This window comes from Populus nigra, chromosome 3, assembly GCF_951802175.1.
Source record: "Populus nigra chromosome 3, ddPopNigr1.1, whole genome shotgun sequence".
In the NCBI taxonomy this organism is placed as follows: Eukaryota; Viridiplantae; Streptophyta; class Magnoliopsida; order Malpighiales; family Salicaceae; genus Populus; species Populus nigra.
The window spans coordinates 13,220,074-13,292,162 of NC_084854.1; the positions used below are offsets into that span (position 1 = coordinate 13,220,074).

Below are 72,089 nucleotides of genomic sequence, written 5' to 3' on the forward strand. Positions count from 1 at the left end.
CCGTAACTTTTTGGTTATTAACCTAAGACTAACTCCATAACAAAAAAAATCTAAATTAACCCAATTTAACTCGCAAATTCAGCGACCATTTGTATATAATCGGGATAATCCAATAGAAAGGAAAGAAAAAAAAAAGGTAGGAAAAATAATTTCAAATAAATTAAATGTTAAAGGATGAAATTGAAATAAATCAATTTAAAAAAGGAAAAAAAGAGTCAACCCACATTAACATTTGAAACCAATGACTCTGTAATGAATTAGAGACTAATCTCATAAAAAACAAACCTTAAAAAAGAAAAAATCTAAAAAAAAGTAAAAAAAAAGGCTTTAAAAAGGGAAAAAAACCATGTCAACTTGCGTAAAGCTTCTAAACCCGTTCTAATCTTTAAAACTCGCAACCCATGAAATCTTTGAACTGAGTTCAATTAAAAAGTTTAATTCTCAATAAATTTAATTTTGAATGATGAATTAGTGAAACAAATACCAATTTAGAGAACTTACCAAAAGAAAAAAAAAAGATATCAATAAAAAGAATATGGATCAAATTTGATAGAAAAAAACTCATTAAGGATGAAATTGTAAAAAATAAAACCTCAAAAATGACCCCAAACAAAATAAATAGCAATCAAAAGAATGAAGATCAAATTTGAAAGATAAAAAAAATAAAAGGGGGTGAAATTGGAAAAAAAATTGTAATTGTTTAGCTTATTAAAAAAGTATTAATCAAAAGAATAAGGTATCAAATATGAAAGATTAAAAAATAAAAGGGGATGTGATTGAAAAAATATTTTTAATTTCATGGCTTATTCAAAATAAATAAATAGTAAAATCAAATGCAAAGGAAAAAATATTGAAGGGGCTACTTTAAAATTTTAAAGGGGTCGCCGCTGAAATCAAGAAGAGAGAGAAAGGGAAAAAAAAAAGAAATGGTTGGCTACACTAAACTTGAGGTGTGTTCAGGGTACATGCTGACCCATCATGTTATGAAAACCAAGACCTTTTAAATACCGTATTGGAAGGTTGTGTTTGGTGGCCGAACAACCCAACAAGCGTCGCCACAACAGAGACCTTCAACCCGCTAGTTAGTGAAATGCATGTGCCAATGTGTTTTTTTAATAATATTTACAGTAAAACCAATGTAAAATAACAAAAAGCCCTTGTGAGAGAGTTATTTTGATTATTTTTTTCTTAAGGTATCAAAGTAATTACACTATTTTGAAAAAAGTTGAAACGAAAATGCTATTTAGTAATAGGCAAATTTTTTTTATTTTAGGTTTAAATTAATAATTTTATTATGAAATAAAAATTAAAATAACTAATTTAACGCTACATCATTTGTACAAAACAATTATGTCATTGTGAAAAATATATTTACTTTTAATATCTAGTTCAAATTAATTTTTTTTTGAGTCAAGTGCTTTTTTATCATTTCACTATTTCAATAAATAGTGAAATGTCTTTCTCCTTTTCTATTAGTGTTTTTTTTTTAATAGATTATATACTTGTACTATATATGTATTATGTTGCGAGGGAGATCCAAATTTTTTTAATGTAATTTTTTTAAAAAAATATACAAAAAATCTTTGGCATTGTTATTAAAGTTGAATTATAGTTGTTTTGATTTTTTATATATAATGATTGATTTTTCTATTATTATATCTTATTTATCTCAGTCACTAAGATATATTTTTTAATAGAAGCTATCCTTTGCACCATAGTTTTAAAACCATATAAAATGGCCAATTGCTTCTTCTTTCTCCCTGTAATTTATTTCACAGGATATGGGGAGAGGCTGTAAGTTGTAGCTGTCAGTAAGTGTAAAAAGAATTCCCCTTGAAACACACACACACACACACACACAGAGGGTATAGCTGGGAATTAATAATGCATTGCATACTGCTTCGCTAACGTTACACACTATAGCTGGGTCTTCAGGATTAGGGTTTGCTTGTTGGAGGGCAAAAAACAGACCAATAACAAGAGATAGATCATAAACACGTAGACGTGTGAAACAATTAATGAACCAATTTGTAGATTGTTTTGCAACAGAGGAGTCTGTTTGCAACAATGAATTAATAATGCATTGCATACTGCTTCGCTAACGCGGTCAGTTTTACTGCTTAGCCATGGATGAGAGGGGTGATAATGAACAGAGAGAGGCGCATTTTGGATGTTCTCTAATTCCAGGAAATTATTCATTTCTCATTGTATTTTCTACCCTCTTTCATGCAAATTGTTACACGTTATATATTGCCTGGTATTGGATTCTTCCTCTTATAACAGAATGAGAAAGCCTTAATGAAACGGTGAGTATTGAAATCATCTAAACGATGAGTTTTAAGGATGTAACAAAACGGTATGTTTAAAATAAATTGACATGGTAGTTTATTTTGAATTAAAACCCGCTATTATCGTCTTTTTCTTCTTCAGCTTTTAACACACAAAGACGCTTCTTCTTCAAAAAACAAGTTGAGTAATAATGATAGTTATTATTATTATTATTAAATATTTGAAAGTATGAAAAGATATGCAGATTGTAACATTATTTATACAGCTTCTTTTTAGTTTTGATGGTTGCAGCAAACTTAATTAGGGTTTTGTTGAACCTATCCATCCATAGATTTATACAGCTTCTTTTTAGTTTTTGTTTAACATTTTTTTGCTGCAATCCTTTGTTACATGGTTTTAAAATGATTAACTTGGAATTTAGTTGATATTTAGCTGGAATCTGATAGGGTTTTAAAAAAAAACAATAAAAAAATATAACAATCAATTGAAAACTTGACAAGACTTGATTGCAACTCGTTAGTGTTTTTTTAATAAAAACAAAGTTATTTAACTTTATAAAAATATAAAATTAAAATTAATCCGGAATAACCAGTAACCCAATGAAAACTCATGAACCGGGTTCCACTACGGCACCGGTTTTCAAAACTATTCTATGCACGTAGATATCCATAGGATTGGCTTTTCACGAAGCAACTCTCTCGTCAATTTTCAATCATATTTTGTGTATAATTTCCGGCGAAGAGAAGTGGTGGATTGAACAAGCGAAGATAGAGGAGAGGGGCAGCATCCATCTTTGGATCCACTGCACCCAAAATCTAGCACTGGATATGAAATTGCATGGGGATGCTAAAATATCGAAAAAGAAAAAAAATTTGGACAAGACATTTGGTTGCGCAAAAAATAAATAAATAAAAATTATGAGTCTTTGTTGTTAGTCTCTTGCATTCCATCAGTGGCAAATATAAGATGATCACCATCTCTAATCACCTCAATGTCATCAATTTCAGCTTTATCCTTAATCATTACTTTGGCGGGTGAGATGTCGAATTTTTTAGCACCAATCTCAAGCAATGCCTGAAAGCTATTTGGAAGTAGAACAAGCTTTCCTGCAACTTCTTCCTTTTCAGGGCAACTAATTGTTACTCTAGCAGGACTGGCTCCATGACTAGTATGGCTGGTTGGGAACAGCAGGTCTTTCTTCCCTCTGTGGGCAGCTGACATCATCCCGAAGATTGAGTTGTGAAAATTGTTAGTCCTGCGCCTCGGACGGGTTTGACTCCATGATGCATCTGTAGCTGGGAATGAACCTTCTTGAGACAGAGGCCGAATAGTTGGTTCACTTGTAAACCTCCCAAGAAATCGAATTCCATAATCCTGCTTCTCAGGAATAGCAACAAAGGATTGCGTTTTAGCTTCTTTACGAGTTTGGAAAATGAATCTTATTTCTTCATGTCCTTGTTGGTCAGCTAGACCCCTTGGAGTCCAACCATGGGCATCATCTGGTTTGTCAATATCAGCACCTTGATCCAAGAGGAATCTCACTATTTCAGCGTTGTCTTCACAAACTGCTACATGCAGAGCAGTGATTCCATTGTTCCTTGGACTTGTCACATCCCCTCCATATCGAACAATTTCATTGAGCAATTTCAAGTTGTTTTTCTCAGCAGCAGTGCATGCAAAATGGCCCACATCTCCATGATGTATGCTTGCACCATTTTGTATCAGTAGTTTGGCCACTGCTTCATGGCCTCCCAGCATTGCCTCCCATAGTGGTACATTTCCATCCGAGTCTGCATGCACCTCCAAATAATTAAATCACTCTTTAGAAATCCTTCGGACTGATTATGGTTTGATGAGGAAATCAGATTGTGTAATAATATATAGATCCCCCTAAAGTAAACTTCTTTATAGTTTAATGCTCTGATGCTTATCAGAAAGATTAGTACCTGTTCTCTACTCGTAAAAATGAAAACAATCAAGCACAAAGCATTTAGGCACCCAAGACAAATTTTAGGAGTCGTGTGATCAAAATATTAAACAAATTATGTGCCGCCAGATTCAAAATGCAAGCTTATGTAATGACAGTTGACTATTAGAGAGTTGCATGGTTGTTCCTTAATTATTCTGAACAATTATACAGACAAGCATGGGCCTCTATCTGAAGAAGAAGGAACCAGTCTGTATAAGGTGAATAAACATATTTGCTTTGACTCGTTAAGATTCAATATTTTTATCTACTACTAGCAAGCAGGCTGTCGAGTATCTTGCATTATCAATTTAAACTATAATAGAAGAACGAGACATCTGCATTATTGACCCTGCAAGATATTTAAGACAGACTACATCATGCGCAGAGCCAAATTTGGGATTTAGTCTGAAAATGATTAATATAATAATATCTAGAAACAGCCATGACAGGGGACTGGCAAGCATGCTTCCAATTGTAACGCGCACAGAGAGTGTATCGACTAAGCTGTTGTGGATAAGGGCATTGAAGGGTCGACTGCCATCTATTTCACTGATTTCAACTTCATGAGTAACTAGTTGTGCGTGTGCGTGCAGTTGCAAGCTAACAAAGCAACTATAAACAGGCATAGGCATGGCGTCTGCTGTTATGGATCGATAAAAACTAGTCAGAAAATATAATGGTATGGAAAACGATTCCATCTACATTCCCCCAAATCTTGTAAATGGCAAGTGAATAGAAGATACCTCGGCAGTTAGGATCAGCTCCATGATCAAGTAGAAGTAGGACACAGTTCTCACTTCCTTTGGAGGCTGCTATATGCTAATGAGCATAAATTAAAAGCAATAGCATATCATTATCCAGTATAATTTGTGTGTTTGGAAAGAAGCAAAGTTAACCTTTACATACCATTGCTGACCTCCCATTGTTGTCTGATTCATTTGGATCCAGGCCCCGTTTCAACAACTGATGCAACAAAAGGTCGTCTCCTCTTAGTGCTGCAAAGCATAGAGTGAGAGGTAGGTCCATTCTACCACGAGCTAGCATGTTCTCCGTCTCCAGCAATACTCCTTCCATAATTGGGTCTTTCAGTTCTTTCAAATACTGCCCCGCCATAAATAGAAAGCAAACTAATTATGCTTGATGTAAAATTAAGATTATTACAGCTTTTATATTCAACACCAAAGGTTTTGATCTTCTTGAAAGCCTGTACTGCAATTGTGATAAAATTTTATAGTTTATTTCCTATAGAAAGTTTCTGAAGCTCAATACAAATTATGGGTATGAAAAACTCCATGTGTAAGAAGATTCATGCTCTACATATGTATAAAACTGTCGCCACGTTATATTGAGTTCACAGACCTGAAGAAGATTGTTCACGATTATGGTCCCGTCTCCAACATTGGCCTGAACAATATTCAAGAACGCAGTACGGTTCAGTCGTAGTAGTTGGCTCAATCTCTTGGTTCGCACTGTGAAGAGCTGTGGCCTACAACAGAGTACTCCAATTTCACCGCAAAGATCACCAGTTTTAGCCTCGCCAACAACCTGCTTTCATCCATCATAATTTCAGCGACCGTTGAACAGTACAACAAGAAACTTCATTTTGTTTAAATTTATGTGTCATTCTATGTGTTGATAGAAATAAGACTTGCCTGTTCAACTCCATTTTTCATAACAAGTAGATCCTGCAACAAAATTAACCCAATTGTTGAAGGCCATGTATAGCATATTTGACTAAATGAAAAATCCTACACTTGTTAATAAAATCGACGGATTGAGGCTATCTTTAACTCCAAAATCACAATTATAAAGTATGAAACAATTAAATCCAACCACAAGAGTTGATTTTTACCACAGCACCAGTAACAAGTATATAAAAGTCTGTTGGTGCTTCATTCTGCAGGATCACGTCTTCGTTGGGAGGAAAATACTCGGCTTTCATCTCTGAGACCTTTGGAATTCAATGACAGAAACAAAAATCCTACATAAATATACAATAAAGAAGCAGAAAAAGAAACGATAAAAAATAAATGGTTACGGATGCTTTTAGTGACCTACCAACTGGAAAAGCAAGTCATTGGAAACCCCTCGAAACAAGTAGACCTTGTCCACAAGAGAGTAGAAAAGATAATGTGAAATGCTTGAACGGATGGCTTTTGGAAGGGAATCAAGAGTCTCTTGCTGCTGCAGCCCCTCTGAATCTGTCCTGAACTTCAAGCACAAATGTGCAAGCATCTGATCTTGTAGGCGAACAGGCAGCTGGTTCCTCTGAGCGAAACTTGAAGCAGCTTGAATTGTATCTCTCTGGGAGTTCGGATTTATCAGGAAGGTCGTGATTATAAATAATCAGAAGTTAGATTATTGATATGTGAATCCATTAGAATATTGAACTGATCAATGACTATGAATTACTCACAAATCTTCTAGTTCGACTAGTCCCGTGCACAACCAAGTTCGTCATGTTTCCTATTAAGTATGCCGTCAATCCAAGGTTGAAGAGCATGTAGAAGATGTCAAACATCATCTCCCTTGTGTTCACGGGATGCAGATCACCATATCCCACAGTTGTTAGAGTAGTAATAGACCAGTAAATGGAAGTCACGTATCTTGTCCATATACTCTGCTCTAGGAAATTGTCTCCTAGGGATGCTCCAATCCATGTCCTCTGCGGATCATGGTAGCGTGCAGCAATAAGATAATAGAAGCATCCGGCGGAGTGTACGGCAAAAAGAGTGACCTATAGGGACCATACAGATCATGATAAATCATAGCAGTTCTAGAAAGAATACATTTTCATTCCTGTCAATCCCATTCTTAACTTGAACACTTACACATATAAGTTTAGCACACCGGACCCAGAAATAGTTATAGGTCCTATCTTTCTCCAATCTGTTCACAGAAAATATTTAAGGGAGTCATAAAACAAACGATAGATATTAATTATGTTTGGAGTTAAAAAGCGAGGTAGCTAGCTGAGGAAAAACACCTAGAAAACAGGGCACTGACTCTTCGGAGACGCCAAAGGCGAAGCATGTTGAAGAAGCCATAGGACTGGAATGATTTAGGGGAGATCTTCCGAGCTAGTTCAGTTGGGATTGTGGATATGATATCCAAAGCCAACCAGGAAGTGGCATACTTCCATGCAATCTTCTTGCGATCATCAACAAGTAGGTAGGTGGTTTTATCAAGGTAAGCCAAAAAGAAGGTTAAAACAATATCCGTAGCAAAGAATCCATTGACAACATTATCGCAGATGGAGAGTGGTCTCTCTGGTTGTTTGAGAAATCCAAATTCGAAAGGTGATACCCAAGCCGTATAGATGACCAGAACAACGAGAAATGTCTCCCATATTCTGCAAGGTTAACCATTTTAAGGCTTAGGCTGATTGTTTAGCAAGCATACGAGTTATTTTTCTTCCTTTAGGAATGTTTACGAGTTCTCGACATATATACTGCTACACTATACAACAACAAGAACAACAACAACCAAGCCTCGCTCCCAAACTAGTTGGGGTCAGCTATATGGATCTTTTAGCGCCATTCTGCACCAAATCCACTTCAATGTTGAGAGATTCTAAACAAACTGAAAAGGCAAGTAACAAACTAAAACTTGGCAGCGAACTGTTGACTATTGTTCAAAAGTTTGAACACTTAAATTTGTTTCCAAACTCATTCTTCCATGAAAAGATAGAGTAGTTAAAAATGGGTAAAACAGCAAGGGGTTGTAAAAAACCTGAAGAGTGTTGTAGACTATACAAGTCAAAGCAGAAGATTCTCAGTTTTAGGAACACCTTTAATTTTGTTCTGGCTCAAAGACAAAAGCAAACTAACTAATGAAAAGAATTGAAGGTTAGATATTAACATCCCTTACTTTTAGAATACAATTCCATCACTCCAAACACAGATCACAAAAATAACAAGTGTCATGGAAAAGGCAAGAAATTAAAGATATTTAGTTGCCAGAATGATGGATCCAACAAACTGCCATCCCCGAACTGAAAATATTTACCAGATTGGACTTGGGATTCTAAGCAGAACAAAATTATATGTATATTCTCTTAGGTAGTGGTAAAACCAACAACATGGTACTTTTCCAGATACCAAAAGAAAACAAAGAAAGAGCTTTCAATGGAGATTCAAAACCACCCACACACACACAAAAAGAAGAAGCTCGTCAAAATCTTGAAACCAAGAAGAGAAAACAAGGGAATATGGCATCACCTGTAACGACGGTCATAAGGCGATATAATAAACCTATTGAGCTTAACTCTTCGGTTACTTCTTGCACCAAGTGAAGGCAAAATCCCTGTTGTGAGACTGTAATGGCTACCATCCCTTGACAGCCGCTCTAACTCCTCTTGCCCACATACTGAAACCCTGAAGACACCTCTGTTTCGCAGAGTGTCCATTCTCTGCACTCCTACCCGAGAGAGACAAGGAAAGAAAAAGAGAGAGATTTTGCGTTTCTTGGTTTATGATATTGTTATTATTTTGCCTTGTTTCCCGTTGCTCAATTTATAAAACTCCCTTCCCTCCCTTTGCCTCCTTTTTTTCAAGTTATTTCCTTTCTTGTCAAGAGTCTTCCTTCCTGAAGTTAACTCCTTTTTATAATTCTATTTATGAAAAAAAATAAAAACTTTTTTGCACATAAAAGAATGTGCATTCATAGATAAATTGAACATGAATATGGTAAGGAATATTGTGATCTACACACTCTACTAGGAGGAATCACTCTACTAGGGTGATTAGCAGTAAAGAATATGATTATGGCAAGTCAACATTGCTTATATGGAAATGTCTTTGCTATTTATATTGCATTAATTATAATTAAAATCAATCATTAATTATCATGTTTATTCAAACCAAGCATTTAAAAACATGTTTTATAATCATATATCGTTTTTAATGATATTACATTGAAAAGCTAATCCAATGTGATCTTAGAAGAAAGAAATTAAAAATACCTTTCAACAAAGATGGTTCGACCTTCTAGCGATATTTTTTTATAATATATTTATTGTTAATTATTTAAAGTAAATAAAAAAAATCTTATAATAATTAGATTAAGATATACCAATAAAGTGTTAGTCTAGTAAGTTACTATTATATCTCTATAAAGGTGAGAATACAAGTTCGATTTCCAGAAAACAAACTTATTAAAAAGGGCAGCGACAAACCCCAAACGAAACTAATAACACCCTTTAAAAAGGTGTAAAGATACCCGAATAAAAATAAAAAAAAACAATCACTATATATATAGCATATTTTTTAAATATAGAGTTTGCAATAATTAATTGGTAAAAAGAGGGTGATGTTTACATAGCAAGAGGTGATCGTGGCAATAATTAATTGTAAGACAATGATAGTTTATGAATATTGAAGAATAAGAACAGAAAGAAAACTTGCAATATTAATTAGTTCTAAAAAGTTTATTCTAAATATTTATTAAAATGCGAATATATTTTCCTACATAGTTAAAGAATGATCTCGATCCACGAATTCAAAATGATTTACACATTCTAATCAAAATCATAATTAAGGAATTAAATATTCTATGATAGCATGCTAAGATTTCGATATCATAAAATTGCAACTACCCATTTTAGATATCATAAAATTACATAGATCACTTGATAATTTAAAATTTTGATAGAAAATCCTTCAGATTTTAAAAAATTAAAAGAAGAAATCCTCTTTTGTACGTATTCAAAATTCCCTTATTTACTATTTGAAAAGAGATAATTAAATTAAGAAAATTAAGAAAGTAATTAATATAAAAATGGACATGATTATTTTTTAATATATGAAAAGGATTAATTTCACTATTTAATCTTGATGATTTGTTTTTTAAGAGTTTAATACTTCTCTAATTTTTAAGGGTTTCAATTTAACTATTTTCTTCTAAATAGTAATCAATGGTACATGAGGTAAAAAAAAAGAATTTTTTTGTGGGGCCTTGAGATTTCTTAATAATCTCAAAATTAAGAATTATAATAATTTACAAGATCTTAATATATACTCTTGTGATAATAAAGAGGGGACATTAAGACAAATGAAAGTAGAGAGGAGAAACTAATGCAAAACCAAGAGTAGATAACACTATAACAGACAGCTAAAAGCTTTTAACTTGTATTTAATATCACACGACAATAACAAACTAGTCTTATATATGATACTCTTAATTAATAACCATTATCTTATTACTTGATGAGAATGCAAAATATTTATATTTTTCTTCCATAATGTTTAGTATTTTATACTTAATGTCTAAATATATATACTCATTACTTTTATATTTCGATTTAGAAAGCAAATAAAAACGTTAATTATAAAACAAAGTTAATTAAATAATTCTAGACAATTTCAACATAGTTTTGTAATCTAAACATAACTCTTTCATCTAAATTCTGATTGTGATGGTTTAGAATTCTTTGGAACCCTAAAAAATAACTCTACAACTTCCATGTTTTGAGTTTTAAGAAATGCTAAGTGTATCAAGGTTGAAATTACATATAAAACCGTTGCACTTGTTTGTTAATATGCTGGAACATTTTTTGGCACACAAATCAAATATGATGTGATTTATCTTTGAAAATTTTAGATTTTGTGCATGAATTTTAGCTGAATACATCATTTTCCTTCTTTTATTAGGATTTTATTTTATTATTTCATTAAATATTTAGATTTGATGGTTATTATTGGAGATAATGTTAGAAAATAGCTTTTGTTATTTATAAAGTAAAATTAAGTCACAAAGTCTTTTGAATAATTAGGTTTGTTATAATAATAATAATAATAATTTGTGTTTCGAGTGTTAGAGGTTACAACTCTCCTTACCTTTGAGTTTATATATATATATATATATATATATATATATATATATATATATATATATATATATATATATATGGGATAAAGACTAATTGAATTAAAAGTAAAGAAAAACATCTTTAGTCTAAATAAGATTTGATTTTAATAGTACATCGTAGGTGATAACTCTGACATAATGGTATGGAAAATGGTAAAGATGATTATTTCTATTTTGGAACATTTTACACTACTATGAAAAAAACAATGGCATAATAGAGATATACGAAGGTGAATGATGAATTTATATTTTTGCTTCAACTTTAAAGGTGGGTGTGTGTGTGTGTGTAACCATGCTATATTAGGGGTTAAATTATTATTTTTTATGTAAAAAATATTTAGGTATTATTAAAATATTTTTTAGTAGAAAAAAATTTAAATCATATGAGGGTTGATTTAATCATCTTGATGAGTTAAAAAATAAAATGATTATTTTAAATAATATTTTGAGTTTATCACTTTATAAAATGATAATTTTTTTTTTGTGATATTAAGCTTTAGAATAGTCCTGCAAATTCTTCTTCAAAAGGAATCGCTCTTGTGAGCTTTAATCCCAATTAACTCTTTCAAAATTTCAACCTCTCGATTTAATTAAATTTAGAATTTTATAAAATTGATGAACTCTAATTGGATCAAATTTTAATTTTAAGATGATGTTGGTCACTTATGACTGGACTTGATTTAAATTTTACGATTAATTATATTTAATTTTTGTAAACATCATATTTTCTTTTCCAAGTTTATTACACATAGCTCAAAAAAAAGTGTTTTTTATAAACTTTGCACCGTAATAATTATAAAAAGAGGGTAAGTGTCATAAATGTTTTTTCACCTCTCCTTTTTCAATGTGTTTTTAAGGGATGCAATTGTTTTTTTTAAAAAAAATCCATTTTCAATGTAATTTAGCAAAATTTTTTTGGTTTCATTTTTAGCTATTTTTTTTGTTGTACTTGTGTTAACGATATTTTAAAAGTTTAAAAATTTAAAAGACTAAAAAACAAGAAAAAAATCAAAGATAAAGAAGAAAAAAAGTTTAGTGAGCGTAATGATAATAAAGTACAAACTGAAGGATAAAAAAAATATAATAATAATAATATTTTTAGATGGGGTAGAATATTTGTTTTATTTCTTTAATAATTTAGTATCCGAATTTTCGGGTGAGTGCCATGTCACTATGGACTGAATCTTTCTATAAACGGACGCCTCCTGTCTTTGTTCAGCGTGCCACTGCTCCAACGCCGATCCGTCTTCCTCCTGTTAGGCGCGGTCTGGGAACGCGGCTGCAGCTGCGTTCCAAAAAAATTTAAATGTTTTTTGTTAAAATTTAATATAGTTTATATGTTTTGAATCGTTTTGATGTGCTGATGTCAAAAATAATTTTTAAAAAATAAAAACATATCATTGGCATGCATTTTGGCACGAAAAGTTATTTGAAAAACACCCACAACCACACTGCCAAACACGCTATTAGTAACCCAACCGTCATAATTATACATTATATTATTATACAATACTCTAAACTGGGTAAAAAATTCATTGTTCCCCCACACATAAAATACTGTGGATTACAACAGTAATTTACAATGATTCTTCTTCCTTTTTTTTTTTGCTAACTTTTCTCTTTTTTCTTTTTTTATCTTTTTTTTCAAAATTTTTTTTCAACTTTCTTATTTTTTCATTTCTTTTTTCATTTATTTTTTTTCAAAATTATTTTTGTTGATTTTACCTTTTAAATATTGACCTGGTTAAAATTTTTGCTTTGTAATTTTTTTTTTAAAAAAAATACTATGGATTGCTGCGATGTTTTTCCACTTAGTTTTTCTATTTTATTTCTTTATTTTTCAAAATTATATTTGTCGATTTTTTTTAATATTGAGCTGATTGAGAATTTGGTTTTGTAATTTTTTTTCTTTAAAACATTGTTGATTGCTACAGTGTTTCTCCGCATGGTTTTTTTTCCTCCAAAATTATCTTTATTTTATTTTATTTTTTAATATTGAGCTGGTTAAAAATTACAGTTACAATATGTGAGGAAAGCATTATAAATTTTTTTGAAAATTATTGTCCATTGCTACAGTGTTTTTTCCTATATAGTTTTTTTTTTAATTTTTTTTAAATTATCCTTTTTAATTTTATTTTTTTAATATTGAGTTGTTTGTGAATTACAATTATAAGTCATTACAAATAAGGCTAAATCATGTGGGGAAGCACTGTAGCTTTCATCACAAAACACTATGAATTGTTACAGTATTTCCAACATGAATTTTTTTTTATTTGGTTTTTGTTTTGTTATTTTTTTTATAAAATTTTCTTTATCGATTTGTTTTTTAATATTGAGCCGATTAAAAATTTAACTTTGTAATTTTTCTTCTTTAAAACACTGTGAATTGTTGCAATGTTTTCCCATGTGATTTTTTTATGATTTTTTCCAAAATTATCTTTGTCGATTTTTGTTTTAATATTGAGTTGGTTAAGAATTATAATTATAATAAAACTAAATCATATGAGGAAAGTGTTGTAGTTTTTCTCACAAAACACTGTGGATTGTTGCAATACTTCTCTAAATGGTTTTTTATTTTATTTTATTGGGAAAAGTATTGTAGTTTTCCTCACAAAACATTGTCAATTGCTACAACATTTTTTCTCATGGGTTTTTTTCCTTCCAAAGTTATCTTTGTTGGTTTTTTTTTTTTAATATTAAGTTGGTAGAGAATTTAGCTTTGTAATTTTTTTTTCTTTTTATTAACTGAAAAGCTAAATCATGTGGCGAAAGCACTGTATCTTTCCTCACAAAACACTGTAAATTATTATAAATCATTTTGTTCAGTTTCTAAGTTTTGGATCGTCAACACAACTTTTTTTTTCATCATGAAATATTTGCTCCATCATAGCTTTAATTTTTATTACTTATCTAGCGCTGGTTCATAATTATAATATTATCAAGTGCATTTGTTTTATATGCCTGCAGCAACACGCGGGCATATCATCTCGACATTAATTAAATGAGATCAATCTCACCCAATCATAAAATCAAGAAACAAAAAATAGAAATCAGCCAACAACCCATAGTTGACTTTCGGTGCATTTACTTGATCTGTACACTTACTTGGGTTTCCAAATCTAATTTCTTAGGGAATTGATGGCTCGTCTGCCCATAACACTACTAATGTTAGCAATCTGTTTTCTGTTTCTCTGTGGTATGACAACATTCTGTATTCATTGCATGGTCAAAAGCAATTCCCAATGAAATAAATAAAAATTTGAAAAATAAAAATTTAAATTTCATAAAATCTTAATTTATAGGTAATTTTGTATTTAAAAATTAAAGGAATTGAAAAAAAAACTTGGATCCAAAAATAATTTTGTATCTAAGAACTCTAAGTATATGAATGATACTACGAAACCAGTTAATCTTTAATAAGTCATTGATGATTTTTGTTCATGTAAAGAAATATTGTTTTGCCACAAACAAACAAAAGAAAAAGATTTTTGTTCATTCCAAGAAATGTTTTGCCACAAAAAAAAAATTACATTTATTCTCCAACTTGATGCTGAAATTTACAGCTAAAAAACATGATATAATCTCTTCTCTAACTAACCCTAATGAAATATTTTTGGGTTGCAAGCTAATGGATCCACACTAGTAATGAATTAATATAAATTCAATAATAAAATAAACCACTAAACAATGTCTAACGGACCAAAACAAACCCAAATTAAAAAATAATTATTCAACATTAAATAATTCAATAAATAAATAAAACATTTATGACATCTTACTTTTCCACATGAAAAGGGAATGAAAGAAAAGAAATAATAGTTAAAGCAAGACAAGTCAATCAGCCTTGTTTTCTAGTTTTTTAAAATATTAATTAAATAATGCTAAATTCTACTTTAGCAAGTGTTGCTTTGATATATAGGATTACACCATCATATTATACATGATATGAAATATAAGAATACTACTTTAACATAGAGGATTCGGGAATGAGATTAATTGAAGATGCATTTAATTCATTGATGGAAAATTGAGCAGATTCATCTCCTTAATTTCTCAAAGGATTTAGGCCTAAAAACAATAGAATTTAGGGTGTATTTTTTTTATGGAAATTATAGCCGAAGGAGTTATCTTATGTAGGGTGCATAAAAGATGGTATATCTTTTCTTTGTACAGCTAGTTCTTTACCTAAATTATCATATATTCTAGATTTTCTAGTAATTATAATATTATGTGATGACTTTTAAAGTTATAATCATAATTTTATGATTGCCCCAAACTCTTTTTGCATACATTTGCATCCATAGATTACCCTTATATACTTACAAGTTCACCTGTAGATCCACATGACACTAGATTCATTAATCCATTGGTTACATGTTAATGTTAGGCTTCGCTCTGTCCCGAAATATTGTGGATTTTGTATGTACTTTATGCCAATGATTGTTCTTTATATATAAAGTAATGTTCCATATGTTATTGACCTATTCAATCTTAGGATTAAATTTTTTTTTTTAAAAAAAGAGAGAGCATGCAGGGCTTAAACGCACTCGCCCTAGAATCCAAGAGAGTTTATTTTTTAAAAAATGATTTTTTTTTTCCATTTGGAGAATTAAAAAAATGCCTTTTCAATTCTCCAACTTATAACTAATTTTGATATCCATCTTTCTTTTTCTTTTTCTATGTGTTTCAGGTTTGCATTAACTTCCTTTCATGTTTTCTATAGGCAACACAAGTTTCCACCTTTTTTCTTTTTAATTTAGATAGAATGTTCTTTATTATTTTTATACATTTTTAAAAAGTATATGTAGTTTCTATTAATACAATACATTAGCTTCTCTCTCTCTCTCTCTCTCTCTCTCTCTCAAGATTTTTTTTTTTTTTAAAAAAAACATAATTCATACTAATCTTTTTTTATTATATGTTTCTTTCTGATTTTTCTTACACTGCTGATCATGAATAATGACAATATTCTATCACTCACTCATTTGTATATTAATTTACTTGAAAAAAATATTAAAATTAATTAGTGTAATATTATTATAAATATCACTAAAAGTTAATAAATAACCATAAATAAGTAAAAACTTATAAAACTATTAAGATTTTTTTAACATGTTATTCAATTTTCATAGTGGAAAACAATTTTCCAAATTTACAATGGTGAACACATTTTATACAGTCTCTACATAAAATGAAAATTAGAAATGGAAAAGAAAACTAGAAATAGAAAATGAATAAATAGACCCCTAATTTTCTAGATTTTGAAATTTGCACTAATTTTGAAAAATATAGTTTTGAGGTGGTCCACAATTTTCTTTTAAAAGTTTTGCAACGTACGTATTCTAAATTAAAAGAAAAAAACTAAAATGATGAATAATACAATATTTTCTTCAAAGGTAAAACATTAAAAACTTCTTACAATTTCATATTTTGCTAGTGTCATACATTTATTTTTATTACCAATATAATATAAATGATTTTTTAGTTTATAAGTATAACTTTCTCATGATAAATCCTAATTTGAATGAAATAAAATAAATATTTTATAATTATTTTATTGCGAATACAAAATATTAAGATAATTTAAATTATGGTTTCTATTTTTTTATATATAGAAATAGCTATAGCTTTGATGTATTTATTATTTTTTTGGTGAAAATCTCGTTCTCCGTTTTCCACGAGGGAATACATGTTTTTAATTTCTTATTAGAGAAGAAAAATAAAAAATGAAAAAAGATGGAGAAGATTTTATGGTATTTTCTTTAATTTAATGATTGGCGAGGGCGGAAGAGTAAAGCCCATGCATGGTCTAATAAATATATACAGTCTGAGGTCGTTTTAGCTGGGCTTGAGTATGATAATTCTCATTGGGCCTGCGGCTTTAAGTATGATTTATTTGGGCTTGAGTAGGATAATTCACATTGGGCTTGAGGCTTTAAGTATGATTTAGAGCATATAATTCACATTGGGCCTGAGGCCTTAAGTATGATATTAATAGAATTGATCCACTGTTGGGACAAGGATCCATCATCATGTATTGTATGTGCATTAATTTCTAACGTAAAACAAAATGTGTATACATTGTAAATGCATCTTTTTTGTTTCATAAAAAGATTTAATTCAAAATTGGAAATTTGTTGCATGTTTTATAAATTACATGAGCATATAAATTATATAAAAGAATTGTTCACACTAACTAAAAATTAAGACAAGAAGCCGAAATATTAAAGCAAGTAAAAATATTTAATCTCCTGTCTTTGAAGGCTCTATAATTTTTTCATTTAATTATAGATCAATAAATATGGGTTTTTTAAAATTAATAATTTAAATCCAATATAAAAAATTATAATTTTTAATATATTTTTTCACAAAAAATATATCCTTTTTAGCTATGTTGTTTATAGCATAAAAATTAAAAGTAATTAAAATAAATATCAAGAAATATTTGAAATAAGAAAGGTATCTCTTTAATCAAAATTTATTTATCTTATTAATGTATTCTCTCTTTTTAATATTTATTTTTTATCAGAACTATATATTTTTTTAAATAACAACTTATCATAATTTTAAAAACAAGTTTTAATGGAAAACGTAATGAATTGATAATATTGACGTGAATATATTAAAAAATATAAGAATAATGAACTTCATAAAAATCAAAATATATATTTCTAGCTATGTTTTTTATTGCATAAAAATTCAAGGAAACAAAATAAATATCTAAAAAAATCTTAATGATTTGAAATAAGGATAGAAATGGTATCCCTTTAATCAAAACCCCTTAACAATGCGTCCCTTTTTTAATATATATATATATATATATATATATTTTTATATGAATACTTTGAAGGGTAACCAAACTTCTAGAATTTAATTCTTGAATTGGATTAAATACATAATGTACTATATTAATTACTTTAGTAATATTATTGGTGTTTTTCTTATGATTAACTGAATTAAAAAGAATTAAGTTCATCCTGCAAACCCAAGGAAGGGTTTTTTAACCAAAAATAAAATCAATGCAAATTTCTTTTGTCATATTTGTTGTTAAAACCAATTAAAAACTCATGTTAGAAATTTTAGTTTAAGCTATTATTTAAAACATATTGAAATTAATGGTCATTTGAGTTGTTTAAATGATTATTAAATATAATGTAAGACGTGTATAATTCATACCCTTATTATTATTATTATTATTATTATTATTATTATTATTATTATCTTTCAATTGTGTTTTTTCTAGTTAAAACTTGATATTTTTATATTGATTAATACTTCATTTATTCACTAATATTTAATTTTATTTTTCTCATGCCATCCTTGATCTTTTCATGTTTTATTTTTCAATTTTAATTAAGAAATAATTTTATAAACAATTAATGGGATTTGATAAGTTTTAATTCGGTAAGTGGGATACAAAATGGTTTTGAGGTAATAAGAAAGTAATTGAGATTCCGAATGCATTTTCAAATAAGTTTTTGGTTTGGTTCTTAACATATATTCAAATTTGATATAACACTTTTAGAATATTAATCCTAACATCATTTATATTTTGTTGTACAAGAAATCATAAAAATTAAAATAATTATATTAACTTGCATGTAGTGGTGATATTATGGATACAAAATAGTGATATGTTCTGACTTTGAAAATAATGACAAATGTTTGAATACAATTTTTTTATGTGTTCTATATGGAACACAAAGTTTTAATAAAATTACGTTCAAAAATTAGTTATAGAAAAACATATTTTTTTAGTATGGAACCTTATCAAGAAATATATCCTTAATTTGATATTCAATTCCTCTAATAGGTGGTAACTCATTAGGAATCTCATCAAACAAAAATACCAAGAATACAAGGATCAAGTTCATTAACGTTAAAACATGTCTCCTTATATATAAGTAAAACCATAGACATGTTAGAATAATAAGTAGTCTTAATCTCATTTTCTTTTACATAAAAGCTAACATATTGTTTTTTTCGCACTCTTCTTTTCTCACATTTTTTTCTTTTTTCTCCTATTTTCTTCTCTCTTCTCTTGACTGGATTTCTATTTCTTTCTATCTTGGCCAAAACCATTCTCTTAAGGCTCCCATAAGTTTCTCTCTTCCTCACATCCTTACGTGGTTAATTTGAATTTTTGGCTTCACCTTTCTTCTTCAGTCTCAATTGATCTTCATAAACCTATTTAGGCTACAATGGTATAACTATGAAAGTTTTCCCATCATTTTCAAGAGAATATCTATTCTTAAACTCATCATGTTTGACCTTCCTATCAAATTTCCAAGGATACCCTAATAGTAAACGAGTAACATACATAGAAATCACATCACACAATACCTTATCCTTATACTTTCCAATTGAAAATAAATCAAAACTTGTGTAGTAACTATCCTTATACTTTCCAATTGAAAATAAATCAAAACTTGTGTAGTAACTCTGACTTCTTTACATTCATGTAACCATTAAAGTGTATAAGGTCTTTCATGCTTAATAGTATTCAAATTTAATTTTTTAACAAGTGTAACATTAGCAATATCAGCACAACAACCACTAGTAATCATCATACTACATACATTGTTACTTATATGACATGTAGTATGAAAGATGTTCTATCTTTATTGTTTCACATCATGATTCTTAATCTAAATTTTAAGTGATTTTTTAATCATCAAAGTCTCTTCATCGGCTGGATACTCAACATCACTACAATCTTCAAGTGGTGACATCTCATCCTCCTCAGATTTTTCACTTTTAAATTTAGTCTTCCCATAATCATAACCCTTTTGTTTAGATATTGTAAAGTTATATATCCATTTCTCGGACATCTAAAACATTTAATATTACAGTTATGATTAGTTGGAATTTTGGATTTACCTTGGACAACAGTGGCCAAATCTTTCTTCATGGTCTTAGGTGGTTTGGTTTTGTTTCCCATGATATTTAGCTTTGTTGGGGCAGCTCCCTCTCTCTTATAATTTGGTCTCCAAGTGGAAAAGGAACCAAATTAGCTCTTTGATGTATACAACCCTTTCTTTTCAACTGCCTCTCTACCTTGATAGCCATGTGAACCATATCTTTTATCTCAATATAATATGGCAACTTAACCATATTAGTTATCTCTCTATTAAAATCATTCAAAAACTTTATCATTATAGCTTCTATATCCTCCACAACATATTAGCATTAATAATGAGAATTTTCATATGCTTGTGGTAATCATCAACATTTTTAAACCTTAACAAACTCTACAATCTTTGAAATAGTTCTCTATAATAATGTCTAGAAACAAACCTATTTTTTATGACCGATTCCACCTCATCCCAAATCCTTGTAGGTCTCTCTCAAATTCTTTTTCTACTTAAAGCAATTGGATCCCACCAAATAATAACATAGTGAGTAAACTCAATAGTAACAAGTTTTACTTTCTTTCTTTTAGAGTATCGATGATAATAAGAAATTAACTTTACTTTCTTCTTACACTCTAAATATGCTTCAAGATCATTTTTGTTATGAAAAGCCAGGATCTTCATCTTAATACTCTCTAAATTTTTATCCAAATCATCAAGAAAACTATCCTCTTGGTATGCTTTTTTATGGTTAAAATGTCATTGTGGCTAAACTCCCTTATGTATATGGTTTCTATGTTGCTGAAACCTAGCATTATAATCATGAACAAAATCCTTGACCTCCTTATCTATACTTTGGTTGTAGACTCCTCTAATGGTGAAACAACTCATCTCACCACATGTTTTCTATCCACGGGACCTCTACGACCTGACCCATCTGAAAAGTTAGCTACTTTGGTTTTTAATCCAGCCATCTCATTCATCACCTCTCTAAACCTCATGTTCATCAATTCTAATTGTTGTTTCATACCTAAATAACCTCATTCTAGATTATTTCTATCCTTTGACGGTGGTGATCCACTTTTGATTGGTATCGTCAAGATCTAAAAATCATGTTAGTAGCAAGAGAAATATATCATCACACACTCCCTTATACGTTTACACTTAATAAATGTTACTCCCCTCGTGTTTCATATAAATTTTTACTTTTTACTACAATAAGTTCACCTTTCACCTTTTACTACTATATCTTAAAAACTCGGTTCCTTAAGGAATTGATTCACAACAAATCAAAAAAATTAACCAGATAATAGCACAATCCAAAATAATATAAAAGACACAAGAAGTAATAAAAACTAAAAACTATCAATATGAAACGACAAATACTAAATCGTTAATAGTCAAACGAATTTATCTGAAATATGAATGATATAAAGACATGAAAAAACAATTATGAAAATACAAGAACAAATGAAATAAGACTCAAATAACCTAACTAAGTAGATACACTATTTTTTCTACTTGAACAAAACTATGAAGAAAAAGAATATTAACGCACAACTATCCCTTATGATGTTCTTTATAATTTTCAGAAATAACCCTGCAATATATAACTAAATAACCTAAAAATCCAAGAGATGACTATAATATTCCCCAAAATAAAAATTTTTAGATTTGAGTTGCCAAACCCATGTTTGGTGAAAAAAAACCTAATTTTAGAGCCTTTTACTTTTTATCTTTGTGTGATTTCTTTGATGTTTCTACGTTTTTTAAAGCTTGTTGCAACTAGGTTCTAGATGATGACAACAATAAAATAACTTGGAAACTAAAAGATAAAGGATAAACTAAAAGATAAATGAATATAACATGATTTTAGATCCTTGCTTTGATACCAATTAATGCAAACCTTGTGGATATAAAGATTCAAAAACTCACAATCAAATTAATCTTTCCTAAAACAACTAAATTCAAGTTTTGAGACTGACACAACGATAATCTGCACCGAGGTACCAAGACTAAAAGTAACTGAAAACCCCTCACCTAATGCCTATAAAGAGACATAAAAGAGAAGGATGGAGGACACCATGAAGCTTGGTCAATTATTTGGTAAGTCAGAGTAGTTTAATGAAGAATCAAATTAAGATAATTTCCTCTCACACACATTATCACACGTGTACAACGTCGCGATAATTATCCTAATGGACCAGGATCTTTGTGGTGATGGGTAGAAAGAATAAAAAATTCTTGTTTCTTATAAAAAAATGGATTGTAGTCACCACCTAGTATTTTGGTCACTAGAAACTTTAATTGATCTCATATTCTGGATAAGAGGACTAGTTGTGTATAGGGAGGACGTATCACCCCTAATACATCTTACTTAAGGTAAGTAAGATGCATTGTTTGTTTATCTAATTTAAATTAAGGTATTGTTGTATTTTCTAACCATTGGTATGTCTAAGGTTTAAGAAAAGTCCTTCTTGATAAGGAGGTCCTTGCATTATTAGATTAAAACCTAATCATTCTAATGTCAAAATATTTTTTTTTACATTTTTCTTTTAATAACAAGAATACATCTTACATATAAGCTTGTAATCCTTGATATTCAAACAAAAAAATAATATTTTTTGGTATTTTAAAAAAGTAGGCCAAGTTTTCATAGATTTTATAAATTGGATATTAAATCCTAAATGCATATAAAGATATCAACAAAACTATTTTTCTTGAATTTTTATATTTAAGGATGCTAAATAACATCTTATATTTTTTATTTTTATTATTTATGAAAATATGATTTTTATTTTTATTTTTAAGAGACTTGGTCATATACACATGGATAAAAACTTATTTTTTCTGTAATTTTTCAAAATAGGGATTTTTTATTTGTTTTTGTATTTTTAATGAAATTTGAAGAAAAATAAGTATCTTACAGTATAAGTCTATAACCTAAATATTAAATAAATTGGTTGGAAAACATGCAAGGGTCCATAAATAAATTTAAAATGGTCCCTAAATCTTTCTAGATTTTTTTTTAAAATTATTTAAGGCTTGTTTGATAAAATCACAAAAAATTCAGCAAAGAAAACTGTTAAAAATTGATTAGGATGTGTTTTCCAAACACTTCATTAAGATAAAAAGAATATATTTTTTTTTGTAAAATTTTAGTTTAAACAAACACAACCCTCAGCATTTGAAAGGCTCAACCCAATGACATGAAATGGGCTTCATAACCTAAGCTCTAGAACCATTGTTGGCCTCTTGTCGTCTCTTATAAAATAAACAAAAACCTTATCACTGAAAAAGAAAAATAACCCAAAATTTTAAAGTAAAGCCTGACCCCTGACAAAAATAAATGTTCTCGTTTTGCTCTTAAAATATCAAAACAACTGAATTAATGAATCCATACATAGCTCATACCATAAACTATAAACATGTTGCAAACAAATCACAACAGATTTAGAGTTTTTAAATAGCATAAGAGTTATACCTATATTATAAGGGGTAGTTTGATGTGTCCTGCCTTGATCAAACACTGGCCTAATCTCCTTTTCCTTTTCTTCTCCTTATGTTTCTCCTGCATTTTTTTAATTTCTATTGTTGTGATTAAGAAGAAAATCCCCTGCTATTTTTTGTTGTTGAATCTTATGTTGTTGTTATTCAGAATACTGCTGTTGCAAATCTAAGGAAAGAGTTATGGCTGATGAAAAAGATTTCCATTGCTGCTCTCGGTATGGAGGAGATGAAAAGTTGAAGGTTGATGAGGCAAACCTCCTGCTGCTGCTTGCTCACGATACAAAAAAGATGACACTACTGGAGGGATGAGTTGTTAGTTTAATATGCATTGTAGTCAATCGGTTAGTTACACGAGAAATTATTATATTCATGTAAATACATATTTTTATTATTAATAAAGGCTTAATTTATCTTTAATATTTATATGATATTAGATTAATGAATCTAGAGTACAGATAAAGTCCATGGAAAAAAAATGCTTTGTAAAAAAATTATAAAGTAGTTATAATTATGAGATTTCTATTGTATTAAAGCATTGTTTCTATTATGTTCTTGGTTGATGCTCTCTTAAATATTGGGCATTTATTAGAGCCATAGAGACTAATACATATTATGTTCTTTTCTTTATGAAATGAAACAACTATTCTCATAAGCTAAGGTATAAGGGATACATAAAACAAATATATAGGTATTTGTTATAAAATATGTACATTGAACTGACCTGCATGAGAATTCTATATGGATACATCACCTATGTCTATAGAAAGGCTCACGTGATAGTTTTACAAGTGATTCTTAGACTTGAAATCATTAAGTCATCTTATATATATAAAAAATTATGCTTTGATTCTGTTATATTATTTTAATCAAGGTAACGAAAGGGCAAATATTGGGTATAATATGAACTATGTAAAGGTACATGAGTGATCAAGAAAGGATTCATCACCCTAGGTGAATTAGAAAAAATGTTTTATATGTTTTCAAATTAATGGTATTGACTGAGAAATCCTTAATCAAGATGGAATGAGATTTGAAAAGGGTTTCAAATCTTATCCAAACAGTCAATGCCTATTATATAGAGAATAAACATGATTTAATATGGTAGACATATTTCATACTTTAATATTAAATCAGAACATTATTGATGAAAGGGTGTTAATTGCATTGAGAAATTGGTCACTGAAAGTTTAAGTCAAATCACTAATGATTTTTTTAATATTTGGAGGGTCATGAAACGTTGTTAGATGATGCACCTGATTTTCAAATATAAATTAATCAATTATTGAATTAATAATAAATTAAATTGTTTAATTTATTTAATTCTATTTAATTATAATTATAATTTATATTTGGACCAACGCATTAGAAACCTAATATGTCACACACATTAATAACCATTAGTCATAAATTAAACTAGAGTGATTTAATTAAGTATGACTTGATTAAAATATATTTTAGAAATTAAGAACTATAATATAATTAATACAAGGATTATATTTCTAGACTTAGAAAAATCAAGTAAGGACAACTTGTTTGAGTTAATTTCTAAAATTATCTTGAATTAATACATGGATACTATTTAGAGAGTAAATTGATATTTTATCAATTTATAGGATTTTTCAGATTTTTCTATAAATAGCAAGCTATGCCTTTTATTTTTTTAAGAGTAGAGGTTGTTTGTTAGATAGAAAAACTATATAAATACAATATTAGAGCTAACACTCTAGGCATAACAATCCCTCTATTCTAAATATAGATTTAGAAGATTTCTCATGGGTAATTCATATGGATTACCATGGAGCCCGAAAAATTAGACAACTTGTGGTTTGCAACAACCAACCTTTAAGAAATTATTCAAAGCCGAAGAAAATCAGATCTTTAGGTAATATATTCTTAAACAACTCTAGATCTATATATCGAGATCCTAGAAATTCTGAATAATTTTGTTTTATAATTTTCAAATTAAGAGCTTGATTTAAGAGTTGGAAATTCTGAATAATTTTGTTTTATAATTTTCAAATTAAGAGCTTGATTTAATATCAAAATCAAGATATTATAGACGCCTTGGTCCATGATTAAAACCATATAAGGCCAAAATGGTAAAATAAATAGGTAAATAAATTTTGTTTTTTTTTTTATATATATATATATATATAATTTGAAGGGGTTGGCATGGCGGTAAAGGAGGTTTGATTCCTTTCTTATGTTCAAATCTTAAAGAGAAGAATTTATTAAATTTTTGTAAATGTATTAAATCAAATAAAAGGTGCATTTTTAAAATGGTTCTAGAAGGAATTTATTCTTTGTAGATGCACAAGCTAACTCGAAAATACAATAAATATAAAAAAATAAAGAGTATAAATGTTGATCTTGGGGAGACATCATGCCTCCATAGATGTTGACGCGGAGGCATGTGAAGACAAACCAAAATGAAAAGGAAAAGTAAAGAGTCTCCATTCCATACTAATAAATAAATAATAAGAGATTAAGATATGGATTTCTGTTACTATTAATCAGGAAAAGTGTACTTTAGATCATTAATTACAGTATTAGTTAATTAATTAATTAATTAATTATGATGGGTTAATTATTCTGGCTCTTCCCAAGCAAGCACAAGCACAAGAACAAGAGCACCGGGTGGCAGGTAACTAGAGCTGCTTACGAGTTATAGATAATACCAAAGCTCTCACACACTATATATAAAACGTAAAAATGATAAAAAGGTGGCCCAAGTAACACGGTATTCTAGGCTTACATCGTGACAAGGAAGAATAAACAGTCTGTAATACTATATATCCGCCATTGATGTGTGCTCAAGAATTGAATATTAGGTCTCGTAAGGTAATTAAGGATGTGATCACATGGCTGATCAGGGCATGCTTCGATTACCTTTTATTTTGTTTTTTTTTTAGCAGAAGAATCACACACCAAAATAGAAGAAGAGACGACTGGGGAGATCGATCCCCCCAGCCACATGCTGCTTCCTGGGGACCATGAGCCCCCTTGATTAGAGCTACCCTCAACAGAGAGCATGAGAAGATCCCAAAAAGCAATACAAAAAGGGAGGCTGCTGCTCTCAAAATCTCACCTGTCACTAAAAAAACCCCACAGCCCCATAAAGGGAGGAGATAAAAGTTCATTTGCATGCCGGATCACAGTCACTTTAGCTTTAAAACAACATTTCATGCCTTGAGTGCTGCAACTGTCCTTCCTCCTGCTTTAGATCTTGTAGTAAGAATATATTTTGTCTATTCTCTAGGAAAACTCATCAGCTCTCCCTGTTTGATGTAGAATGTCTCTGAAAAATGATTTTATATATTTGCTATGGGGATCGAGGACAAATTAAAACTAGTTCAATGTGCGAGCACTGTCCGCAAATGAAATCGAAAACCACCACATAAATACAATAAAATTATCTCTATCAGCAATATCGCCTTCTCGGCCCGCAGGAAAGCCATGGATCGGTAGTAGAACTGAGCGCACATCAATGCCGTAGAAACTATAAACTTGAACATGAAGTAACCTAAAAGACCAGCAGCTTCTACGGGGTTTCGCAAATCTTAACTGGTGACCCTTTAAGTAATCATTTCACATAAAATTAAGAGCTAGCTAGCTAGCTACTACTCATGAAATAAACTTATATTAAAAAAAAGGCTTAATTAATCATTTAACTATGTCCACAATGCATGCATTAATTGGTAAGTGGATTGTTATGATAATTTCCAATAACATGGTCGCGTGCCCGAAATTTCATACCTAATTCCAATGCAAGCAATTAAAGGTCATTTTGAGTCCCTCGAGCAACAAAATGCTAATGTAAAATTTAAAGTGGAGGATTTTTTATATATATATAGTTAAACTGGACATTAGTTTTATATTTTCTAGTTACAAATTCATTTTGATTTTTTAATTGTCTCACAAGTAACTTTAGATTTTAAAATATCATTTAAAAATCCTTTCTCGTTTATATTTCATGTAAACAACAAGTTTTACTCATAAATTATTCAATTTAAACATTGTACGTTTACGTACTTCTTGGCTTGAAATTAATTATTTAAAACTAATTTAAACTTTATTTTTCACACTTTACGACTTATATCTTAATTTAGCCTTTATGATTAAATATAACAATAATGTTTTACGCTTTGATTAGACAATCATTCTTTATCTAGAATTAATTTGTTAATCATTATTTATTTAAGCATCAATTTAGAATGTGTTTGGACCATATTTTTTTTAAAATATTATTATGATATATTTTCAAATAAAAAATATTTTAAAAATATATAATCTTAGACTACTGGTTAATTTTAAATTCTTAGAGAAATTTAAAATCCTACTTAATTGCAAAATTATTGTCACCACCTCACGGACTACCTTCCAGTAGGTATGGAATCTTCATCTCATTAAATAAAAGAAGAAATTTATATTAGTAGCTAAAGAAAGAAATCAGTCCTTTTTTATATGTCAACATCCTAATTACTAATTCCAGCTTTCAAGAGGACGCACTTCATATTCTTGATTAATTGTTTTGTGTTTAATTGGGACGAATTTAATTACTAGCACTGATCAATTTTTTGAAATTATAATGTTTATGGCATATAAATAGACTTTAATTTCTTATGACACACCAAGATTAGAGAGAGAGAACCAATTATAAGAAACGTCAGAGGAAGCTTAACCATAATATTACAAAACTGTCTAGAGATCTTGAACAATATACATTACATACATATGAGAGAAGCCTAATTGTTAAACATTTACTTTCCTAGCTAGCTAGGCTGATTGAAACTCAAATTCGACGGTGAACACCTGCGTGAAAACCTTGGATTAGGGTAAACTGCATGTATTTTGTTGAAATCCCATGGCCATGGTGGGTTAGTGCACTAACTTGGAGAGAAGGAGCTTGGTGGGTACGTACGCAGGTACATATATAGGCAATGACATTTCTTGCTTAATCCATTGTACACTACTAGCTAGCTACTACTGCCACTCCTCCTCACAGGCCCTATGGATATTTTAATGGCAACAATATTATATATTTTGCTGGGAAACTTGCTGAAGTTCTTAATTGCATACTGTCACGAAAGGATAGGGAGGGGTTTATTATTATGAGCCTTGATTTCATTGGAGTATTTGATGATTGATCATCATGGATTGGGCAGGCGTTGAAAGATGATGGGCGCACCATGTTGGGGGTAAAGTAGCATCAGGACCGTTGGTGCATGTTGATAGCTAGTGGCCAATCTGAAAGAGAATCGTTGCAGCATTATGGCGAGTGTTAATTTGGCTTGCAAGATGGCTAGATTTTGGCCAATGCAGGTTCGGACTCCTAGCCCGAATGGAATGAACGCCACATGGTGCTTTGCTGCTCGGGCCACGCCATTCGAGAAGCGACGAGGGTTGAATTCATTTGCATCGTGGCCCCATATGGATTGATCATGATGAAGGGCCAATATCGGTATCAGGAGCTCGGTCCCACGGGGGATTTTGTAGCCCCCCAGCTCTACATCAGCTTTCGACCGTCTGATTGTTGCGATCGTCGGTGGGTACAACCGTAAGGATTCATTTAGAATCATGGTCAGCTGCACACCACAACAAGATTCACTATTTAATTTGGAATTACGGAATTGCCACCACTACCTTTTTTTTTTTTTTTCATAAGTCCAGAAATCTGATCAGTACTGTATCCGTCTATCTAATATAGGATAGAGGGAAAAAAAAAACCTAAAAAAAGCAGTAAAGCAAAAGTTTTTTTTTTTGGTCTGTAGAAACAAGCAAGCAATGTGAAACAGACAAAACATGAATTTTGTAAGTCTTTGAAGGGGGCTTTACCGTCTTAAGCTTGACAACATCATCTTTGGTGGGTATGTCACGTGATCCACATACCCTCAAGACCTCCTCACGTGCTTGAACCTGCCACTGTGGGTGCATTGCGAGTAGGACTGTTGTCCACGTCAGCAAGTTGGATGTGGTCTGTTTGCCCGCAAAGAAAAAGCTCTTGCACTCTTCAACAATGTCATGTACGGTTACATCTTTTGATGAATTTGAGGCTTGAATCATTAGTCCTAACAAATCCTTAGGACCCTGACGATGTGTTTCGTTGATAATGCTCGAGCCCTCTCTTCTCCTTTCTACAAGCTTCGTCAACGATCTCCTGATTTCTTTGTCCAGTTTCCACGAATTCACGTTTCTTTTTGATGGAAAGAACCTGAAAAACAAGAAATTATAATTCATCTCTTGTAAATTTAATAAGAAAAGAAATTAAAGATGTTCACAGTACGTTAATTAATTGCCACCTGTAGCCAGGGATCAGAACTCTTTGGAATGCCACGGCAGCAAGGACCATTTGCTGTGCTTGTAATCGAAAAATGGCCTTCCCATCTTCGTAGCTACTACCGAATGCTGTTCTCGTAATGACTTCTTCTGTTAGGGTTTGGAACCATTCAGAAACTTCAATTTCTACCTCGTCGGAATTTGACACAGTCGACCATTGCTCCAGCATATCCGTTACGCTCTTTGCCACCACCGGAACTAGCAACTGTGTATATTGAAAAATAAATAAATGTATGAGATTACCTCCTTCTTCTTCTCCCCCCCCCCCCCCCTGAGCCAATTAATACAAAAGCTACTTTTAATCTTAGATTAACTTCGAACTTACTTTGAGATTCTCCATGTGGAATGTGGGTGCTATAATTTTCCTATGGTGAGCCCATTTTTCTCCTTTGAGGCTAAGCAGTCCATCACCTTCGAGCTGTTTAACAAGAGGGTGAGCCTCAATCTTCTCATAAAATTCAGACTTGGAAGTAAAGATTTCTCGAATGAGGTCTGGGTCGGACACGGTGAGTCGAACCGTCGGTCCGAACCACACTAGAAACGTTGCACCTGCCAACAACACAAGAATATGCAATTCAAACTGCGTTGCCATGTAAGTACGTTGCAAGGGTGTCAAGCCAGAGAGGTTAATATTTGGACCTAAAATAAACCAGTCAAGTGGTAAAATAGAAGAGGAGTAATTAAGGGAAGAGAGATGGCGCTTGCACCAATCAAGTAAGTAGTAAGTAGCAAGTATCAAAGATGTTAAAAGAGGAATGGGAAGGAAACTTGAAAATCATTAGTTCAGAGAGCAAATACAAAAGAAATGAAGCAAGAAGAAGACAACAGAAACTAATCTGCTTGCTAGCACCTGCAGCTTCATTACAATGAACAGGAAACAAGCTCCCAACAAAACAAAAGAAGTGGACACTGAGTCGCAAATGATGGTTCCAGAACAAAGAATTAATCCTTTGGAGAAGAATACATACGCACAAGAAAAGAAAAGTCATAAAAAAATAATTTTAATAAAAAAATGATAATCTGGCTTAGAGCTCTAGAAAGAGAGAAAGATAAAAAGAAAACGAGAAGTGCAACAGTCCAAAACTCGGAACTTCAACATCAAGCATCCAAGCACAGAAAAAGGCTGAAAAGTAGTTAAAAGAAGTACCTGAACTCAGAAAACAAGAAAGAAGAAAGAATTTTTTTTTTTTTTTTGTAAAAAAGTCCCAAATTCTGGAGGATGGATCACAAGCCAAGCTGAAAAAACACATCATAACAGAAGCACCCACCACCCACAGCTTTAGTGATATTTTCAAGACAAACTCTTATGAACATGTGCTTTGACAGAGATGTTTCAAAAACCACATTTGTTACATAAGTCATTGGTTCCAAAACAACTGTGCCTTATTGATCACCAAGCACAATCACAACAAGTGGTAAAAACTGCACAAAAACTCCTGGTTCATGATCAAGTACACGAAAGAGACAAATTATGTAGTCATCTTAAGGTGTTGAAGTACCGTAGATTTTCTTCCAGTGATGGTAAAAAGAGAGAACTCTAGGAAGTATGTTGTGAGAGAAAGGCATGGGTTGAGAAGAGGCCTTTAACATCATTTCCACAAGCTCCTTCACATTACCAATGAAGAAACGATAAGGGGGTCCTCTGATTCCTTGCTTGGCAAAATGGTGTTCAATTCTTCGAGGTCTCCACCAAAGTAACACTGCAATCTTTAACAACAAAACTAATGCCAAGAAAGAGATGGCAAGCAGCTTAATAAGCCAGTGGTAAGACAACAACAGCTCCACCATGTTAAAACAGAGAGAGAGAGAGAGAGAGAGAGAGAGAGAGAGAGAGAGAGAGAGAGAGAGACAGGGTGGGTGGGGGAGGGGAGCGCTTTCTTTCTTCTCCAATTCGTAAGAGTGGAGCAGCCTTTTCTGTTTTTGCTTCTTATCTTCTCCTCTCTCTCTCTCTCTCTCTCACCGTGTCTGTGTGGTGTTTTTTTTTTTTTTTCTTCTTCGCTTATGTAGGCTGGTTTTTTTTACTTGCTAGCTAGTGTGTGCTGGCATTTCAGTACTATTTCTTTTTTTCTTTTTTTTTTTCACGAGAGAGAAAGACAGGCTAACAAGCAAGGCCAACGGCGTAGGGGCCGCCATTGGAATTCTAAGGGTCAACGAGCACTAAGGGTTTTTTTTTTTTTTTGTTTTTTTTTTAAGAAACAATAATTTATTAACATTAATAGTATAATGTTGTGTGGCAAAATCTTCTAATTATCAATTTTATACTACATATAATCAACATTACACAATCGTACTCTTTTATTCATTCAATTTTAAAAGAGGTCATACGTTAGTATTAAATTGTGAATTATTTATCCCTATTTGTATGTATTTGTTTTTAAGCTCTCTTTTTTAGGGTTTTTGTTTAATGGTATAAAATGCAATATCTTTTTTATTATTATTATTATTAATGTGGGTATCCAGGTTAACTTGTGTGTACATCAACTAATCCTACATGCCCTGAAGTTAACGACCATATAAATCTCCAGTAACCCTTAGATTTATGGGACTCGAACTAGTAATTTCTAAAAAATAAACTCATATAAAATACAAAACTTATTTTCTCTTGTCATTGATAAAAGATGTCTTCAATTAGTAAAACAGAAGTCTTGATACGAGAATCGTAATTTGTTAAAGATTTACACATGTAAAATGGACATTTTGTTCACGAGTATTCTTGGACTAATTTTTATGCATTGAGACTAAATTCACTTCTCTAGTTTGACAATGCTCATAAAATTTATAAGAATTATATTTTTGTGTAAGATTTAAATTCTTATGGTGAATGTGAAAGCATATCTTTTTTACCCATCAAGTTAATCCCCTCATGTAGAGAAAAAAAGGACAATCTTAATACCAAATATTCTCACCGATTTAACAAGATCTCCATGTGCTAGCATTAACCTTTGTTTCTTATGCCCGCCATCTTAACTCCAATCCATTAATATTTTGTGTTAATATTAAAATGCATCAACATTCTCCTCCTTATTTTCGTATTAAAATTAGTTAAGAGAGTTTAGTGTTTAAACAAAAATTATACATAAAAAAGATATGCTTTTCGTTAAACCTTAATTAGGGAGACAACAACCTTTAAAGTAGTGGTTTCTAAATGGTCTAGAAGGAGCTAAAGTGTATAGACCTTGACGAAAACTTACGAAAAAAAAGATAATAAATATCAATAACTTGCAAATATACATTATCAACATAATAAAGTAGAGTGTGGGGATGAAGAACTCAAATAACATAATTTCTTCAAGTTCAAAGCTCCATTTGAAATCATAAATTCATTAATAATGTTTTTGCGAGAATAGTTAAATTATTTCATAGTCACTTCTTTTTGGGTTCATTAGCAAAATATTATAGGGCTGAGCTCACTTTTAACTAAGGTGTATTCCCATGCCTTGTTTTTATCTTCCACAATAGTAAAAACACTAACACAATCTCGAAGAATAAATAATACATGAGTAATAGTTAAAGGTTTAACTCACTAAAATCTTATGAGTGTATGAGACTTTTATTTATTGTTCGCCCCCCTCCCCCCTCTCTTTTTAATTCTACACTTCTTCATCTTTCTATCACACTCCCTTTGCATACCTTTAAAGGATGGCTCATCAAGTATATCTATATGTGAAGTAAAAAACTACCCATTAGAGAGGATCCATGTAAATAAAAAATTGTTAATTGGAGAGAATGCTCTTAGTAAGGAATTAACTATTCTAGATAATCTTCCTAAATAAAGAAGTAGTTACCATAGATAGTTCATTTAAACGAGGAATTATTTATTGTAGATAATCTTTATTGCATACAAAATCATTTCTTAGAAAGAATCTTCATTAAATAAGGATTGAATGAGAAAATTAGGATTTTTGACATAAAATCATCTACTAATCAATTTTATGCTATCACGTATAATTTTCAATCCGATCATTGGATCGAGCTAGAATTTCATGAGGAGTCTCATGGCATATTATTCTATCTAGGATTAAATTTTCAATTCAATTGGATTTCTAAAAAGGCATTATGATAGTACAAACTATTAAGAAAAGAAATTATGATTAGTGAAAGAATCATGAATAAATGGAAAATGATAGTCCTTTTAAAAGGAAACAACTAGCCATAGGTGGAAGAAACGCTTCCAAACTTCTTCCTTTCTTGCATTTTCCTTTACAAAAGCACATAAAGTTGAGTTTTAAACTGGTTAAATTGGTTAGTAAACTCCATCAAAGTGAGTTTAATAAGAGATTAGGAATGAGAAAATAAGGATTTAAAGAGAGAAAGTAATCAAATTGAAGGTTAAAGAATGAGGGTTGGTAAAAACTCAACTGTGTAGCTTTCGGGATCCATAATTTCACTTGGTAAGGTGTTCTAAACTTGTTTAAACAAGTTAGGATAGGAATTAATTAATTTCCAATCAAAAACAGAAAATTTTAAGTTATAGTTCTTGGTTCATATTTGAGGGAAATGATGAGTGGATTGAAATTGAGTTATTTGATATATAATAGGCTGTTCTAAAGGTGAAATTATAAAACATTGAAGAAAAAATTCATGGCCTTTTGATAGTGTGTGGTAGGCCAACTGAGGAAGCAATGAGGGAATTGTGTAAATTATATAACTTTGCATGAATTGTGTATGATTATGATGTATTATTACGGTGGTATTGATTTGGAATGAATTGATTTGCTTTTTCATATTTTTTGTGATTTTGAAGTTGTGTTGAACTATAGTTTAAACTTGAAACTTTTCCTTGATTTGGTGTGGGTAAGTGACAATAAACATTCTTTTCAAGTTCTATTAATTTTTTACTTAATTTTCATGAATAAGTTGATTATAGTTTTGTGTTAGACCTAAGGTTTAGAAAATAATTGATATTAATGATGAGTTTAATGTGCGTAAAGTAGTTGTTTTGTGGTGAAAACATGCTAAAGTAGGTTGGATAATGTTGAAGTTAGAAAAGCATCCCTTGGTTTGTCAAGAGGGAGGTTCAGTCAAGCTAGCAATTTAGGATGGAAATTGGTTTGTATATATATTGCTTACTTGAAAATGATTATTTATCATATAATTAAACATGTTAAATGAGTTTTGAACAAGGAATTGAAAAATAAAAACCCAAGGTTCTTTGGGTGAAGGTTTCGGTCATAATACATAGAAAAAGGTTTAGGATGTTATTAATTGAATTTATAAATTTAAAGTGTGTTTTAGATGAGAAAGAAAAATGAAAGAGAAAACGCAAAAGCAAATGGCTTGAAGGTTTCAGTCATTTTAAAAAAATGGTAGGAAAAGACTGTTTGAGTGGATCGTTGCCTTAAATTATATGGAAACAAATACCTTGAAAATTTAAATGTTAATCTTTGTTTAAAAATACATGATAAAAATAAAAGGAAGGATAAAGTCATCATATTAAGTGAAACCATAGTTTTGAAACCAGGCTTGGCCCGGCGGGTCGACCCGGGACTCGGTCGACCTGGGGCTGGAACTGGGTATGGTTGAAGAAAAAAAGGGAAGAAAAAACTCGATGTGACCCGAATGACCCGAAGGGGTGACCCGACAAGACTCGATAAAACCCAATTTCAACCCGTTGACTTTTTTATTTTACTAAAACGACGTCGTTTTGATTTTTAAAAAAATTGACCTGGATGACCCAGTCAAAACCGAGAACTTGGGCCTTGGATCGGGCTGGCCACCGTGCCAGGTCTAAAAACTATAAGTGAAATACTTGATGGTCACTGTTATATAGTGATCTAACATACATAAAAAGGGTTGGGTCAAATGGGTTAAAATGTTATATAAAAAAGACATATATATTAAGGTGGGCGGGTGTGTGGCTAAAATTGGGTATATGGATGTTAAGTGGTATGTTTAAAAACATAGTGGTGCATTGTTGTGTGAATAAATGAATATACTTTGAGTAAATGATACATTTAGATTTTGATAGATGATGAGAACATTGGAAAGTGCAGGTGTGTGTTGAGTCTTGTGAATTTATCTTATTGTTAATTCATAAACATAAGTTAAATAAGGGCCACAATAAAGTTCTTAGGTTGATTTGATATGTTTATAATGGTTTGAAAAACTTATTGGTATAGGGGAGACTATTGGAGCTGGGTAGCGAGTTAGAGTAGCAGGACATTCTCAAGTTACAGGCACTTGGCTCTTAGAATCTTTAAATACTGCTTTACATAGTTGTTATTTTTTATAGTATTGTCTTTGCATGATAAATTAATCATGTCGTGAAAATCAAAATAATTCATAGTGTAATATGCAATGGTTGTATTGGATGTGATGTAAAATATTAAAATACAATGCTCGTATAATGTTTATTATGAGAAGTAAAAAAAAAATAGAGTTAGAATTGTAATCCCCAATGGGGATGATAAAGTAAGTAAGTAAGTTAAAGTGGAGAAGTGTGTCGATTTATAGAAATGAAATCTATGTATACATAATGAAATGAGATTATGAATCCGTAAAATAGATATAGGACTTTGAAAATGTTCTATTTGGTAGTCAAAATAAGTAATTTAGAAAGGAGATGTTATGTTGGTAATTGAGGTAGGTATTCAAAATTGAATGATTATGGCTGGTATTCGAAAAAAATATTGGTTATGCAACGCTGTAATTTACGATTTAGATTCGAGATAGAGAAAGTTGTGCAAGTATAAATGTATAGGGGTAATAGGTAAAGAATGGTGTGATTATGATGGGTTTTAAATTAAGGTAACTAAGCAAAAGGCATAAGGCATAAGGTGTTGTAGTGGGTAGGAATTCAGTTGAACAGGATTTAGTTTTAGGTATGTTGCCAAGAACGTGTGACGAACTTGGTATGAGAGGTTAAGGAAGAAGATCTAAGTAGCTGTCATAAGTGGAGCTAGTGGCAACAAGATGACTGATTGTTAGAATATGTGATTGACTATCTTTTTTGAGTGGAGTTAGTGGAATTAGTGAAACTAATGGCTAAGATGTTTAAATTAACTAGCTATATTGAGTGTAGTTAGTGACATCCAAGTAACTAAATATTGGGATACAAGAATGATTAGTTGTCCTGGGTGGGGCTAGTGATATTAATATGATTGACTACCAGGATACTTAAATTGACTAGTTATCCTAAATAGAGCTAGTAAAATATGAGTGATTGAATGTTGGGATATGTGATTAACTAGTTGTCCTAAGTGAGGTTAATGGCATTAATGTAATTGTTTATTTAGATACTTAATTTGACTAACTATCTAGAGTGGAACTAAAGGTGTCAGTGTTATTGACTTATTGATGTTATTTGACTAGTTTGCCATAAGGTAAGGGCTAAAGGCATTAGTGTTTATTGATGTTTGAAATTGTAAGGTTAGCCATATATAAAGATAATGGATTAAGGAGTGCTTATCAAGGAAATACTCAGGGTCAGGATTTTAGTATACTAAGAAAATGATGTGATATATTCTTAGGAAGGGTAGAAGAGGGAGGTCAAATTATTATTAGAAAGAAAGCCATCTTGGTAACATGATAAAGAGATTGTTATTAAAGGCTTTTTGACAACGTAAAATGTCGAGATTGAAGGTTGTTTTGGCAGCATATTGAAATCCATTTAAGAGTTGTTTTGAACAAAAACTTGGTGTGTTTAGGAGGTTTTCCTGCAGTGTATTGAAGTATGTTTGAGGGCTATACTGGCAGCGAGTTTGGTGGTGATTGGTGATTTTTTTTACAGCATGTGTAAATGCATTTCAAAGTTGTTTTGACAACATGTATAGGGTTTACTTCAAAGTTGTTTTAATAACATGTTGGTGACATGTTTTAGAAATGTTAAACATTATGTATGTAGAGCGTTATAATCTTTGTTTTTGATAATATCTATATAATGTAATTGGGGAATGTTTGACAACAAGTGTTTATATATGATTGGTGGCTGTTTTGATAGCACACTAGTGCATGATTGGTGGCGGTTATGATAGCGTGTTGGCATACAATAAAAAATCATTTTATAGACATGAATGTGCAAGAAGAGTGGTTGTTAAGATGGTATGAAGTTACACAAAATTGTATATACACTCTAGAAGGATTCATGACAAATGTTCCAAGCAGGGACTCAACTTTGCCTCCATATATCTATAATGGATAGTGTTATGAAACTAAGTAAAAAAAAAAAGATAAGTTGGTGAGGTGTGGTTTAGAGAGATGAACCTTCGAGATGGCTTCTCGTATATGACAAAACCTCCGAAACAAGTTATGTGTCTACCTCATGATATAGGGTGATGAATATACAGTATATAAGACCCTGAGTGAGGGTTATAAAGAATTAATTAAGCGTTGGAAATGAAAAATAAAATGTTGGTAGGTGTATGGGTTACCCTATGTGATATATGATTTATGATATTGGTAATTAACTCATTTTACTTTGAGGTTTATGACATGAATTTTTTTTGATTCATAATATGGAAGAATTAATATAAATATTATGTTTTGCAAGGGTCTATATGCACTCCCACAGGTTGATAGACTAGCTAACCATATGGCCAATGCTCAAATGAGATATTATACTAAAATGATTGTAATAAATATATTTTATGATTGTATTGTATTATAATAAAAGGACTCAAAAGCATTAGTTGAATATGAACTTGTAAATTATTCATTTATAAAATTGATCTTTAATGTAAATCATGTTCTATGATTTGACAGATTTTATTAATATTATTATGTATATGATGCCAAAGTGATTGGTTGTTTGAAATGCTAAAGCCTAATATTAAGAATGAGATTGATGCATTGTTGGATTCATATATCCATTGGTTGGTAAATAAGTGTTCTATATAAAAAGAAGAATTGTTTTAAGGACTCAGACAGAGGAGACTTTGTCGATATCCTATTAGAAATTAAGAGACATGAATTATAATTATATGATTGTGATAATGACTAGAAATGAGTTTATTAATGTGGTAAGATTATAACTAGATGGATAAAACATCAATAAGATTTATTGATGCCAAGTGTTTAAAACAAATGGCCATGTGTTTCTTTGATATTCAAAGCTCAAAGTATCCTTCAATATTATGGAAATTCAGTATATTATATTAAAGCTCTAACTATTTTAATAGATGTAAAAAAGAAAGTTATCAAGCTTAACAAAATCTAGGGGAAAATGAAACTCATCGACCTCTTCATTCAGTATATATATGATGTTTTAACTTATATTTTTTTTTCCAATTGAAAGCTTAACCCTTCATACTTTATGTTTAACGATTCCTTATGATTGGTTGGAATTACCTGAAAATGTGAACTTTTATTTTCTTTTAGTTTTTTTTAGGTTTGTTATTTTATTTTTTTATGTCTATTTTCTCATTTTTAATTTTTACTGCATTGTGTCTATGGTATATGTATACTGTTCTCTTATGATTTTTTCTCTACTCTTGGATATGGGAAATAGGTTGACTCCAATAATCATCTTTTACTTTTTTCAATGAGTAAATTCCCATCCCAGTTATGACTTTTACAAGAGTCTTCAGGAGGATGTACTAGAACCTAAATCAATAAAAAATGTTGCCAAGTTTAAATTTAGAAAGTTTAGTAAGTCTTCTATGCTTGATCTAAAAGCTAAAAAAGAAGGATTATGGCCTTCTAAAATGTCTAATCCTTAACAATAAAGAATGATGAGAGTGATAAAAAAAAGTTGCATGCCAATTTCTTTATCATTTATTCTTTTAGGTTGGTAAAAGATGTAAATGATACAATTAATGATATGTTAGTAGAGATCAGAAGACTCTCTATCTACATACTTTGTGTTGCTAGTTACAACTTCATTATAAGATGTTTCATTTAAACTATTCTTAATATTCATAATTTGATTTCTCTTTCCTATCCTTTATTATTCCTAAGATGTTTTAGTAGATTTCTTAAATATTCATAAATGTTTTTGCAAAGTATGATTGATCATCAAAACTTAAAAACATAGAGGTTCAAAAAATATAAGAGTATTGAAGGGGTTCCTAATGGACACGGTGAATATTTTTTTTACTATGATTATTGGAAGGTTTAAAAAATCAAAACTAGAAAAAGTGAACACATAAAATTAATTTTACATATTTTAATATTATCCATAATATTTTAAATGATTAAGGTTATTTTTATTGAATAAGCCTTAAATTTAATTGATGGACCTTTATGAGAGAAGACTTAATTTATTTGTACTTGAAAAAATAAATAAAAACCTTTATAAAGGATAAAGTCGATTAGGTATTTGTCATGGTAATATACAAACAAGAAATAATTTATATTAAGTGGTTATCTCATCTCTTTATACTTTTAATACCAAATTTTTCTCATTCAAGATGTCATTCATGATTAATCTATTTTCCTTCCTTTCATTTTAACTTTTTTCAATGACTTATTTATGTTTTTACTTGTTAGTTAACTTTTATAATTAACCATTGGTCTGATAAAAACATTGAGGGATTATTGTAAGAAAGAAAGAGTAAGCAAGAGTTAGTTAAAATATTGATGGTAAGTTCAATTGATACTCATATAAGCTATGAACATATGATATTTTGGGATAGGTTCAACAATAACATCAATTCTTTAATTATAAAATCAATATTTTTCTTCTTTTTTTCTCTTAGAGAATTAGAAATGATGAATCATATTGACATTTATTCATTTATGAACATAGTAGAAATTTTATTTTGGAGAACTATAAAAATATAAATTGGATAAAATTCTAACGTGAGAAAATATAGATACTAAAATTGATGAAATTAGTTCTAAAGTTATGACTCTAACAACATAAAATGATTTAATCCCAATATTAAACAATTACAATATCTTAAACAAGTCAATTTATCCACCTATTTTTCTTTGTGAAATCGAGATGATCCTATGAGTTAAATCAATATTTTATTAACCATTTTTATAGAAAAAATTTTAGTTGAACTTATTAGAGTGATCAAAAGTCTAGTGATATTGTTTACCTTACACCGACCAACATTGTAAAAGACTAAAAAGTGGTGATTATTGAAAATTCCTTAGGTGTTAGGATTGTTATGCTGCAGAGTTTTCTTCTGATCAAAAGAAAAACCTCATTAGAGACCTTTATGAGTTAAAGGAAGAGAAAGAGAAAAGAGATGATGATTTTATATATATATATATATATATATATATATATATATCTTTTTTTCATTTTTCATTTTTCATTTTTTTCCTTTTTTTCAAAATTTTTAATTGTTTATTGATTCATGATAATCTCTATGAATTTAAAATATGTTATTTTTGTTATATATTATCCTTGGTTTTTTTTATGTTGACCTTATGGCTTTGTATGGTCAACAATGTTGAAGCCAGAGAATTTCTAGTGCTAGGGAGGACTAAGGCTTGGTATGATCAACTTAGTTGAAGCTAAGGATATTTTTTCATCCGTGCCATAATTTAGCATGGTTGAATTGGTAGAAGTTATGAACTTTTGTGCTTAGGAAAAATTGGAGCTTAATATGTCTTCTTAGTCAAATGTTTGGGCTTTTATACCTAGTTAAGACTTGAGTTTAGCATAGGCTTTTATGTCTATTTGAAGTTTTTTTAAGTTGTGCTTGCAAGAAAATTAAAATTGAAATTCTAAAAAAAATATGTATTTTTTTTCTAGACTATTGATAAAACTTTTTAAAATTTTTAAAGTTTTATAAAAGATAAAATATCTTAGTATTTATAACTTGTAATCATAATATTTCTAGGTTTACTTTCCCTATTACTCTACGAAGGCTTTTTATATTTGGTATAAGCTTACTTATATGTCCCACTGCTCTAAAACTTCGAGGCATTAAGTTGTTTTTTTACATAGCAAAAATTAACTAATCAATTTTTAAAATTAGTGATATTTTAGCAAATAACTTCTAATTGTATTTTGTTTTGGCATTTGCTTTTTTTTCTTCTTCTTCTTCTTATTTAGATCAAACTTATAGCTTGTTATTTGGTTCGAACACTTGTAATCTTTTTCTTGAGTTACCTATTTCTTTCAATATCAAAGCTTTCATCTTAAAGCTTAATGTGTTTTATTTTTCTCTAGTCCAATTCTTTAAGGTCAAATTGTATGCCTATAAGACTTCTAGCTACTCATCAATTCAAGACTATATTGTTTTAATTTTAATCTTTAAGACATATTAGATTACCATATTGGCTGTCTTTATCTACCTAATGAATTTTAGGTGGGAAGCCAATGTTATGTTATGTTTATCTTTAGTCATTCTTAGTATTTTTTTATAACTTTTTATTGTTAAATTGGCTCCTATTATCTTTTATGAACACCATCAAAGAACTAAACCTATTGATGATACTTTTTCATATAAGGTGTTGAGTTTTCTATTCAATAATGTTGGCCTCTATCTTTGTTTTAATACATTTCTCAAAATAAACAACGCTAACTATAAAGAAATTCCTTTATCTTAGGTGACAAGAAAGGCCTTAACACATTAGGTTCATGATATAAAATGGATACGGCTTGGAAACGTTTTAGAGAGTAATGGTAGATTGGTGGTGTAAATACCTAAATTCCTAAGACTTTTCATATCTCCCATGCCATTTCAACACAATCTCTATTTATAGTAACATTAAAGTAACATTGTTTTAGGTAGTTTATTCACAAGCATTTTTCTTGTTAGATGATTGTCACAGAACCCCTTATGACCTTCTTTCTTGACATAATATGCCTACTCTTTAGATAAGCAATAAACTTATGCTCATACAACCATCAACTTTATAATTTGTTGTCTTAAAGATCAATTTCCTTTCTTAAGACCTATTAGCAAGTTGTTCCTTGTAATTAGTTGTCTTTAATTTGATTCATTTAGGTCCTTGTTCTATAGTATAAATCCAAGCTTTTTGTATGATGCTTAATATGACTAGTTTATTATGATCCAAATTGTCTTTGTAACGGTAGAAGTTGCTAATTTTGCAAGAAATCCCCTTACTATTCTTTCTTTAGGGAATTTTTTTATTATTAGTTAAAGAAACTCATCAAGGTGTCATATCAAACCTCTTACTTTACTTAAGTATTTGATCCACTCTTTTCTGATCGCATACTCTTTTGTCAAATGTTATATTTTCAATTAAAATCATCATAAACTTGTACAGTCTTTAGTTCACCTCTCTAGTTAACTAGAGTTTAAGCATTAACATCATATAGGCTACCTCAATAGAGCATAATATATTATTGTCTTTTTTTCATTCTATTTAGGATTAAATATATCCAATTAGATTTGTATTTGATGATCAATTTATGTATAACTTCTATAAGTCTTTTAAAGAATCTTTTTGATCTTGGGTGGAATATATTTAATGGTAAGATCTATTGATCCCTAAGCTTTGATGGTTTGAAAAGATTTATATTAAATATCTAGTACTCTGAACATGATGAACTACTAAATGAGTTTTTTAGAGGTGTTACATTTACCATACCTATTTAGTAAGATGGTTGGTGAGCAGAATGATAATATAAGCTTAAAAATAAGGTTTTATTTTCTAAATTATAGTAACCAAGATCAAGTCTAATTGTTTGGTAAATTAACACCTTTCATTATCTTATTTATATAATAACCAACCTTGATACCCATTTTTCTTTTCTTTTTTTTTAACAATATTACATTAATGATCTTTCAAACACTACAAGATACAAACACGATAATTTTTTTTTGATTTTTTTTCTATTAATACAATATCAATCAACTACGAACTGACAATCAAATAATTTTATCCCTTTAAGTTTTCTTGTCATCTATATTTCATTCAAGTTCCAAATTATCTCTGTTTTCTTGTCATCTATATTTCATTCAAGTTCCAAATTATCTCTAAGTATCATAATGAACGTTAGGCACTTTCCAATAGAAAACATCCTAAATCCATTCAAAGCAACCACTTTCTTAAATCTCAAATTTTTTTTATTTGAGGAGTTTGTCTATCCATGATGGCCTATGTTTCCTATATTTTCTTCTTAATTCACCTCTTTGTCACTATAAATTCAATAAAATTTTATCAAAGATATTAAATCCACATTTATTAGGATTTACATTTCTTTATTATTACAAAGACCTCTTATAGATTGATAAGATAAGAAGCTCTTGTCATGATTTTTATTTATATATCATTAATATATATTTATATTGATATTCTAATTTTTTTCTCAAAGACGTTAGTGACCAACATTTATACTTTTAAAATGGACATAGTATAAATATAATACTAGGTCCTTCGGTTTGTCATAAAATATATATTTTTTTATTTGACTCAACAATAAAAATTTACTAGTATCTTATCCTACACATTCATCAACATGTCAATCCTCAATAAAAGTAAACTATTTTTAGGGAAAAATTCATTCAAATTTATAAAGTCTACAAGCATTCATGATCTTCTAGTTTTCTTTTTAACCAATACCATATTTTTCAACCACTCCAAGTAATCTACTTTGATAAACTCAATTGTCAGGAAGGTATCAACCTTTGTCTTTTTTACTTTCATCATTCTACAAACCAAAATTTCTTTTTTTTTGTCAATTTATTTATTAATAATTAACTTACTAATGATTACCTTAGGGAGAACTTTATTTATGTCCTTTTTTTTCTAAGTGAAAACTTTAACATTATTTTTAAAGTACTTCCTTATTTCCTTTTTTATTCATCCATCCAAACAACCTTTTACCATAATACACTTACTTGAGTTCTTTCAAATCAAGGCTAATTTATATACTTCATTAATTGGGGTAGACTTTCTGTACTCTTTCTTCTTCTTTTATATCTAGAATTCTTACCATAATGATAATATTTTCTTTTAGATTTTTTTATTAGCTTTTCTTTGTAACCATATGATCACTGCTTAACTTTCACATTCCTTAAAGAGTTGGAAAATTAACTACCTAGTGGTAAGGAAAGATTAACACTTAAAAAAGGTTGAGTAAAGGCAATTCATGAATAATTTATCTACCTTCATATTTACATAATTCTATTAGCAATAAAACATGTAATAACCATCTATCAATTAATTCCTATATATTATTTGTGCCCACCTCAAATCATCTCTCTTTTGTGATTAAAAGAATATTAGTTCTTTTCTGTGTCTTTTTTTTCTATAACCACCTTTCTCATATGAACATTGAGAGTTTTTTTTTCTCTGACCTATCCTTTTAGGCTGATAGGTTTTCCTCTTATATCTTTTGTTTTATTGTCTTTATAAGTTCCTAGAGATTTATATAACTTTATTTCTTGTATGGTATCAATTAGTTTCATTGTAAAGGCTTTCTAAATTCATCATTAATTATAATCTCTATTAGTGATGATATAATGGTAGAGGTTGTCAGGTTTATTATCTTTAATATTTTCTCATTGAACATCATTATGAACTATTTGAATAACTTTACTTTATTTTTTTAAACCTAATCCATATTATTAAAGTTTTTTTTATCCTTTTAGACTTAGAAATGTGAATGAGGAATAAGTTTGTCTACTAATTAAAATCTCAAATAGATCAAGGGGTTGGCATTAAATAGCAAGTTTAGGCTCTACCTTTGAATGTCAATGAAAATGCACTTTAATGTTTTGGGTAATGTATTTTATATAAAAGTTCTTTTAGATCTTAAGCAATTTAGATAGCCATAAGCAATTTAGATAGCCATTAGGGTTGAAATCATATAATTTTAGTTTTGGTTAGCTTATATAATTTTAGTTTTGAGTTAATCTTATATGAACTATTTTTAATAATATCTTGAATTTTCTTATCAATAAGTTTTACCATCTTCCCTTATAGTTTATCATTTAATGTTTTGGGTAATGTATTTTATATAAAAGTTCTTTTAGATCTTAAGCAATTTAGATAGCCATAAGCAATTTAGATAGCCATTAGGGTTGAAATCATATAATTTTAGTTTTGGTTAGCTTATATAATTTTAGTTTTGAGTTAATCTTATATGAACTATTTTTAATAATATCTTGAATTTTCTTATCAATAAGTTTTACCATCTTCCCTTATAGTTTATCATCTTTATTTTCCCTTTTAGTCTCCTTTCATTTTTCTTTTCTTCATTCATTTTTTATACAAACCTTTATGGATGTTTCTATGATTTTATTGCTATTTAATTACTTTATTATCCAGAACATGGTTGACTGTGACATCATAATGACTTGAATGTTAAACTCTAGAACTTGTCCAATAATGGACCAACTTGAGTTCATCTAAGGTGCTTTTATTTTATGCTTGACTTGTAGTTTTTCATCCCTTTGATCTAATGGAATCATGGATGGAAAAATATCGTCGAAAAACATATCATTGGTGATTTATATTTGTCAATCAATTCATCGATAATACATCCTACTTGGAAGGGACACCTTCTCTTTGAGTCGCCCTCGCACAACTGAGCTTGCGTTGAGAGAGGGTGCTTGTGCCTGAGGTGTCTGGTCACGGTTAGCACCTAGTGGCTCATAGTCATCAAAAGTGCTGTAGAAGAACTAGTAGTGCTCTTGTTTGTGTTACTCTCTAATGATCTTCTCTTTGTCTTCTAAACAAATTAAGTATAAAAAAGTTAATAATAATATCATTATATCATATTTTTAAAAAAGAAAAATCGACAACACCTTCCTTATATAAGAGACTACCCAAAATTTATTACCTATAAATACACATCAATAAATAAAGCCACAAATCAGTTGATTTTATTTATAACTACTTTAATTTAAAATCATTTTAAAAATTCAATTAACATCTTAACATGCTAATATATTTTACAATTATTGCACATTATAGCTACTCAAATTCAATGCATTCCATCACCATGTCAATCCATTTAAAACATAATAACATCATCTCAATTACCAAATTTACATAATTATATTATTTTACATATTACCACACATAACCATAACATGTAATTTCTTTTAGAAATCCATATTTACTCATTTTTAACAAACCTAAACATGCCCAACATCATTAAAATACCAAAAATAAATACATGTACCCAATCTCCTAACTTTTTCCAAATTTCCCAACATGGCCGGCCATAAAACAATTCAACTTCGGTTTTTTATTTCCCTAATTTAACCCTATAACAAGTCATATACATCCCACACAATAAACAAGATGCATACTTTAATATTCCCTCTGAATTTTCTCATAACCCCCTAAAATCACTAAGCATGGCCGACCCTAAAATTCAAAATTTTATTTTCAATTTCTTTAATTCAAGCCTTAACCATGTTATCTAACCTAAAACTAACCAATATTCACTCATTTTCATTTTTCCAAACACATCAATACATAAACCCTAAATTCCTAAATTTAGGAATTTTTCATTCTCATAACAAAATAAGCAAAATAATGGATATAAATGCAAAATTCATCACAATTAACCCAAACCATAACACAATAATTTTATTTTTTTGAAAAATGATTTCACTAAAAAACAAAACCCTAGAAAATTCACATTCAACATAAATATTAGCAATAAAGAAAAAGAAAGAGCAAGAGGATGGAAGAGGAAAGATTTACCTAGCGTGGAGGATGAAGGCTTCTCACTTGTCACTGGCGTTGAGGATGGAGGGAGAGGGGAAGAGAGGGACAAAGGATGGGAAAAAAATGAGGGAAAGATAAAGAGATGAACGATGAAGAGAAGAAATAGACAATAGATAGAAGAAAAGAAGAAATCTTGTTTTTCTAAAATTAGGGATTTTGGACATTTATTAATAGGGTTTTTTTTACTAATAAAACTACCAATGAACAATTAAATATTTATTAATTTTAATGTTTGTTAGTAATATCATTGGTAATTAACTCTAAATCTTTTTTAGAACAACTGAAATTTCCCAAACCCCCCCCCCAAAAATTCTCCGATGAAATTTTGTTCCGTTTGTGATCTATAATTTTCAGTGGTAAAGTTCTGTAATTTTTTTCCAACTCTCTAGAACTTTTTAGGGGACTTAGTCCGACGATAATTCCATTTGTAATTGTCAGTGAAAAAGTCTTGTAATTATTTTTTGCAACTTTCTGGAACTCTCTGAGAGACTTAGTCTATTGGTAATTATGTTGTATTTTATATTCCGTCGGTAGTTCTATCCGTATAAAACAATAACTTTTTCCCCAATGTTTTTGTATTTCATATCTATACAACTTGTTAATGCAGTAAAATCACAACACAATAACACTAATTTTGTTCAATAACATCATAATAAAATCACAGCAATAATTGGTCAAAGTTTTTATAAATTATTGGTCAAAGTTTTTATAAAAATAGTACATTAAAATCAATTTCATTACACATTGATGTTTTGCATATGAAATTAGTTCAATGTGGTAATATTGGCACATCATACTTTCCATTATATTTGTGTTTGTAATATTGACATGTTATATTTTTCAATGGAAATAATGAGGGAATACATGTTCTTTTTTTTTTTTTCATTCCTTGATGTTTACCTATAATTCTCTTGATATTCACCGATAAAAACAACGACATCATATTCTATCGGTAATTATTACTGTAATTTACCAACAATATATTTTTTTGACCATATTTGTATTTGTATTTTTATTTTATAATTTTCTATAAGTGCAAGACACCTGGCCAATCTAATACCACCATTGCTGCGCTTTTTGGATTTACTAGTGATGCCAGGTTGGACCTTGGTGCTCTTTCTTTTTAGGTGAAAAGTACCTTGGTACTCTTGTCATTGTAGACGATAACAACCGTTGTTTATGTGTGTAGATAAGTTATACATGGTTTTTCTTATAATGCGCGCGGTGTGCTCAATAATACTAATGATAATAAAACCATTTTGCACAAGAAAAGTCAGACTAAGGGTTAGTTATGCCGAAGTCAACGTACTTCCCTAGAATAGAATAATATATAAAAGTATTAATAAGTGTGATAATAATAGCTTTTTAATATTTTGCAATATCATTTTTTTCCTTTTTTATGTGGGTTCTAGTATTTGGGCCCACCCTTTATTTACGCCCCCAAGGAATCCACACCAAAATTCATATTTTGTTATGTTCTATTATTAAATTAAAAAAGCAAGTTCTGATAAAAGGAAAAAAAAACAATATTTTACAGTTTATTATGGAAATAAGTAAAGATGGAGGAGGAGGGAAGTGAAGGGAGGTTGATCTTTCAAAGTTGTCGGAAAGAATCGCTTGGAGATATAATTCTTAATGGAGGGAAAGGGGAGTGAAGGTGAAGTTTTCAACCTCCATTCTTCTCTGAAGTCTTGCCCCTGATTCTTATTTACTTGTTGTATTTAATATTGTTTGAAACTATCAACTCGAGGTCGTAGTAGAAGGTTTTTTAGGGCTATTTATGAACTCAAACTCAATTTGAGTCCTCCAGATGCTTATATGATCGGTAGAGATTAGCAGAGACAAAATTAAATGCTTCTCACATGCGAACCCTAAGCTCTAAACCCAGATCGGAAGGAGAATATTATTATTGTCCGAGGAACGTGAACTTTGAAGACCCGCATTTTGCGTATTTGCAATCGTCATTTTCATTCATTTATAGAGCACTGCCCCACATGCACAGAGCATATCACTAGTAGTTATTCCTCAGAAATCAATTTCTTTGCAGTTATTCCTTGGTGTCTTCTGCTACAGAGCATATCACTAGTTAAACACCGCATTTAGGTCATTTCTTTTTTATATTTAAATAACTTTTACTATAAAATTTATTCTTAGATAAATTATCCTTGTTGATGGTAAGGGTATTCTTAGATTAATTTGCATGTCCAGTTTATTTGTACGAGGGATTTAATAAGTTTTCCTGAATGCTTACCTCAAGATTTGAATTTAAAAAATAAAAAGAGAAAACGTCTTCGAACACCATGCCAACTCGGTGATTTAATACATAATATTTGAGTAATAAGAAAATATTTAGTTGACAATGAATATTATTTTTAGGAAGGAATAATAAAACTTAATTAGGAGTAGTTTTCTTTACCTCGAGGACGGGAAGAATTAGCTCTTATTTAAATGCGCCAGTGAAAGGGATGTGTGTGTGTGTGTGTGGAGGGACCGCAAAGGAGCCTAACTTACTCCCTTGTTCCCGAAAAGAATATTTATTCGGCCGAGAGAGAGAGAGAGAGAGAGAGAGAGAGAGAGAGAGAGAGAGAGGGAGGGAGGGAGGAGGAGGAGAGGGGCACAAAAGAGGTTGGTATTTTGGAATGTTGCTCTTAAATTTGAGCACATGGGAACAAGGCTGTCTATTTTAGGGTTTCTTCCTGTGCTCTAGGTAGGGAAATGTCCTCTGGCTGACCCAACAATGGAGTGCCCACGCCGAGGTTCCTTCCCTAATCTTGTCCTAATAAACCCAAGACATGCCGGGGCTACTGCCCCTCACGGGCCCTACAAAATTAAAAACAATCTCAACGGTTACACAATGATATTACCGGAAAACTAGCATCCTAAACGGTGCCCAACAAAAGCGGAAAAGATGGTATAATTTCATTTAGCACTTTACTCCTTTTTTGGAAAATTACGAGTTTAAATGCCCCATGTTGTGACGGGTTTATAAAATAAATATATTTAATAGTATTATAATTATAAACTAATACTAATTAAGTAATAGAAACTAAATGTACGATTGAGCTAGTATTTTATGATAAAAAAAATTTGTGTTGGTGATCAAAAACTTAGAGACTAAATAAAATGATTTGTAGCAATCTATAGTATTTTGTGAGGAAAGATACAATACTTTCTCTACATGATTTAGCTTTTCTGTTAATAAAAAGAAAAAAAATTACAAAGCTAAATTCTCTACCAACTTAATATTAAAAAAAAATCGACAAAGATAATTTTGGAAGGAAAAAAACCCACGAGGAAAAACATTATAACAATTGACAATGTTTTGTGAGGAAAATTAGTGCTTTCCCAATAAAATTGACAAAGATAATTTTAGAAAAAATCATAAAAAAAACCATTTAGAGAAATACTGCAGCAATCCATAGTGTTTTATAAGGAAAACAACAATGGTTTCCCCATATAATTTAGCTTTATTTTAATTATAATTTTTAACCAACTCAATATTCAAAAAAATAAAATTGACAAAGATAATTTTGAAAAACAAATCATGCGGGAAACACTGCAGCAATTCACAGTGTTTTAAAGAAAAAAATTACAATGCTAAATTCTCAATCAGCTCAATATTAAAAAAATAAAATCGACAGAGATAATTTTAGAAAAAAAAATATAACAAAAAAAACAGGGAAAAAAAACCATGTTGGGAACACTGTAGTAATTCACAGTGTTTTGTGATAAAAGCTACAGTGCTTCTCCACATGATTTAGCCTTATTTGTAATTACTTGTAATTATAATTCTCAACCAGCTCAATATTAAAAAAATAAAATTGATAAAGATAATCTTGAAAAAATCATAAGAAAAAAAAGCTATGTGGAGAGATACTGAAACAATCCACAATGTTTTGTGAGGAAAACTACAGTGTTTTCCCCACATGATTAAGTTTTATCACAAAGTTAAATTCTAACTAGTTCAATATTAAAAAAATAAAATCGATAAAGATAATTTTGAAAAAAAATATTACAAAAAAAAACACAAAAAAAAACTGGAAAAAAATCATGTGACGAAAAACTTTAACAATCTATAGTGTTTTGTGAGGAAAATTATATCGTTTTCCCCACAAGATTTAGCCTTACTTGTATTTACTTGTAATTGTAATTCTTAACCAGTTCAATATTTAAAAAAATAAAATTGACAAACACAATTTTAGAAAAAACATAAATAAACAATAAAAAAACCATGTGAGAAAAAACACTGTAGCAATCCAGAGTAATTTGCGTTGAAAGCTACAGTGTTTTCTCCACATATTGTAACTATAATTCTTAACCAGCTCAATATTAAAAAATAAAAAAACAAAAATAAAAAAAAAACCATGTGGAGAAACACTATAGCAATCAATAATGTTTTAAAGAAAAAATATTACAAAACTAAATTCTCAATCAGCTCAATGTTTAAAAAATAAAATCAACAAATATAATTTTGAAAAATAAAATAGAAAAACTATGTAAAAAAACACCGTAGCAATCCACAATATTTTAAAGGAAAAAAATTCAAAGCTAAATTTTTAACTAGCTCAATATTAAAAAAAATAAATTGACAAAGATAATTTTGAAAAAAAACAAAAAAAAAGAGGAAAGTATTGTAGGGAAAAAGAAGAAGAGAAAGTATTGTAGGAATCTACAATAACATGTGAGGAAAGCTACAATGCTTTCCCCACATGTTTTAGCTTTATATATAATAAAATAGAAAAACCATGTGAGAAAATACCGTAACAATCTACAATATTTTAAAGGAAAAAAAATTATAAAGCTAAATTTTTAACAAGTTCAATATTAAAAAAGTAAAATTAACAAAAAAAATTTGGAAAAAAAAACAGAAAAAGAGGAAAGCACTGTAGAAATCCACAGTAACATATGAGGAAAGCTACAATACTTTTCCCATATGTTTTAACTTTATGTAAAATGGCTTTTTTAATTGAAACTATTATTTTTAACTATATGAGATAAACAATAACAAAGTCAAGTTCAATTAAAAAGAAAAAAATCCTACCAAATTTGTAAACCGAAACAACTTGGGTTATCCAAGCAAATAGATAAACCATTTTAACCCTGTAAAAAGGCAAAATGAAAAGAAATAAATTACAAAACTTAATTTTAAATCACATCAATATTAAAAAAAACAATTTTTTTTTAAAAAAAAGAGTTAAAAAAAGTGAAAAACAATATTAAAACATTTAAAAAAACTGCAAAAAAAGAAGAAGAAAACAAAAAAGTGAAAAAAAGAGAATGCATTGTGGATTACTATTGTAATCTACAGTGCAATGGGTGTGGGTGAACAGTGAATTCCCCACACTCTTTAGCTTTATGTATAATAGATTAGCTCTTTTGCAAAAGTTAACTACTGATTTTTAATCAAATTTATAATTTACTTTTAATTTTGTATGTAATAGATATGATGAGAAAATTTTATTACAAATGAAGGATATTTTAGATAAAATAATAATTATGATGAAGGAACAGTAAAAGGATCAAGCTACAATCAAATATAAATATGGCGATCTGATATTAGGTTTTTTATTAAAATGAAAAATTACATTTAACTTCCTATAGTTTGATGCAAATTACACTTTGTCTTCATAGTTTGAAAAATTACGCTTTACCTTTTAAGCCAACATAGAGTTTCAAAGAGGGTGAAATGGTTATATTACCCTCATATATATTATAACTGAAAAATCATGAATGATATAATAAATGAAACAAATATCTCTCTCTCTCTCTCTCTCATAAACTAAATTTGTCACTCCCTTCCTCCCTCTTTTTCTCGAATCGATTGAACACAATTATTTCACTTAAATGACTAAAGATCAAGCATGATTTCTTGAAAAATTTTATTAATGAGTTTTGTCTTATGTAACGGGGATGATAAAACAACAAAGGTGGGAATATCTCGTTGCTTTCATAAAGAGACCATGAATGAGTATGTTGCAATTTTTAAATCCTATCGAGATAATTGTTAATTACTCAATTATTATTATTGTGTTAGCTTTGTCTATGTGAAACATTGTTAATTACTCAATTGAACTAAAGAAGTATAAATTTTTATTAGTAGAAAATGTTAATCCTAATGGATGAAACACCATAAAAAATTCAATTATTTTACAAAATCAATAGAATATCATAATCCCCATCATGCTTTTAACCGTGAAAAAGTAATCATTTCAATATCTTTCAAATCCCTAAAAAAAAAAACCCAAATTAAAAAACCAACAAATCATGTTATTGTTTTCCAAAACCCTAATTGTAAAATATTTGCTTAAGCATGCTTAATTAATTTTTATCTTTGTTTAAGCCTTGTTTAAGCTTTGTTTAACATAACTAGTAACTATGTTAAAGAAAACCCATATTGTTGCTTACTAGTTACTATGTAAACACCCTTAATTTGATTTTTCTTTGTTTAATAAATGCATATATTTTATTCTTACAGGTTACAAAATTGTAATTCTAATTGTTCACCATAACAATAAAGAATATATCATGCAAGATATATATTTTGAATATATGTCTTATATTGACATAGTATTCTTACACAAGTAAGTATATGATGTAGATAAACATGACTTTCAGATAAAGGATGGTAAAGGGAATCTATTTTTTGACGATGCCTTGACATTATATGGATTTAGTATGCACAAAAAAAGGAAAAATAAATTCATTTACATGTTGATACATATCCTAATATTGCTCCAATCATAATGAGAATGCCCAAACGTTATGTAGACAAGCACAATGACAATATTTTTACTAAATACTTTTATAAAAATGATGATAAAAGCATTAAAATAACATTACTTATTGACGATGATGTTGATTATTCTAGTATGGGTGGTTCTGATATGGGTGTTGATGTTAATGGTTTTGGTAAGGTGATCTTAACGTGTGCGGTTTTGGTATGGGTGGTTATAGTCTGGGTATTAATGTAAGTGATCATAGTTTGAGTGATTATGGTGTGTGTGGTAATATTGGTGAGTATGGTGTGATTATTATTATGAGTGATGATGTGGATGGTAATGTTGGAGGTGATGTGGAAGCTGATATGGGAGCTGATGTCAGTGATGATGGTGGTGGTGATAATGTGATGGTTATTATTAGTGTTGATGTGGAAGTTGATGTCGGTGATGAAAAGGCTATTAATAATGATTATATTCCTTCAGATGAGGTAGGATTTGAATTTGTTAGTGTAGATGAAGATGAGTGGATTGATAACTTACAAGTTGATGTGATGAGTAATAACAATGATGGAAATAATATCAATATTGAAAAAGGTAAAATTTATGAAAGTAGTAATGATGGTTAAGAGGATGTAAGAGAAACTAAAAAGTTATGCATAGATATCATATGAAAAGATATATTAATAAAAAAGAGAGAAGGTTAAAGCCAAATGTATGGGTGCTGAGTGTGCTTGGCAGATATATGCTTCTCTCATACTGGTAGCAATACATTCATCATAAAATCATTAAGAGATTAGCATGGATGTATTTGGCCCGCCAATATAAAAGATGTAACTTCAACTTGGATAGTGAAGAATTTGTTACTAGTTATTAATGCTTACCCTAACATCTCAAGTGAAGCCCTATATACAACTTTAGATGATAGTTATGAGATTAAACCACACCTTATGTAATTCTAGAGGGCTAGGACAAAGGCAAAAGAGATTGTTAAAGAAAGATACAAAGAGTCTATTAATAGACTTTTAAGATATATCCAATTGTTGAAGCAACATAATATAGGTTCTGAGCTATTTTTAGGGTTTGAACATTACAACATAATATAAGCAACATTACAAGTCTAATGTGCATTCACCATAAAATTTCTACTGAGTTTATATATGCTTGAAAACAATGAAGGAAGGGTTTGTTAATGGAAGCAAGCCATTTATTATGATTGATGGATGTCATCTCAATGGTCCGTATAGAGGTGTTCTATTGTTAACATTTGGGTTGGATGAAAATAATTGACTCTTTGTTATTACATATGTTGTTATTGAGTCTAAATACAACAACAATTAGAGATGGTTCTTGTATGCTCTATAACACGATCAAAAGATTGATGTCTTATCCCAAGTGCAGGAGTGTTGAAGTAATAAATAATTTGGCAAGACCAGGATCGAACCACAGGGAGGTGAACTATATAAAATTATAAACAATAAATGAAAAGGAGTTAAAGAGCACTTTTGAGATGTGATATTGATGTAAGGATTGAACAAGAATAAAACAATTGTTAAGGTTAGAAGATCCACTATTGGTATTTCAAATAAGTATAGTATAAACTCTTTTTATTACTCAACTGGAAACCACACACAAAAGAGGTTCCAATCGGATTATAAATTATTAACATGGTTATATTAATTATCTTATTTGAGTAATGCTAATACTTATAAATGTGGCCAGATATTCATGGTGATTACTTATATTAACAACAAATCAAGTTTCTTTCATAGCACAAGTGTCGGTTATACTATATAGTAGGCTATAAAAGTGCCAAGTATTTGTTGTACCAAGGGTTGTACAACACAAATCTAGATTAACCATTTGATAAGCAATGTATTAAGAGTGAGTAAGATAACAAATACAAAACATGTTAGTATCAAACATTAAAGTCCATGTTGATTTTATATTATACTTGTTCTTACACCATTAGTGTACCCTTTTCACCTTGATAAAATTAACTTAGCTAAACATCATGAAGAAGAAAAACATAAATAAATAATATAAGAACATAAACATGATATAAATTAACTAAGTATAGTAAAGGAAATGAAAACCATAAACAAGAGATTAATATAACATAAAATAAAACTTGAACATTACAAAATACAAAGAGAGAGTAAGAGCAAGATCTTGATCTGAACACCAAGATGTCTAAATGTATGGTAAATACCTTCTTTTATAGGCTAAAATTTAAAACTATTGATTTGATGACTAATTATTGAGTGGGTGGCCATCGACTTGGTGATAACCATTATCTTATTGTCTGAACAAAACGTCATTGCTAACATCAGAATTTTAATAGATAGTCTTCATGAATGTTCTGGGCATTTGTCTCAGCTTTAAAAAAAAACAAGAATGAGCTCATTTAGACTTCTAGAACTCGAGATATGAGCTGAACACTGAATAGTGTCTAGGCTACAGGACAAATTCTGACTTCTCTTTTGTTGCTACAATTTAAACTTGAAAATGACCATTGTGAATCTTGGACTTCTCATAAAAGTTTTAGGCCTATGTCTTAGCTTTCCATCCATATAAACCAGAACTAAGTCCATATTCTACAGCTCCAGTTATGATCCAATAACCGAATGATGTTTTAGTTTGAAATGAACCGACATCTCTTTTTTAAGCCTAACCTTCTCTTTGTTTTTTCACTTTCAATAGTTATACACATCAATCAATCCTTTAAATTGTGAGATATGTCTACATTCAAAATGAGCATTTACCATAAATTAAAGATATCTTATGTTATCAAACTTGTTATTATAAAACATGCTTAAGTCAGGGAATTTAATGATTCTTTAAGTGATGATACTTTAAGTGCAATATGACGAATTAAAACCTTAATGAAAATACACTTTTAAGTACTGATCACTCTATATAGCTTTATTAAGCATGACATGTATTAGAGGCTAATTTATATAATATGTAATAGGAAAATTATATATATTTAACTTTATGTTTTTTCTCACTCTTGCATTGGTTTTTATGTTTTCTATAAATGGTAAAGTATTTAATTTTTTGTATAAAGTCTTCCTAAAGCTGTTGCTGAAGTTTTTCTAGAGTCTACACATAAACATTGTTAGAGGCATATCTTTTTCAATATGAAGAAGAAAGATTTTAAAGGCTTAAAAATGAAAATAAGGTTTTAAGGGTGCTTTAAAAGCCTATACAAGCCTTAATTTTAAAAGATATGTAAGGGATATTAAGGATGTGAACAAAAAAGCTTTCAATTGGTTGAATGATATCGCTCATAAGACATGGACTAGACATTTATTTGACCATGAAGTAAAGGTTGAATATGTAACAAATAATTTGGTAGAGTTTTTTAATAGTTGGTTTAAGAAGTATAGAAGTATGTCATTTTATCTTGTTACTGGAGAAAGTTAGGTTGAAACTAATGGCAAGATTTCATGATAAATATGCACATGTTATATCTTAGAAAATAAAGAAAACTCTCAATATTAGAAAGTTGGTTGATAGGTCTATTGAGAAGGTTAAAAACATGAGAATTATTTCAGCCTTTTTTTATGAATACCAAGTGCATGATAACAAATAATAATTTGTGTTGAATTCGATAAACAATATTGATTCTAAGGTGAATGAAAAATGAATGGATTACCTTGTAGACATGTGATGCATTCTGTGTATCATATGATAATTTTCATAAAAGATTTGCCATTTGCACTACATAGTTGAAAAAGACATAACTGAGATTAAGTACCTTTTACTAGAAGCAAATCTAGATTCTATAGAAGAAGATGTCATTATTGTACTATTAGACTTTAAAAGAAGTGTGGGTAGACCATGGAAAAATAGGCACAAGAAAAAAGAAGAAGATTAATCTAGTAATGTAAGGAAATTAGCTTCCACACTCAAGTGAAACATTTGTAAGCAGTATGGTCATAATTCAAAGACATGTCAAAGGAATAGTGTAGAATAGATTTCTGGTTTTAAAGTGTCTAGAGGTGGGAGAGGGTTCAAGAATTCTTAGAAAGGATCTAGTATTGGTACAAGATAACCAAAAGCTAATAGAATAGTAACTCATGCTATTACAAGAAGAACTAGTGGTTTCAGAAGAGGAAACAATACTATTGAAAGATGGACAAGAGGTTCAAGAGGTGGAAAAGTTGGCATGGGTGAAGTTAGTGGTGTTGACACATGCTCTTCTCAACCCACAACACAACACAAGTAATTCATCTAAATTTGTGTTATGAATTATAATTATTATTCAAAACTATACATTAACTTATCATTGTCTTTTTTAAACTAGAGATTAAGGTATTCTATCAGCACTTAACCCAAACTAGTTTTATTCCTTAAGAACTATAGATGAAGAAAGCCTTTAGAAATTTAGGATTTGTTTATACTTTATATTGTTAAGTGTTTTATGATGGATGGATATTGTGGCTTATTTTTGATACTATGTCAATTTTAAATATTTCTGGATGCTTAATGTGTGTATGCTTTTGATATTTATATGTTAATTTTAAATGTTTGTGCATTCTTTTATGGTGTATCTTCCATAGTTTGGCTTGTTATATTGTTGGACAATTATGATATTGATTAATTTGTTGCTAGCTCTAAATGGTGTAAATGGTGGTGAGAAATGTGTGGATTTTGATGATGTTGTGGTTGGAAATGTTGAGAGACTAGAATTACGAAACGAAATGTTACGAAATGGATTTTTATCTTTGCAATTGTTATGTATGTGAAAAATGAAGGATTTCTTTTTATATATAATATCATAAGAACATCATTAAATTCACCTTCCAATAATTTTATCCACAAATACATTGACAAATAATTTATACTTACACATTAGCGTGATTACAATACCCTATAAACTACATGCATACACTTGTTTATAATACAATCATTAGATAATATCAAGACCTATCCAATAGGAAAGACCAGACAACTACATAAAAGAAGAAAATTATAAAATACACAAGATAATGAAAATTACTATAAGTATTTACATCATCATGATTATAATATTTTAAAATTATAAGAACAAAATCAATATCATTTATCTTTTTATAAGCACATTAATCAATGTCGTTTTTAATTTAATACTTATTAACAAGTGATGAACTCTTTTTTTTCATTAAACATATTTAACTATTGTTACCACACATGTAACTATTCTTTGATTTACCATCTATTCTTTAGGTCATCTCAATACCATTTCTCACTCACTTATTTTATGTTCATCAAATTCATTGTAACATTTTTCATATCATATTGCCTTCTATATTGTATTTATCTACTCCCTATTTCATCCTATGAGCATATTTATTTCATGCAATAATTTCACAACACTCTTTATTCATGCTGTATTTCATCTTTTAATTATAATTTTATGCTTTTTTGGCTTTTCTAAGCATTTATTTCATTTCAACCAATTAATTTGGTAGTTCATTTCATCACCCATTATATCATTATTGGCTGCTCAATATCAATTTCAATTCTAATGTCTATTATGTCCATTATAGATCATCCATATAAATTTTCAAATTCAATATCCTTTCAAACCGTTTATGACCTATACATACATTTCTTCCATTTTTATATACTTTATGTCCATCTGGCTCCTTCAAATATATTTTTCATCATGAATATTTTTTTTGACTCATTTATAGTACTTTTCAATTTTTCTTTCCAACTTGATATTTTTTATGCCTATATATGGTACATTTGTTTCCCCAACCTAATATTTCTTATGCCTATTTATGGTATATTAAAACTATTTTCTCACTAAAAATTATTTTTCATGCCCATTTATGATAAATTTTAGATTTTTCCCCACTCAATTACTTTCAATACCCCTTTATGGAACAATACAATATTTTTTCCCACTCAATTATTTTTCATGCCCATTTATGGCACATTACAATATTTATTCCACTCAATTTAATATATAAATGTTTTGCTTAATTCCTTTTATTATTTACGACTTATAGTTCAACATTAATCATATGCTCATCGATTTGATTTCGATAACCAAAGTTTATACTTCACCTTGTTACTATCATTGACATATAATTTATATTCCATAAAATCCACATTCATCGATTTATTTTAGCACTCACAATTCATGCTTGAGTCATTTTTCTTATTAAGTCTTGTTAGCTCAAACTACATATACCTTTCATGTCATAGCCTTCTTTTAAACAATTGACTTTCTCACACATTATAGCCTTCGTCTAAATGACTAGCTTTCTCAAAGTTACAACTTCCACACAAATGGTTAGCTTCCTCACACTTTATAGTCTTCATCCAAACAACAAGCTTTCTCCCATGTTATTTGATCCACCATTGTGGTCAATTAAAAACACATAACAAATTACCGCCATTGTGGTCGATCACAATAATAATATTCAATATTGTCATTGCAGTCATTCACAAACACAATATTTATATCACTTTTTTTGTAATTCACAAACACAATATTTATTATTATCAATGCAGTAACTACAAATCACATGTAATATCACCACTTTTATGATTGATTTCAAAACACATTATTTTTTGATTTCATGCAACACAATTAAATATACATTGAAAACCTAACAACTACAAAAGCATTTTAAATAATTAAAAATGCAAGGGAAGGGCAATTCTTTACCTTTAGCTTCTACTATACAAGATCCTAAGAAGTAGAATTCTACTTCGGATGCTTCTCCTACAACTCCCAAACAATATAATTAGTGTTCTCACCGCTAATTAAAAATTCAACCTTATAAATTTCCATACATCCCAAAATTTTAGATTAATATCCACACATCCTAACCATTTGGTATACTATAATTCTTAGGTTAATATTTTAGCCATAAATTAAATCTTCTCTTAGGACTTTTACACTACCAATCTCAAACTCTACCAATTAAATCAAACTTAACTTGTACTATTTTTTTTCTAATTCAATTTAAACTCTACCTCATTTATTTCCCAATAATAGATAAAACATTACAACAACACAATCTAATCAATTTATCAAAATATCCATAGTTCATGCTTCAACATTTTTCTTTCCATACCAACAACACACAACATACTTGTAATTTTATATTTCAATATCTATCAAAACATGTCCACCAATATTTAATCATACTATAACCCAAATTTCATCCGTTTACAATAATTATCTTCATACTACCTAAATAAATTCTTTAACATTTATTAAAACTCTTTATCTCCATTTTCATTCCATAACATTTTTAACATCAAAAGTTCCAATTCCCTTCTTATACTTTCCAACATATCACAATATACCAACATAAATTAAATCATAATTTCCTTCTCAATTACCAATTCTAAAGTATTTATAATAATCCAAACATATTTTATTTGACAACATACACAACCTTTCATCTTCCACATTCCATTTATTTATCACTTTTAAATTTCAATTTTCTGCACATACATTCAATCCAATTCCAAATTATACACATAATTTAAATATTCTCCTCCACTTCCATAACATGTAATGCATGATCATTCATAAGTTTTCTTTTGAGAGTTTTGGCTATCTCAAATCAAATTAGGTTAGTTGGTTTTTAGTAGATTGTGTTTTAGTGGTATTATAAGATACATGGAATGACAATGCTTGCTTTGAATGGTGATAGGATGAATGAAAATACTTAGTTACTTGTTAAACCTATAGATTGAAAACTGGACAGTTTCATTACCTAATTTCCAGGGAGGACTTAAAAATGTTAAAATTTGTGATAAGTTGCTTCATCAAAATTGTATATAAAAATGTTAGCTTTCAAACAGGACTAACCTTGCTTAATTCGAAGTTATAAACTCGAGATATGTTTCAAAAAACTGAGGAGAGGTCGAATTGAATCATGTTGGATAAATTGAATAAGTGGCTATAACGGGTAGTTTTGGGTGTGTTAATGGAAGAATTGGATTTTCTTCTCTTCATTAAATGTGTAGCTTTATGCCTTAGCTTCTAGAAGAGACAAGCCATGCAAAACCAAATTTCATAACTTTGGTTATGATTAAAATAAGAAATAGTGTTCTTAAAGTAAGACTTAAATGATAGAAGTTATAAGAATGAAACTTGGGTATACTAGAGTATACACATATGTATGAATTACAAAAAGTTTTTTTTGTGAACTAAATCAAGAATGTGGATTTAATGAAAAGTTGAAATGAAATTTTAAGATAAGTTAAATTATAAATGATGATTAAGTCAAAAGAAAATTAAGTTATATTATGCAAAATGAGCATTGAATAAGAAATGATATGGTTTATGTGTTGATACAAGAGAGGCTACGAGAGCTGCATAATAGCAGAGAGGTACATCTAAAGCATAAACAACAAGTAAATGTATACCCTCTCAGTACTTTAGTATTAAGCCTTGTTTTTAATTTAATATTGATGAGATTGGAACTAGCTTCTTGGTAATGGAACTAGTGCTCAGTAATTGGTGGAGAAACTAGTTGTCTGGTAACGAAACTAGTGCTTGAAAATGGGTAGGCGAAACTACTTATCTGGTGATGGGGCTAGAACTCGATAATGGGTAGAGAAGCTAAACACCTAGAAAAGAGAGATTATACTGGATAATGGGCTAGTGGTATTAGGTCAATGATGACTAAGACATATGATTTAAGGAGAAAAATTGATTGAAAATGATGAATTGAGATTAAAATGTATCATTAAAGTTGTTTTTATTAATTATATGATTCATGATATAGTTAAATTTATGATGTGTAATAAATCAATTTTAGGTACTTCGCAGCCACGTGCAGAATGATAAATATTTAGTCCTTTTGTTAAATTAATGGATATGTAATTAGTAAACCTTTTGTAATGTATATATATTAGACATGTAAAAATATTAATCCTTATTATGTTGTAATACTTTTGATACTTTTGATAATTTTTCTCTAGATTTGTACATGTTTACAAATTTTCTTAAGCATATAAGAATTATACATAATAATAACTTGGATTGTTATGGTTACTTTTATGATGAGTATTAGGACTATGATTATTAGGAGAATTTCTAGTGATAATTCCATTTAAGTGTTTGATTTCTTTATACATTGACTTTGAGTTGTGTGGATATGGAATGAAGTCCAGGATGGTTGAACATAGTTATGATGTTCAATTGTTATGCATTTTGAAGTTGTCAATAACTTGATATAGTCTAAATATAAAAAAAACACTGCTAAAATTTTAGTAGATCTATAAATAATTGAAACTGCATGATCCTTTGAATGAATGAATTTCTATGCATATGAAAAAAATTACACTGAAGTTTTTACAATTATCCCAAAGGAAATCATGTGGAAATTGTGTGTTACAATAACAAATTTTTATACATTATTACAGAGTGGAATACTACATAAAATATAATTCCTAACCCTATACAAACTATTCCTATTAGTATGTCTCCATTGCAATCATACATTTGCTAACTAATTTTTTAATTCTCGATAGTGTAATTTGCTATAAACTTTTAATTAGAGTAGGAATTAGACTTTTGGTCAATCACATGAACTTTTATCTCTATGATTTATTGTCTTTTCTTGTCTAATCACGCCTTATAACTTTCATAGATGATCATGGCTCCTAGTTTCCTTGCTTGATCAATTTCTGTCTTCCTTAATTGACTTTGACTCTTTCTAAACCTGGTCAATTTCACTACTAATAGTAGATTTTATTCTCCCTTTCCCTGCTTGATTATGATAACTATTGTTCTTACTTAGTTAACACATTGATGTTTAAATTTTGTTTAAGAAATGCTCTCAATATTCCTTTATTTAAAAACAAATTTAGGATTATCTCTTGTTATTTAAATGCTAAAATTGATTGAACCAATCAACCATAAATGACATGGTAAATAAGTATTGTTTCCTAAACATGTTGACCACACATTTCTACCTAACATGTCAGCTAGCTAAATTATTTCAAACAAGTGTGCTCAAGCTATTTTAGGTGTGATGCTTAAATCTCAACAAATTATGTTATAATTCTTCAATTATAATCTAATTTTTCACCTTCAACATAAATTCCACATTTCTTTTATAAGAAAACATAGAGATTTATAGGAAAAATAATATTTGAAGGGACCTAGACTTCCTTATTCTTCTAAAACATTGGAATGGCATCCCAGAGCTCTGCTCCACAATGATATTTGCTTATTAACCACTTTTAGAATTATACAGATTTCATTATTCATGTTAATTAGTCTATAATTTATAAAGCATAAAAAATATGGTTTGAGAGTGTTTTGGACCATTCTATGAAAAGATTATATAAGAATAAGAATTTAGTCATTTTATTATAAGCATTCAAATAGATAATTTTTGTTTAAATTGACTATGTAAACCTCTATATATGGAAGAAACCCATTTTGATGTTGCCTAGTGTTTCATATATCATTTTGATGTTGCCTAGTGTTTCATATATATAATATCAAATGGATGGGTAGGATGCCATAACATTTTGGTGAATAATTGAAATGCTATAAAATATTTGATTACATCTAGTTATCTAGAATTACTACCACTAGAGCCATCAAGAAAGAGCTCTCAATCAAGTCTAGGTTGAGAGCATCTCTCTCTAGGTTCTCTCTCTCTCTCTCTCTCTCTCTCTCACTCACATGAGAGTGTCTCTTTCACGGCAAAAGCATTCATGCATCTGCCTTTTGTATTTTAGACGAGAAGGTTTATTTATGGCTTATTTTTTCATCACGTTGTGATTTCTATGGTTAATAAAAAAATAAGTCATTGCTACTTCGATTTGCACAACAAGATTGTCCATGTTAGCTACCTCGTTCTCTACTTACTTCTTTTCGCAAAAATAGGGCTCAGACTCGAAGGAGCTCCCACATCCTACAAGATAACTAGACTCCTGCCCTAACTGCATCTCCCTCACGAGCCCTTAACCCTTATAGTTCTGGCTCTGGTGGGGTTTGCCCTAATGTGCCTTCTACAAGTCGAATTCCTCTAGATGTTGCTCTTGATAGGTCGGGTCCTTCTGACCCGGACCTTGTACTCGTTGAATCTTGTTTTGATGATGAAGCTCCTATCTCTGGTCCTAGTGGTGGCCATGATTTTAAGCATTGTAGTGCTCCTAACCAGTATCCCCTGGTACCGCGACCCTCGGTGGTTCCTACCTCCTCGGGTCATGCTTCATCGTGTGTTACAACACTATATCTTGTCACATGTTGGCTGATGATCTAGGGCACACTAGGGACATTCATAAATTGTGTATTATTGGTTATGTTGCAGGTAAATTCCCTGGTTACACAACTCTAAACACCTCATTGAAAAATGGAAATGTTTTGCTAAGTTAACCATTCATGACTCTGGATGGTTGATTCATAATTTTACTTCTAAGGCTGATAAAATTATTGTTCTATTTAGAGGTCCCTACTCCATTTTTGAAATGTCACTAGTCTTAAAATCCATGCTAGAATATTTTGATTTTGTTACTACTGATATGTCCATGGTCACGGTTTGGGTTAGGTTTCTCAATCTCCCACATCAATGTTGGTCTCCAATATGCTTGTCCAAGATTGCAAGTGTTCTCGGAAAACTGCTTTAGTGTGATCTCCTCATCACCTCTATGTCTAGGCTTTTCTATGCTAGAGTCCTCGTTGAGTTGGACTTGCTCTTAGCTTTGCCAACCACCATTAATATTATGTTGCCTAATGGAATGCCTCTACTGCATTCAGTTGTATACGAATCGCTCCCGCTCCCTAAGTTTTGCAAGCATTGTCGTTTGCTTAGCCATATTAAATCTATATGTAACAAGGCTGGAAGAAACAGAAAAGGGAAGTATACTCAATCAGACCCCATTCATGTGAGGGGAAGTCCAGATTCCTCTGGTTTGGGGCCATCTGCAGAGACAACTGCTATGGAACATCAGCATCTGTAGGATAGTGGAATGCCCTATGGTGCGCACTGTATGGACCGTATGTTGATGCAACCATATTATTTAATAGTTTCACTCACATTTAACTAGTGTTTTGCCTATCTTTTATATATAAAATGCCTTGATATTCGTTGTTTTATGTTTTGAAGGCACTTTTGGATGAAAGATGCAAAAAGAAGTAAATTGGAGATAACTGGCAGATTTGACCTTTAGTCGATGTTTTGTGTAGAGCGTGAGCTCTAGAGGTTGAAATGAAGTGATTCCAGTGACATTAAAAAGCTAACATCCATACCTTTCTGGACATCTAAGGCAAGAAAATAAAATAAGGAAGAGCATGGAAATCGCAGCCTTCAAAGTCAAATCTCGCAATCTGCCAGTGTTGACTTTCGGCTATTCCAACTTGAATATCTAGAGCTACAGAAGTCCAATTGATGCAAACTTAATTTTTTTGGATTCACGACTCAAAGGTATATAAACGCTCCAAATTTCAGCAAAAAAACGATGTCATATGAGGGAGATATGATTTTTTAAAGATGACATCTGAATTCTACCAGCAAACAGGTTTTGTGAAGAAACGAGTCCAAATTACGTTCCGAAGCATCTAAACCGATATCCAAGTTTTTATTTCAGCAATTTAGCTCCTCTAAGTCAAAGCTTGAAGATTTCATGCAAGGCTATTTCTCCTTTTTTAGGAAAATAGTTATTGAAGTACTTAAATGTAAACAGTCTACTTAATGGAGGACTATTTTGTAAAATAGAGACCTAGGGTTTCCTAGGATATAAAAAGAATGAGAGAAGAGAAGGGGGGCAGCCAGCCAAGAAGAGAAAAACACCACCTTCCTCTAAAAAACCCTAAATTATGCATTCTTCCTTCTTTTTGATTAGTTGTTCAACAAACATGCAAGGCTAAACACTTTTTCTTGGTTGCAAGGACACAGAAACCTTCGGATTTCAAGAACTGTGAGATTTATTTTACCTTTTCTTTTCTGTTTATATGATGAATATGTTTGTTCTTCTATGCTTATTTTTCCTATGATTGTTTATTTTAATTGCTAAAGCGGACTCTAAATTATTATTGTAGACAATCTATTGCTAAGTTTGATATCAAAACCGGAGTTGTGATTTATGAACTTGTGAAGCAACTGACTTTAATAATTGTGGCGGATCTACGTTATTAATCTTAGGGAGAACATTCGATCAAATCAAACATAGACTGCGGACAGTTATGTTTTCTTGATTAATCAACTTATCTAGTTCTTAAGGCTGCTATTGAATTAAATTACTAGTGCGGACACTGTGGTTGTTTGATGGTTAGGGTTAGTTATACGGCGGATCCGTTAACTAACCAATGTTAAGAAGAGATAAATATTCAGAATATAAATTGATGTTTCGTTTCCATGATCAGTTCTGATTTCTGTAGGTGGATGTGTGCTTGTGACCAAGGTTTGTTCTCTTGATAATTTTCTGATTTTATTAAATTTCATTTGATAGTTTTCTGTTTTCTTTTGCTTTAGCCTAGATAACGTCCAAACCCCCCTAAATTGCATATCATCTAGCATAAAAATCTGACTTGAATCTTTTTTGTGGGATCGACCCCTTGCTTGCTCTATACTATTTTGTGTGTTGTGTTTAAAGCTAGGGTAATTAATTTGTGCGATCGCAACATCGCAACATATGTGTGCTGAAGTTAGGCAGTGGTTGATAGTTGGGTGGAAATTCAAAGGAGAAAAAGGTCAAACTTGTAGAAGGTGTTCAAGTTGTAACCTCTTTGCAGTATCCAGTTTGTGCTTCTCCGGATATAGTGCATTATGATGTAGCTATGGCTGAGAACAAGGATGTTCATCGGGGTTGGAGATAATACATGACTCGTAGTAGAGCTTTGACTAGTTTGAAAGGGAAGTCTTTAGCTGTTGATACTGCTGCTATATCCAAAGGCAGAGGTTCTAGGACTTATTCTGGGGTTGCCAGTAAGTTTATGGAAAGGCCTGAGGACTCGAATCCTCCCACTCCCTCTTTATGATTAGTGGATTAGGGATTCTTAGTTGCTGTTACTTTACTGTTGGTTGATGCCGCTGGTTACCTCCTGTTTAGGCATTGTGTTTTGCTGTTAAATTTTTGGGATCTAATGTTTGTAATGATGGTTCTGTCACCATCAGTTAGGCTTATTTTAGTTATATTAAACTACTAGACCTGAACTTTGTTCTTGTTCAAGGGAGCCTGTTCCCTCAATGTTCATGCTTGTATATATATTAACTTATTGGTCTCTAGCTTTATTTTGTTTGATCTATAATATTCTTACATTTGATCAAAAAAGAAATTGTCTGCCATTTTGATTAAAAAAAAAACATTGTCAGCCACCTTCTATCTTTTCTAGTTGGAATCCAATAATATCTTCCAATTCAGTTATAGGATGTAGACACTTACTTTACATGTTTTGGTCTTAATAGGAGGCATATTCTCAATAAATGAGGAGTTTTGTACTTGGGCATAAATTTCAAACAATCTTTTTGAAGACTTATTTTTGGGTGACCTAAATATGGTGTATTTTTAAAGAGAAGGGAAAAGGAAATGAACTTACTCTTGTAAAGATAAAGTATGACTTTTACTTTATACTAGATATGCAAATATCTAATATTTTATAGGTTATAAAAGCCAACCATAGTGAATTTGAAGATGGAAATAACTCTAGCTAAGAGTAGAATAGTTGTCTTGGGACCTTTTGTTCTTGAAGTCCTATGATGGGTTCAGACATGAACAACTTTGTATTTTTAAGAGTTTAGTAATACATACCAAAAAATAAAGGACCTAAGTAGGCCTACTTGAAAATCTTATAGCAAAAACATATTGATATTTAATTTGTTTAATTATATTTATTGAATAATGCTTTATGTTCTAAAATATCCTCTTATTTCTACTCAACCTCTCAACCTATCAATGTTTTTTTTTTTTTACCACTAATGGAAGTTAGTTCTCATAAGGCCTCACATTCTCCTGTAGCTGAAGAAGATGAAGCCCCCATTATTACATAAGGACTAGGGTTAAAGCATGTATGATAATAAAAACATGTTATATATAGATTTGTTTTTCAAACATGTGCCCTACCATATTCTTCTTATACTTTCTAGGCACAAATTTCTAAAACTACTTCTCCATCAATGGTATCTATCATGGAGATGAAGCTACAAGTGTTATCTTCCTTTTTTATATTAAATGCTTCTCTATACCTTATTGTTGTAACTCTAAATATTGTTGTTACTACTCCTAAAAGTGCTCTAAACCTTATTGTTGTGTCACCAAATCTTGGTTCTACTCCCAATACCGTTCCATTTTCACCTTCTATAATCATTCAAGATACGTATATTTCTTTACTATTAAGTATATCTCTTAATCCTATAATTTTTCCTACTTTTATTTTTAAACAACCTCTTAGGATTTGTCATCTAACTACTGATTATTTTATAGTCATTATGGATGTGATATTGGAAAGAGAATTCCCTTCATCCTCATCTGTAAATGATGTTAGTATGCATGAGATTATTACAAATAGGGTAGATAGATTGGCTGAATCTATCTTAATAAGGATAAGAACTTGTAAAGTAAATACCAGTGCAGTTAAAACTGCTATTGCATAATTATACTTTCTCTCCCTTTATATGGAATAGGGATGAAATATGTACCAATAAATCTCGAGTAACAATAGTAACTTCTCAGCAAGAACTTGAAGATAAATCCTTTAACTAACTTTTAGTTAAAGATGATGAAAAGAATGAAGCCTTAACTCTATTTTTAGTTATGGAAGACAAATAAGCCATTACTCTTAATTGACCAATTATGGCCACTCCATCTTTAAGATAAAAGGTAAAACTTTGATATTAGTCTACTTTTACAAGTGATTATAACATAAGCTTCTTCCTTTTAGGATACTTTTGATGATTTACTGGCTTTATTATCTCCTAAAACTATATGAGAGATATATAGTTAAGAAGCATATTATTAGAGATAATCCTTATTAGGGGTTGTTAAAATGATTGTAGTGCTTTCTAGGAAAGGGGTGAACATCCTCAAAGACTAGGTCGTTATGAAGCATATTCAATAATTTTGGACAATATCTTATATCAAGGTGTTATGAAATTAATTGGATAGGAGATATAAGAAACCCTTCTACAACTTCAAGAATGCCTCATTCATGTTGGAATAATAGGAATAATTGTTTTAGAGATGCAAATAAATTATGAAACAACACAAAATATAACACTTTTATAAATAAAGCTTAAGAGGATAAACACATTGTTGTTCATAAAGATCATTTATTGTAAAAATATTATTAATTAATATATATTTTTATAAAGTTAAATCCATTTCATTAAGGGAAACTGGCTCAAGTACAAGTATCCATTACTGAATCTAAAACTTCTATAAACTAGATAAAGATAGAAGCTAGGAGTGATATAGAGATGGATCTAACCCTTTAAACATAAAAAATAACTATCATGACCAACGTGATGAAGTTGCATGAATTAAAGAAAAAGTTAACAAAAGCACTTTATAATATAGCTTCATATTTTGAAGGATTTAGGGTTGGGTTGCTTTTTTAAGCTTGATGTAACTACACAATTTTGTTTTCTTAATACTTGTGAGATTTCATGAATGTAAACTAAAATTTCTAATTTAATATTATATTCCTAATTTCATGAAATCCAAGTTTATTCATTTATTTGTGTTAATTTTTTGAACGAAAATGATCTCAATTTCACTTCTATAATTTGTGAAAAAGTTTGTTCATTATTAACTTTACTAATTATTTATACTTAACAAACAATTAAAATTCTACATATTATTACGTACAAAAAACAAAATTTGAGTTATATTATGAAAACAACCTAACCATCAAGCCCAAAGTACAAACAATATAGGTTTAGAGCTACCTCACGCTTATAATCTTTAGGCCATTCCCTAAGTTTCTTTAAGAATCTCACTTTATGTTCTCATATAAGGGTAGTACTTTATTAGAATTCAATCATTGATTGAGAAAAAACAAAGCAACTCTGTATCTTGAATAGCTAGATTGTAAACACCTTCTTTAATAATTCTAGCAATAACATATGGACTTTCCTAATTTGGGACCATTTGTCAAATTTTAAATTCTTATGGCTAATTGGTATTATGGCCTTCTACACCAGTTTACCCATTAAAAAATTATTTGGTCAATTATGTTTATTGTATGCTCTTTTAACCTTGTTTTTATGTGCTAGTAAGTGATCTCCAAATATAGTAAGTTTTATTCCATCCAAATCCTCTTACTCTACTAGCATAATAGAATAATAATATATTTAATCTATATCATACTATATAGCTCATATAAGTAACTAAACTGTAAGTTTCATGGGCATTATAACATTATGGATATAAGTTAAAATAAATGGTAAGGTTTCTAAGGAAGTATTCTATAAATTTCTACATGCCCATAATACTTTTAAAAATGTATCATGCCAAACCTTATGATTATTTTTTACCAATTTTTGTATCTTAAGAATCAATTTTTTATTAGTTGATTTTGCTTACTTTTTACTCCTATGTGAATTGTTTCACATTCTTCCCAATACATATTAATTGTTGGTTCAATAATGTTTGTTTTTGGTAGTCCAAATTTATAGGTGATTTTTTTCTTAATAATCTTGATCATAATTTCTTGGTTGATCGAACAATAAGGAATGGTTCAACTAACTTAATGAAGTAATATGTAGCTACCAAGATGTAGTTATACTCTCTTGAAGAAGGTGGGTGTATCTTGCCAATAATGTCCATTACTCAATCTTTACAAGGTTATTGAGCTCGTTTGATGGTACTCGATGTATTAAAAAAAACTACTAGTAAGCTTGACATCTTTTTGCATAACTAATGCAATCCTTGATTACTCATAGTCAATGGAAGGTATGGTTCATGATTAACCATCTCATCATGATTCCTAATTAATGAGCTTCATAAAGTTCTTCATAAACCATAATTATAATCAACAATGCTTTCTTTAGTTTTAAGTATTTAAGAAATTTTTTTTTT

At 30.0% G+C, this 72,089-nt stretch overlaps 2 protein-coding genes across 2 annotated transcripts; both read right to left on the reverse strand.

Moving 5' to 3' along the window:
* Nucleotides 1–3,204: 3,204 nt before the first annotated feature.
* LOC133688097 (potassium channel AKT1-like) lies at nt 3,205–8,666 on the reverse strand. Its single transcript, XM_062107487.1, has 11 exons — nt 8,479–8,666; nt 7,245–7,610; nt 7,090–7,147; nt 6,675–6,995; nt 6,317–6,562; nt 6,111–6,209; nt 5,911–5,943; nt 5,618–5,803; nt 5,165–5,359; nt 5,002–5,077; nt 3,205–4,079 (listed from the first exon to the last, which is right to left on the reverse strand). The coding sequence occupies exons 1-11, from the start codon at nt 8,664–8,666 to the stop codon at nt 3,205–3,207; spliced, it is 2,643 nt and encodes an 880-aa protein (XP_061963471.1).
* A 19,475-nt stretch (nt 8,667–28,141) lies between these two features.
* On the reverse strand, nt 28,142–31,803 carry LOC133688961 (cytochrome P450 734A1-like). Its single transcript, XM_062108633.1, has 5 exons — nt 31,323–31,803; nt 30,149–30,372; nt 29,787–30,028; nt 29,323–29,698; nt 28,142–29,072 (listed from the first exon to the last, which is right to left on the reverse strand). The coding sequence occupies exons 1-5, from the start codon at nt 31,609–31,611 to the stop codon at nt 28,638–28,640; spliced, it is 1,566 nt and encodes a 521-aa protein (XP_061964617.1). The 5' UTR covers nt 31,612–31,803; the 3' UTR covers nt 28,142–28,637.
* Nucleotides 31,804–72,089: the final 40,286 nt, after the last annotated feature.

Bases quoted from the DNA above. Each gene is read 5' to 3' on its own strand.
- LOC133688097 (XM_062107487.1), bottom strand. From the start codon at position 8,666: ATGGACACTCTGCGAAACAGAGGTGTCTTCAGGGTTTCAGTATGTGGG. The intron at 6,210-6,316 runs GTAGGTCACTAA...TGAATTCCAAAG, and splicing joins ATGACTTGCTTTTCCAGTTG to GTCTCAGAGATGAAAGCCGA. The intron at 5,804-5,910 runs GCAAGTCTTATT...GGATGAAAGCAG, and splicing joins TGAAAAATGGAGTTGAACAG to GTTGTTGGCGAGGCTAAAAC.
- LOC133688961 (XM_062108633.1), bottom strand. From the start codon at position 31,611: ATGGTGGAGCTGTTGTTGTCTTACCACTGGCTTATTAAGCTGCTTGCC. The intron at 30,373-31,322 runs GTACTTCAACAC...TGTTGTTGGCAG, and splicing joins TCACTGGAAGAAAATCTACG to GTGCAACGTTTCTAGTGTGG. The intron at 30,029-30,148 runs GTAAGTTCGAAG...CAATATACACAG, and splicing joins TCCACATGGAGAATCTCAAA to TTGCTAGTTCCGGTGGTGGC.